General features: G+C 38.9%; 2 protein-coding genes across 2 annotated transcripts; one reads left to right on the top strand and one right to left on the bottom strand.

Annotated features, from left to right (window-relative positions):
- The first annotated feature begins 15,675 nt into the window (after positions 1-15,675).
- On the top strand, positions 15,676-67,701 carry DENND4C (DENN domain containing 4C). Its single transcript, XM_015825266.1, has 32 exons — positions 15,676-15,989; positions 18,790-19,042; positions 20,056-20,125; positions 21,567-21,736; positions 23,089-23,330; positions 23,519-23,585; positions 24,978-25,036; positions 26,050-26,194; positions 28,532-28,707; positions 35,227-35,327; positions 36,685-36,903; positions 37,719-37,864; positions 38,143-38,178; positions 38,503-38,636; positions 39,183-39,315; positions 39,492-39,698; positions 42,784-42,912; positions 43,091-43,235; positions 43,678-43,824; positions 47,585-47,707; positions 48,328-48,474; positions 50,891-52,056; positions 53,289-53,469; positions 54,312-54,421; positions 55,683-55,858; positions 56,671-56,850; positions 57,458-57,647; positions 57,986-58,231; positions 59,751-59,868; positions 61,002-61,155; positions 62,155-62,219; positions 63,390-67,701. The coding sequence occupies exons 1-32, from the start codon at positions 15,685-15,687 to the stop codon at positions 63,524-63,526; spliced, it is 5,877 nt and encodes a 1,958-aa protein (XP_015680752.1). The 5' UTR covers positions 15,676-15,684; the 3' UTR covers positions 63,527-67,701.
- Positions 67,702-68,051: 350 nt separating this feature from the next.
- On the bottom strand, positions 68,052-72,086 carry LOC107295928 (40S ribosomal protein S6; the record flags this gene model as incomplete). The annotated part of the gene is made up of 4 exons (XM_015825262.1): positions 68,052-68,198; positions 69,490-69,647; positions 71,273-71,419; positions 71,906-72,086. Coding segments are annotated over 4 exons (582 nt in total), but the record flags the coding sequence as incomplete, so codon positions are not given.
- Positions 72,087-72,089: the final 3 nt, after the last annotated feature.

The following is a 72,089-nucleotide window of genomic DNA, read 5'->3' as shown; positions in this document are numbered from 1 at the left end:
CCCAAAACCCACTTATTTATCGCCGGGTGCCAGGTGGGTGTGGCCCACTGGGTGGGCGTGCCTGTGGTGGTCATGGCAGAATGGGTGGGTGTGGCCAAGGTGGGCATGGTCATGTTCCTCATGGGCAGGGACTCCTGTGGGGGCCGGACAGGGTTGGGGGAGATCCAGGGGGTCTCTGGTGGGTGGGACAGTGGGCAGGAGGCTCGTCCTACGGGGTGAGGGGAGGTGAGGCAGGGTGTGGGTACCATTGTCACAGGGCAAGGCGATGCAGGGGCCAGGGCAGCTGCTGCCTGACACCATCGGCCCCCGCACACAGAGGCCAGCGAGCGCATGGGGGCCGACGGTGTCGTCAGCAGCCACAGCCTGCCGGTCCCTCGACCAGCGCACTCTAGGGCTCCGCAGTCGGCTGCCAGCAGTTCAGAGAAGCCACCTCTGAGCTCGACGGCCAGCTGACAGCTGAGGAGGCGATGCAGTGGGTCGTGCCTGGGAAAAAGAGAGCATGTGAGGCCAGGCGGGACGGGGGGGAGGGAAACCAGCCGTGCTGGGATGCATCCGGCCATGTGAGACTTCGGCAAGGTAGCGGGCAGCTGCTTGAAGAGGGATGGTTGTCATCTCCAGGGCATGGCGCGCGTGCCCACAGAGAGGGCTCTGAGTGCCGCCTCTGGCACACATGCCATAGGTTCGCCACCACTGTGCTATACATTTGAGCATATCTTTTTTAGTCAGGTAGAATGGTAAAATTGTGACCACATAGAAAATATAGGGGAAGAGTGTGTGTTTGAGTATTGGATAGAACCGAGTAACTTATTTTAGGGCACATTTAAGTAAAATTTTAATGTAATTCCTTTCCACGAAAAATAAGTGCTTTAGATTTTACTAATGGCAGTTGATAATTTTTTTTTAATGTGAAAAGCTTTCTGTTCCTAGGAAGCTGGGAAATGAATAGGAAAACAGGCGGGTGAATTGACGAAACAGGTTATTTCACAGCAATCATGAAGAAATGGGACTACTTCGGTTGAAGGAAATGGGAGCAGCTTGAAGCCAAACAAAACAAGTACCAAGTCAGGTGATAGTGTAGGAATCAGCCTCTCTCTCTCTTTACTTTTGTTTTGCAAAGAAGACTTTTCAGGTTACCAGGTTATTCCATAGTGACTTGTTCTGCAACTTTTAAGAATTGTATGGACCAATTTAGAGTATAATGTCAACATCTCAAAATAATCTAGCTCAAATGTCAAGTATTATGACCCATGTGACTGCTAAGAGTCAACAGTGTTTTGATATAATCAAAAATTGGCAGTCATGTAAATAAGGGTTGTAAGTATATAGCATGTAATATGAGTTTTAGAACAATAATTTATTAAAGCCGTTATTGATTTAGGGAGGTCTCAGAGTTAAAAGTATAACGGGTTGTTTTAAAAACGGGTTCTTTAAAAAAAAAATCAAGATAATTTTTTGAATGAATTATATGGCAAGTTATAATTTAATAAAGAAACTCGGTGGCTTATTTTTGATTCAGCATCTTAAAATGGATTCTTTGGTAATTTATACCTATTTGCTATAGTTATTCTAGATAACTAATTTTGATCAAACATATTCAAAAGCAAATAATTGAGCAAGTATAATCTCTTTCATTACATAGCTCTGCAAATTTTTAAAACTAGTTAAATGAGGCAGTATGGTTTCTCTGCTTTTAGAATATTGGGTATAATTCAGAGTGCTTCACTTTAGAAAGTATACACAGCAGGAAAATTCACAGAATAGGGCATTTTTTTTTCATTTCATACATGAGTAGCAGAAGGAAAGATATAGTACAATAAAAAGGCCAACATATATAGCAATCACAAATGTAAATAAAATATAACATAACATCAGATTATTAACTTTAAGTCTGTAAAACTAAGTCTGTTACTTAAATTCATAAAAATATAAAAATATAAAATGTAATTATTGTTTCACAGTAATGCAATAAAATAGCAGACTAAATGTGGCCTATGTGGGCTGGTCATTCTAAAATCCTGGGAATTGCTTTTACAAGCAATTAAATGGGTTTTTGGATTCTGCAGGCCATATCACGTGACGTGTCGCAACTTTTTTGCCATTGACGGCAATAGGGTGGACACGGTTTCACTATGATGCATCCGGCCCATGGGCCGGCAGTTTGACACCCCTGATTTAGAGACATTAAATGAGATCAATTTTATCAGAGAACACATATTGAAGATAAAGTGAGTTTGGTTGCCCTGTGCTATTTATTAGTGGGGTTGTTTACACTCATAAATATCCTTATAGAAGGGGCAATGTTAAAAAAATATTGATGGTGGTGTCAATATTACCTATTCTACCCAGACATAAATATCCTTATAGAAAGGGCAATGTTAAACAAATATTAGTGATGGTGTCAATATTACCTATTCTACCCAGACTTTCCTGATTTTTATAAGGAATTATATTTCCCTTAGAGAATGACGGTTGGTAAAACATCATATTGTGCTAGCATCATAACTTATCTATATTTGCATATTTCAATTTGACTAAGATCTAGTTAAAACTAATGGTTGAGCATTCTGGGAATTGAAGCCCACAAGTCTTAAAGTTGCACAAGGTTGGAACCTCTGACTTAAATAAATCACTACTGGGAGAATAGATGGAGTTTCCTGGTTTTTTATATCTGTTGTTCTCAGTCTTAGATCTACTTACCCCAGGCAAAGCTTAAAGCTAACAAAGCCTTATTTGAGTAGACATAGTTGCTCAACTTTTACATGATAAACCCTTTTCATTTATCAAAAATGTTGTTATTAAGAGAAACCAATATGATAGTAAAAATTGATTTTAACCAATAATTTAGTAGATTTAAGTCATAGCAAAGTTTTGATTTTAATTACTTTAGCTTCTTGTGGGAGATAGCATTGGGACATATTGCAGTACCTGAAAAATATTTATTAGGAGCTTTTAGATTGTAAGGGCTCCACCATCAGTGAGATATTTTGTATGATTCCATTTATATTGCAATGTAAGAATTGTACTTAGGTCTCAGTGTTAAATACTTTAATCTGTGCCAGAATAGATCATGCTCCCTGGAATCTATAAAAATACTTTTAACCAAAATTGATATTTGACTAACTGTACAGTATAATCTAAGTGTGTATTCTGGCTTCCTGCAGCATGAAAAACCATGCCTAAATTTTAAATAATTGGAGTTGATGTAAGTCATGTTCATTCAGTATTCATCTGTGAACTGTAGGACATTTTGCAAAAACCATTATCTTGATCTTAGTATAATCAATTTCAAGGGCTTCCACTTTGCAGAACTCTGTGAGAGAACAAAGGAGCATCTCAGCCCAAGCAAAATCAATGCTGATAAATCTACTTCTTGCATAGAGAAGTATGGATGCATGATTGTGGGGCTAGTTTTGGGAGATTATGTGCCAGGGGCCAGGGTTTTATGGAAAGATTAAACAATAAAGGGCTAAACAATACTTGCCAGACTCCTTTTTCCACTGAAATTTCTAATAGCTCTGCATAGTGAATATGACTTTTACTCTAAAGTTATTGTGACATTTTTACAATAATAGGTCTCTATCAATGGAAGATATTCAATGTTGGCTATATTTGATTCCAGTAGACTGAATCAAAGGTAGATTTAAAAATCTATACAGGCAGCGTATAACACTAATCCATGTTTATATTTTTCAGCCAAAAATTGTAATCTCAAGGCTTGGTTTGTATGTGAATCACTTATCCTAAAACAAGCCTGCTGGTTTGCAAATATATATCCAATATAGTATTTTGTTCATCTTAAAAGAACGGCAAACATTTTGCAAATAACATTCAGTAGATAGATTGATAATTTAAAGGGCATATTCTTTTGATCTGTTTTTATATTATTGCCAAGCCCCAATCCATCAGTCTGAATTCATAAAGATAATGTCTATACTGTGGTAATAAAAGAATTGTCTGTGTTCTTAATACGTGTCAGTGTTCTTAATTTTTAAATCTATTAACTAAAGGATAGAAGTTCTTCACATAGTAGCAAAGTCTATTTAGGGATGAAACTTGCATCACTCCTTAACTACATTGAAGGCAACTCATCTGTAGGTATAGAGTGCATGAAAGTGATCCTTCCACTCTCCCATAGGGATATGGTAAACTGCCCCAAAAGATTTATCAGAAGATGTGTGCTAATTTGCCGTAAAACAATTGAGTATTAAGATACTAAGTTGTCAGCCTTTCTTTCTTTTGTACTGCTTTTTGTACTGTAGTAAGTATTTAGTAGTGATTAGATTTGGACTAATCACATAGTTAGATCTTATCAAGGCCCTTTTTGCCAATGAGTAATCTGAGCTGAACAAGGTTTGGAGTTGCCTATCCTATTCCTGAATTTATGGGATATTACATTGCTTAACATTGTCTGTAACAGCAACAATCGTTTAATGTAGTTTCACTAGAACAAATCTATCTGAACCTCATCCTAGGATGACAAGCAATTGAAATGATTTCAAGTTGGGAACAATTGTTTTAAGCGGAAAGGATACAACATTGGATATGCTTCATAGGAAAGAAAATGTAAATGATGGGCTGAGATATGATAGAGATTTATATAGTTATACGTAATGCAGAGAAAAGGGAAAGGGTAAAATGTCCTTCTTCATTCAGCATTAGATTCCAAGTCACCCAATGAAGCTGAATTGGGACATATTCAGGACAGCAAGAATGGTTTCATCTAGTATACATTCAAATTGTGAAAATATTGATTTAATACATACTAATGGCAAGGAATTTAGAATTAGGTGAAATAAATTCACGGAGGGTGTAGTAGATTATCAGAACAGAGCAGAATAACAGAATTGGAAGGGACCTTGGAGGTCTTCTAGTCCAACATCAATGGTTGCTAATGGGAATATAACACTGTATGATCAGAGGAAGCATGCCTCTGAATGCTCCATTGCTGGAGAAATTATGCTCATATTTTTCTGTTTCAAATTTCCCATTGGCATCTGGTTGTTCTGTGGGAAGAGAATGTTGGATTAGACCAGGGGTAGGCAACCTTGGCTCTTTTATGAGTCGTGGACTTCAACTCCCAGAATTCCTGAGCCAGCTGGCTCAGGAATTCTGGGAGTTGAAGTCCACGACTCATAAAAGAGCCAAGGTTGCCTACCCGTGGATTAGACAGCTTGAGCCAACACGACTCTTCTTATGATAATATTGTGGACTCTAATGGAGAACAAGGATTCCCCCCCCCCTCAAATTAAACTGAGAATATCAAGTTTACAGTCTTATTTTTATTATATTATGTTAAAGAGAAATTTTAAGCTTAGCTTTGGAAAGATTCAAAGTGAATGATGTCTGTACAGCTATCCTATCTCACATCTTATACTCTCTTATTTCCTTTTAAATTATTGCTATTTTAGCTTGAATTCTTCACTGTAGTTTAATATGGTTTGTTCAGTGTAGCTTTGCTGTTAAAAATCATTCTCATCATATGCTTTTGACTGTTTATCATATAACAGTAAAAAAATATGTTGAGAATGATTCCTTTAAACTATCTGGTGCTTGATAAGGGTCTTTTTAGGTACAAGAGGAAACGGTTTTAAAATGATTTGCCGTTAAGTCTTACTGCTTTGGTAGTAGGTTGTCTCTTTTTTTTTTAAATGGAAAATTTTGGTGACAGTTTTATACCAAAGGACTGTATGGTGCTTTGGATCTGATTTTTTTAAAACTGCTGGAGCACACAAGAGCATAATATAGCAAATTTATATTAGGTCTTTAAAGCAGTTGCATGATAATAGAAAATTCATGGTTGCCTTAAGAACAGTTCTTAACTTTTTATGTTCATGTACTCTGAGTCAAATCATATCTTTATTATGGTCGTATGGAATGTGGGTATACAGTCAATTAAAAAGGATAAAAGGCACATCAAAGCCTAATGTATTTTTTTAAAAAACCAAAAGATATAAAACAGAAAATAAATATTGAAAACAAAAGGCTAGAAAGACTTCTAAAAGGTAATGTATGGATGTAGAGAAGTATAAAGATTACAGTGTGGCAGACTATATCAAATTACTGAGCACCCTAGTATGACAAACTAGATGCTAATTAATGGCACAGGTCATCATTTGATGGATTTTAAGTGCTACTCCGCAGAACCTGGCGACATATTATATATTGTAGCATGGTTGATATCTGAAAGCAGTAGGGAGATGTGGAATTTCCCTTTGTATTCTTGGTATTTATGCAGTAATGATGACATGAGGCTAGTACTCGGGTTTCTGTAATACAGGCATTGGAGAAGCATGTGCTGTGTTGTTTCTATGTGTCCAGAGGCACAGCAGCATTGCCTCTCCAGGTAAGAAATCTTCTTGTATTGGTCTTCAAGGGTAGATGAGGTGAGGGCATGTGTCAGAGTAAAGGCTGTCCAGTGGTTAGATACTTGAACACTAATTCAGTATGCCATAGAAGAGGAGAATACTTGTTGGATTCATGGGCAATAAAAGATAGGGTAGATCCAATTGGTGCTTTGTGTCTATAACATGTTGTTTAATGAGTATTTTGGCTAGATCAGTGATGGCGAACCTTTTAGAGACCGAGTGCCCAAAAACTGGCCCTGTCCCCGCTCCACAACCCTGCCCCGCCCCCGCTCTTCCCCCCCATCCTCCGCCCCGCCTGCTCACAGGACCATTCACTGCCTCCAGGGCCTGCTGCAGATCGCCCAAGCAGCCCAGCAGCGCTATGGCGGCCACACCTTCTGCCCGTGCCCTGCAGCATCAACTGCATGAAGGGGTGTGAGGGCAGAGTCTTGTCTACGCTGCCTGGCTGCCATGTCCTTGGCTGCGCTTCTCCGTGTGGGCCACGTTCGGGGGCGACTCTCCTCCAGGGGAGCTGCTGGAGAGGAGGGGGTGGCGGGGGGAGGCAAGGCTGAGGTACCTTTTTGGAATCAAATCCAATGATCATTTATTCATTCTGTTGTTTTGTTTTGTTTGTTCTTTGGCAGTGTGTGATATGATGGCTTTTTTGCACTTGAAAATCAAGTGCCCTTCACACTTCATAGATATGACAAGTTTGAGGAGTGAAATGAGAATAGTGTTAGTTTACCATTTATTCAGAAAACTTTAAACTATTTAGTTTCTTTTCATAGTCCTAATTTTAGAGGCATGTTTGATGTTTATGATGTTTATAACAAAGTGATAAAGCTCATATTTTTTGATTTTAAGAAATTGGTTGCAAACCTTTAGGTAGGCATAAGAAAAAGATCTGGGAAAGATTGAGGGCAATAGAAGAAGGGGACGACAGAATGAGGTGGCTGGATGGAATCACTGAAGCAGTAGGCATGAACTTAAATCATGGTTCTCAACCTGTGGGTCGGGACCCCATTTGGGGTCGATTGACCATTTCATGGGGGTCGCCAAGCAAGGCTGTCCGCCATTTTTTTGTCCGCCATTTTTTCCCCTTTTCCGGCGGGTGCCTTACCTCCCTTGGGCTGGGCCAGCTGGTGGTCGGCCTGCTCCGTCTCTGCCACTTGCCAGCTACGCCTCGGCCGGCGCAGGGGGCGGAACCACGCATGCGTGGCGCTCCCGGGCAGGGAAAGTCCTCGACTTACGACTGGTTGGGTAGTCCTCGACTTACGACCGATTTAGTCCTCGACTTACAACTGGTTTAGTCCTTGACTTACGACCAGTTGGGGTCACGGCATTAAAAAGGTTGAGAACCACTGACTTAAATGGACTCCAGAAGATGGTAGAGGACAGGAAGATTGGAGGAACGTTGTCCATGGGGTCGCGACGGGTCGGACACGACTTCACAACTAACAACAATTAACAAGAAAAGGATATGTACATTTTGCACAACATTGATATACAGTATACAAATGAAAAATGATGCAGAAGACTTTTTTTTAAAACTCATGAACTTTCCAAACTTCCTGTTCCTTTTTCTTATTTAGCAGTGAGTCATTCTCTCTGAAGTTATTGTACTCATGCTGTGACTTGCTGAGGCAACTTTTTCAGCCTTTCATATTTTGATTCCCTTAAGTGGAGTCCAAGAGCAAATTTCATTCTGTTATATTGCAGGAACTGCATGTAAACTGTCAAGTAGTTTAGGCTGGTTTGGAATATTGAAAAGAAAAACTTGTTCTTAATTATGTAGATCTTCAGGTGCAAGAAATCCATTGTGTTACTTCAGACTTCACATAGAATGCAAAAAAAGTACAGAAACTAGAGGCAACATTCTTGTGCCATGATGGGTTTGGGATGGAAAGATGCACATTTGCAGTTACATTTGTGCACTATATAACTCTACTGAGACATCTTAAAGATGTTAATGTGATGATTCATTGAAAACCAATCCAATTCAGATGGTAAGCTTTTATTAAAGAAGAAAATATACTAAATAAAATTAGGACTGCTCTACAGCTGCAATTTGTGGGTTGCAAAAATGAGATTTGGAAGAGGCAGATGTAGAATTTGTTTTGAATTAATGTTGACAAATATACATGTTAACCATTCATAAAATTCAAGGTAGATGCAGATAGAGTCTAAATGCATTTTTCCATCTGTTTGGCTTCCTCTGGCCTCCTGAATTCCAGATATTTAACTTTTCACACTAAAAATGTTTATGTATAGATGTACTGTAGATCTGTCTGTCTCCCGTTTTTTTTCTTTCAGACTGTGAATACTAGTCTTCAGATTATGACCACAGCTGAGCCCCAAATTTCTGTTACTAAGCACAACAGTTGTTAAGTGAGTTGCACCCATTTTATGAGTTGTTAAGCGAATCACCGCAATTGTTAAGTGAATCATTGGGTTGTTGAGTAAATCTGGCTTCCTGCCTTGACTTGCTTGTTGGAAGCCAGCTGGAAAGGTTATAAATCGTGATTACATCATTCTGGGACACTGCAACGATCATAAAAACATGCTGGTTGTCAAGTATCCAAATTTTGAGCACGTGACCAGGGGATGCTTCAACAGTCATAAGTATGAAAGCTGGTCATAAATCACTTTTTTCAGTGACAGAATTTCAAACTTTCACTAAACGAATGGTGGTAAGTCAAGGACTACCTGTAAAGTACCTTGGTAAACCAGGGCATTTTTATATCTATTTTCCTAAATGAGAAGGTATGTCTGTCTGTCTGTCTGTCTGTGTGTGTGTGTGTGTGTGTGTGTGTATCAACTTAAGAGAAAATCATGGTAACTGATAGTGTATACTATTTACTGAATTTTCTGAATTTTCTATTTACTGAATGAGACTATTGACTTGCACAGAATGGGACAATTGGCCACGGCCACATGGCCGCTTTCACTGCACCCCGGGGGCCCCGGTCGCAGCCAACCCACCACAGGCATTCATTCTCGGTTGGCTCTCTGCTGGTGCTCTTCTAGCACTGGTCCCCTATCACTCCTCCCCCACCCCTTCATCCCAGGTGATTTGCCAAGGGATACTTGTTCCTTGCCAATTTGCAACATGGGACAATTAGCCACACATTAGCGGCAGCCAATCTGTGCACCGAGAGGAGGGGGGAGGGATTCCTTTGCCTTGCTGGAAAACCTCTCAGTCAGCCAGCCATTGGAACTTAGTTTTTTCAGATAGTATGCATATATTCCCAAGGGAAAAAAAAGAATAAAGCTGAGCTTCCTATGCCTCAGATTTAGAGAGCCAGCCAAGAATGAATGCCTGTGGGGGGCCGGCTACGACACGGGGCTCGGGGTGAAATGGCCGTGGCCATGTGACTATGGCCAATTGTCCTAGACTCTGACTTGCATCATAATGTTTACATGAAGCTTTATCTTGTGATTTTAGCTTGGATTTAATTAAAAATTTAAGACAAAGGGAATTTGTTGACTTAATATCCCTTGGTGGATTTGCTGAAATGAAAATGATACAATTAAAGTTGTAATGTGATATCGTTATCTGATACTACTGTTGTCCTGTGCTGTAACTCTTACTCAACTGCTAATTTTAATGTGTTTAACTTTTATACATAAAAAGGGAAAATTCAGTTCCTTCTTCCCAGCAAAATCCCTAATATGGTAGGGATTAAATCCAAAGTTGTCATTCTATCAAGAGATTCCTTCCACTTGCTAAGACAAATGGATCTAATGGGACCTGTTCATTATAAGAAGTGGGCAGAACAATTTTGGGGGGCATTTCTTCCTTTCCTTATATTCTCTACTACTATTTCCTGTCCTAGCTAAGATATTCTAAAGCAAGTATTAGTTAGCATAGCTAGCTGAAGGAGAGGGAAAATTGATTAAATCAAACCCCCTTTGATTTGTTAAGGCTTCCAGCCTTGATATTAATTTTATATAGTAATGAATATTAATCTTTTTTGTAGAATGGGTCAGGTGGATGAAATTGAGTATTGATTATTTCTTCTGAGGCTGCATCATTGAATACCATAACAGGTGTTGACCCTGTTAGTGTTTATGAAATTATGTTAATTAGGGATAATAAGCTTGTTGGTAGTTATAATGAACATAGGGGATGCCCTATGAACAAATTCATTTTGAGGGGCAGCTTGGGGAGTGCTAACGTTTCTGATACATTGCAGTGAGAAGTTCAGTAAGCTAAAATTAATAGAAATTGTATTTTTTGTGTAACAGTTAATAGATAATCTTGTGGGGAAATTATTTTGGTATTGGGGTAAAATTCTGCAATTTGAGAAACTCAAATTAAGTATAGTATCTTGAAGAAGGATCATATCGATTCTTTTCATTATTTTCCACAAGCACCAGGTGTTTTCATTAGAGTAGCGACTAGATCAGTGGTGGCGAACCTATGGCACGGGTGCCAGAGACGGCACTCAGAGCTTTCTCTGTGGGCACGCGCGCCGTCACCCCAGTCCTAGGCCTTCAGCTGGGTTTTATAAAACCTTTTCACTTTAGACCGCCGCCGCCATGTGCAAAAAAAAAAAAAAAGGTTCAATCAGTCAATTTCAACTTCTCGTGGGGAAAAAAAGATCTTGCAAAGTTGGAATTGATTGATTGAAATTTTTAGTCCCACCCAGTCTGCCATTACCACCGTAGCCATGCCCACCCAACGGGCCACGCCCACCCAGTGAGCCACACCCATCCGGCACTCGACAATGCATAAGTGGGTTTTGGGTTGCAGTTTGGGCACTCAGTCTCTAAAAGGTTCGCCATCACTGGACTAGATCATTTAATGAAAAATTTAATTCCCATATCCTGCTAATAAAATTAGTTGCCAACATTTTCAGTCATGGCAGTGGTATTTCCCTAAAGGTAGCGTACTGAAAGAAGAAGATAATCTCACATGAAATGTTTAAAACTTGATTGAGAGGAAGTATCACTTCTTTACAATTATAAAGAGTCTGGTGTGCCAACCAGCAACATCATAAAATATTGGCAGTCACTTTATTTAGGGAATAAAAGAGCAAAATCTATGATACCTTGCTCTTTCTTTTAATGTTTATTAGTGGGCTTGATAATGTGGAACCAGATACATGCTGATGTAATTGCATTACGATTTAGCATGCAGAGGAAAAAGTGCAATTTTAAATGCACTTGGGAATTACTTTTTAAAATAAATTGTATATATGCTATTATAACTTTTTTCATTCACATTTACATATTGTAGCACTATTATAGGAATTACTCTGATGATAAATCATTCTGGTATCTGGTATTTCAAGAGTGAAATAATAATGGCAGCAATATCCAATTATATATTGTTTCTGAATTTTTGCACTGTTTAGGAGTACATAGGCCAGTGATGGCGAACTTTTTAGAGACCGAGTGCCCAAACTGCAACCCAAAACCCACTTATTTATCATCGGGTGCCAGGTGGGCATGGCTGTGGTCATGGTAGACTGGGTGGGTGTGGCCAAGGTGAGCGTGATCACCTTGATGTTGCTTGTGGGGAGGAATGCCTGTGGGGGCCGGGCAGGGTTGGGGGAGATCCAGGGGGTCTCTGGAAGATGGGGCGGTGGGCAGGAGGCTCATCCTGCAAGGTGAGGTGAGACAAGATGAGGCAGGGCGGGGGTGCCATTGTTGCAGGGCAAAGCAAGGCAGGGGCCGGGGCGGCTGCTGCCTGACACCATTGGCCTCCGCACACAGAGGCCAGCGAGTGCATGGGGGCCGACAGTGTCCATCAGCAGCCACAGCCTGCTGGCCCCTCGACCGGCACACTCTGGCGCTCTGCAGCCCGCCGCCAACAGTTTAGAGAAGCTGCCTCTGAGCTGGCTGGCCGGCCGACAGCTAAGAAGGTGATGCAGTGGGTCGTGCCTGGGAAAAGGAGAGCATGCGAGGCCAGGAGAGATGGGATGGGGGGGGAGGGAAACCAGTCATGCTGGGATGCATCCGGCCATGTAGGACTTTGGCGAGTTAGCGGGCGGCTGGTTGAAGAGGGACGGTTGCCATCTCCGGGGCATGGTGCGCATGCCCACAGAGAGGGCTCTGAGTGCCGTCTCTGGCACGCGTGCCATAGGTTCGCCACCACTGACATAGGCTGTGTTATAATTAATTGCTCAAGCACCTTCTCCCCTGTGCAATTCTTTGGGCACCCATAGTCTATTTGGGATGTTCCCCTAGCCATCCATAGGACATTCATGGACTGTGAGAGATTGTAAAAAAGATTTCTATATGATGAAGTGTCAGTGGAGATTGGAAACTCTTTTACAATATATTCCTACAAGTCATTTCTTTAAAGAATATAGAAGTCATTTGCACCATTAGCAGATGTGTGACTGGACCCAACTTTTCCCTAGATTACAATATTACTACTTTCAGCAATAGAAGCAAATTGCCACCACTACCCACTTTCAGTATTACAGTTCTTCTTTACAGTATTTTCCCCGATAATATTGAAAGTGGGTGGTGTTTGATTTTGTCACTTAAACTACTTGAAAGTGCTTAAGATATTTGCTGTCTTATGCAATGGTTCTAACTAACTACAATACACTCCCCTTGCTCTCATCTTTCACATGGTGTTTTCTCTGCAATGTTTTCCTGACTACCACTTTTTTTTTTTAACTTTTTTATTAAATGAGGCAAAAGTGAGATTGCAAAATAGGGGGAAGGAAATTCTTTCCCAATGCCTGAAAAAAACAGAAATCTGACTTTGAGGATTTTTCCACCTGCAGATTTTTCTTCCTTTGCTCTGTACAGAAGCACTCCCCCCCCCATTTTTAAAAATGGAATAAAAGAAGGAGAGGTAACTTTAGGAATTCTCTATACTGTACATCCTAGCCCAGGGGTAGGCAACCTTGGCTCTTTTATGACTTGTGGACTTCAACTCCCAGAATTCCTGAGCCAGCCAAGCTGGCTCAGGAATTCTGGGAGTTGAAGTCTACAAGTCGTAAAAGAGCCAAGGTTGCCTACCCCTGGGCTAGCCTCTGTCATCCCAATATTTTGTAGAAATACTGTATCTACTTTTGGTAGTTTTTCAGTAAGACTGAAAGCTATCCTCAAATCATCACCCTTGTGTTAGACCTGCTGATATTACAGATTTGAGTTCTTGCATACTGGATTTTGGAAAACGATAAAAATTTGAGCCATAGATGTATGACACACATGAAGAATGTAAACCATTTTACAAAAAGAATATTTCCAGAATTCTTGAGTGAGATTGTAGACAATGTACTACCCAGCTGACCAGAAAAGAGCAATTTGTTTTTAGCCTCAGCCAAGTGAAAGTAAGAGCAAACAGAGGAAGGAAAAAGAGTGTTACCCAGAGGGAAGGGGAAAACATAAGAATGAGATTCAGAGTATCTCCGTTTGACAGGTAATCCTTGACTTACAATTAATGGCAGTTCTAATTAATAATGGCCTTTGAAAAGGTTCTTTACTGCCTCTACAACACTTCCAATTGTTGCAAAATGTCACAATCACAAAATATGATCATGAGGTGGGTGCTTTGCAACCTCTTCACAATTATGACCAGCTGCCGAGTGCCCCACAATCATGTGATTGCCATTTGCCATCTTCTTTGCTGGCTTCCCCATAAAGTCAGTGGGGAAGCCAGCAGGGAATATTACAAGCTGCTACTGTTGCCTGCAAAAGGACTCCATTTTGTCTCGGGGCTTTCATCCTTGTGCCTGCCAGGATTGCCACAATCTAAGCAGACACTGAGATGAATTCCTTCAGCATGCAGCTGTTTCAAAAAGGGACAAGAGGAAGCCAAAATCTAAGCAGGGTGTTCAGCCCTTGAGCAGACAGGTAATGTGATAATGCAGAGGTCCCCAACCTATGGGCCACGGCCCACTACCGGGCCTTGGACACCAGGCCGTGTGAGTAGTTGGGCAATGCACACATGTGCCACCTTTGCTGCGAGTGTTGTGCGGATAGCGGCACCACCACTAATATGTGGGTGGTGGCGTTGCCACAAACCTTGTGTGGGCGGCAGTAGCACCACAAGCGGCAGGCAGGCCACAGCGTAAGCCTCACACTGGTGGTGGCATCGCTGTGGGCCATGGTGCAAGCCTTACACGGGCGGCGGTGCGATTCTCACACCTGTGGTAGCATCGCTGCGAGCCCGGAGGCAGTACCACAAACCTCACACAGGCACCGGCTTTGCTGAGAGCCTCGGGCACATGCTTGCAGCTCCGGTTGCGTGGTGTGCCTGCTTGTGGTCTATTTGTGCATGCACACGCACATGTGACCACATTCATGTTTGCGTATGCACACGTAAGGAGCCTGCCCCTCCCTCTCCCACTGGGCCGCCAACTCAGAAAGGTTGGAGATCCCTGTGGTAAGGAAGGAGGGTGGGAGTGCTCCATTCTTACTCTGTTAAAGCAGAAAATGGTTCTACACTCGTAACAGAAGAAAATACGAGATATTTGTTGTGCATGGATGTTGCCTTCATTGATTTGTAAGAAGAGGAAGCTTAGAAGTCCCTGGAATGTACACTTGAAATTTCAGATAGTTATCCCTACTTGTCACGCTATGGGCAGAATTAGCAATGCTTAATAACACTTTGATAGTACAATCATATTGTATGTTTTAAATAAAGATAGGGCAAAGAAATACCACTGGTCTTGTGAACAGTAGATCTTGTATTTTAAGTAATTTAATATTTATCAAGGCTTTTCTTCTAATTAGAAGGATTTATTCTAGATTGACAGATATTTGCTCCTTTTACATAAAACGTTTTCATGTTGTGATGTTCCTGTGTGGCTATATGTGTGTATAAATAATCATCATCACAATTTGTAGGACTTAATTTGCTTTTCTTATTCAGTGCTATGTGTTTTGACTCTGCTATACACAAAGGCGGTTTTTAACTTGCCCAAGAATTGCATTAGTAAAGGAGAGCGCATTGACTTACACAGTACGATAAACTTTCCCCTGAAGAAACTGAGACATTTTAATATTTTTAATAATTACTGGAAATGTATATTCATTCTTTTAGCTAGGTGCATTGTTGTATTTTAATCTTACTTCAAGTTGAAAAGGGTTACATGACTGGTTCTTGATTAGATGTTGGATGTGTGCATGATGTTTCCTCCATTACTTTAACTAGTGCTTGAAACCTATTGAGCTTTTTATAGCCATGAATTTTTGTATGCGTTTTTAATAATCGTGACTTTTATTAAAGCTTTTGAAGGCAAAGGACACCTAAGTCAATTTGCATGTTTGAGTAGTGATGGATAACTTAGGTTTTACTTCATTATGCATTACCAACTTGATAAGATAATTGAAATTAACTTTTTTTTTGGCAGGAATCCTAAACATAACAATGAGAGAAGATAAAGGGCCAAGAGTGGTTGATTACTTTGTAGTGGCAGGTCTCACGGATACGTCAGCACTTCTAGATCAAGAGGGAAATCGCTCTGAAACCAAGTCTTTTGGTCCAAAGGCGCCAATCACTGAACTTGCTGTGATCATCAAGTCAGCAGGTGAAACTGTTCCTGAGGGATATACTTGTGTAGAAGCAACTCCCACAGGACTTCAGGCCAATTTGAACTATGGAAGTCTTAAAAGTCCAGAGCTTTTTCTTTGCTACAAGAGAAGCAGGGAAAAACCACCTCTTACTGATATTGGGTGAGTTGACGTTTAAATATTTGTGGGCATCAATATTGTCATGAAGGGAGAAAGGATCTGTTAAAGTTGTTAGAAGCAGTTGGTAAGAAACTAAGTTAATTAGTTATTTAGCTTGTATTGTGTATATATTTATGAATGATGTGCTGTATAGTTTATTCTGAGTCCTTATTTTGAAGCCAATTGGATGGCTGATCTTATAAATGACTTTTGATATGTCTAGTATTCATTTGGTCATTCATCTCTCTATAATACACAAAGTTCATAAAAATATTCTGATGTGAGCATACCAGTGGCTTTAGTTTTGAATTTTAGGTAGCCTACAATCTATAATAATTGGGCAAAAAGAAAGCAATTAGTAAGAGATGATAGCTGATTTCCGACCCCTCCACCCCCAAACTTTAATATGCTGTGAACAGTAATTGCTATATACCGTGTTTCCCCAAAAGTAAGACCTGTCCGGAAAATAAGCCCTAGCTTGCTTTTTGGGGGTGGGCCTAATATAAACCCTTCCCCCAAAATAAGCCCTAGTTTTGGGGTGAGGCAAAAGCCTAAAAATCAAGCTAGGGTGGAGGTGGGGGATGGAGCTTACCGTTGCAGCCAGGCCTCCCATGGATCGACGCTTGCCTCACCTCGCCGGTCCACTTCTTCTGCGGCCACAGGAGCAACTTCATTCTGCAGCTGAGAATGGAGCTCCAGTCTGCGTTTCGCAGTCAGAGGCCTTTCCAGAGGCCTCTGCAGCCGAAAACCGAGCTATGGATTCAATCTGTAGCTCAGTTCTCAGCTTCAGAGGCCTTTCCGGAAAGGCTTCTGACTGCGAAATGCAGGCCGGAGCTCCATTCTCAGCTGCAGAATGAAGCTGCTCCTTCGGCCGCAGAAGAAGTGGGCTGGCTGAGCGGGGCTGTTGGTACCACCACTGCGAGGTGAGTGGAAAAGAACCCACCCCCCCCCCCAAATAAGAACTGGTGCCTCTTTTGGAGGCAAAAAATAATAATTTTTCGGGGGAACACAATATCAACCTGTATAAAGTATTTTAATTGGGGGGAAAATACATACACAGAACATATGGACAAGGATATGCCCTATATACACATGATAATAAATATGTCATAACATAACAGTAATATATTAGGCTTAGTATAGGTGGACTATGGTGACATAGTGATTTATTTATAGTTGTGGATGGTTTCTACCATCAGTATAGAATTATTTAGGATTTTGAGCCACGGTGTTTTTGAACTTAAATGGTAAAACAATACAATTGCAACACCGTAACAAAAAGTTGTTGTGAAACCTCTGGTTCTAGTCTAGCTAATAATATCAGATATGATTTTGTATTAATTAATAGCTTTATCTATGCTTGTCATTGCAAATCAATTTTTAAAAATGTGAAATTACAGGTACTTGTTTAACTGAATCGTATACAGGCATAATAGCATTCATGGACATTAGTATATGTACAACAATGGCCATGTTATGTGCCCAATTTTTGTCAGTGCCACCACATGATAAATAGAACAATACTATTGCTAAACATGTGCTATTTTGTGATAAATATTACTTAAAACATTTTGAGACTTTTTTTGTAGTATTAACTATAATGTTTGGGATCATGATCTATTCTGCATTTTAATTGTTCACTTTAAAAGAAATAATTTAGAAGTCCTTTAACAGACCTCATGTTGTATTAATTGGTTTATACCTAATGGGCTACTAGTCTTTTATGTTGATAAGTATAGTATTGCAAAGTAGATAAAGAAGATGTTGCACATATTAAAGCATTAAAAGAGAGCAAAGAGATGGGAAAATTGATAAAACTTTGGACTAGCCTTCCCCAGCTTTGTAGCCTCTAGATGATTTGAGATTACCACTCCCAGATTCTAAACCAACATGGTCTGAGAATTTGGGAATTGCAGTCCCAAACCTTGTATCTAATTATTATTAGATTTATAATCTGCCTTCCCTTTAGGAACTCTCTTTTTCTCATAATAACAGCTGTTTGAAATAAGTTGGGCTATGAAGGACGGGTATTTCTCGACTTAGAACCACAATTAGAACTGGAATCTTGGTTGTTGAGCAAAGCTGTCTTTAAGAGAGATGTGATTGTTTCACTCAACAACCGCAATTTTAACATTTGGTACCTCACACAGAGTTGAATTCCTTTGGCACAGAGTTCTTTCAGCCAATCCCCAGAGATGAGAAAGAATTAGCTCAGCCTGCAGCAGCAACAGCAGATGTTTGCAACCTTCCCTGCTAGCTTCCCCAGTGACTTTCTGGGGAAGCTGGCAGAGAAGATTGCAAATAGTGATCACATGATCATGGAGAGCTTGGCAACTGGTCATAAGTGTGAACAGGTTGCCAAGCACCTAGATTGCAATCATGTGACCGTGGGGGGAGGGTCTGAGACATTTTGTGATGGTCATTGGATGGTCATCGTTAATTGAAGCCATGATTACGGTAAGTGAATTGTGGTAAGTCAAACATTACCTATTATGACTTTCCTAAAGTCTCACAGTAAGCTTTCCTAACTGGAGGAAGTTTTGAACCTGGCTCACTTCTGGTTTAATCCAACTCCCTTGCTTTACGTAAAAGGATCATATGCCTTTTTTCTTCAATTTAAAAATCTTTTAACCAGAAAGTTTTATCTGCTGGTCTAATACGCACTTGGGGTTTTTCCAGTGTACCTCGTCTTGGGGCCGGCTGCTTTGTATGAGAGAAGAATAACCGAACAGTTTATTGAATAACAGTTTTGATATTATGTCTGTGAAATGATCCTATGTGTGTTATTTCCTCTTACCTGCAGCGTTTTATACGATGGGAAGGAGGTTTTAAAGCAAGATTGTGAGGTGATCCAGGCTACTCCCTATGGCCGCTGTGCAAATGTCAATAACAGCTCAGCCACTTCCCAGCGAATCTTTATCACCTTTCGGAGGGCTCTTCCAGTGCGACCTCAAAACTCCTTGGCTGTTACCGACATATGTGTTATCGTAACTAGTAAAGGAGAAACCCCTCCTCATACTTTCTGCAAAGTTGATAAGAATTTAAATTGCGGCATGGTGAGAATAATGTGTTATTCGAAAAGTTGCTATTCAGAAAGCAAAGGGTGTGGGGTGAAAAATTTGGAACAGATTAAAAAAACATGTAAAAACTGTATTTAAGTCTGAATTCAGTTTGTATCACTTTAGTTTCCATAGCTTTGCATGTTTTTTTTTTTTGTTGCTAAACTATTGTTACCAAAATCTGTGAGATAGACAACTATTACTTTTTTGGTGGGAGAAAAAGTATGTATTGAAGACTGCTGGTTTATGAAAGAAAAAAGATTGGCCTTTATATTTGTAACATATACGAATTGGGTTACTGAGTGAAAATTAATATCTCTATATATTTATGGGACATGTGCCTACCTACATTCTTACTGCATATTTATATTCTCCTTTTGAGCTCTTTATGCACACAACAGTTTTGTTAGGTTTGTAAGGCTGAAAGACAATTACTGACCCAATTGCATGTTTGACCGGAGACTTGAACCTGTGTGTTTCTCCATTCTTAACCTTAACCCTCATGCATACTACTTATCTGCTTACATTTATTCATTGTGGGCCATAATTTATTCAAGATTTTCCAAATCCACATTAGAGCATTACATGAATCAAGCCAACTGAAGATTGCAGTTTGGTCTGCAAGCTTGCATTAAAGCTTGCCTTAATACCAAGCAATGCATTTTTAAAATGGGAAGGTGGAAAATTAGAGCTAAATTGTTTAGGAATGAAACAAGAGAAAACACTGCCTTTCATATATTAACATATATGTCTCTGTAGTATTCCATGAAAAACATTTACTACCTTATAGGAGGGAAATATTAGCAAATATCAAGTTTATTTGCTTAACCTCTAATAATAGCAGAATCAAAAATCTGTGTTTTATTTAGGTTGTAATTAATGTTGCAAATATTATGTGATTCTGTATTGTGAGCAAGATCTTTAAAAGATTATTGCCTTTAGCATTAGAAGGATTAAAAATAAAATAATTCCTGTGTTAATGGAAAATGTTTCTAATTTGTTCATTACAGTGGGGTTCCAGTGTATACCTCTGTTATAAGAAGTCAGTTCCAGCTTCCAACTCAATTGCATATAAAGCTGGTAAAGTATTTATTTTTATAAATTGCAATATATTAGGAGATATTAATATTAAGAGGGTATTTTATAGTACATTAAACTTGCCTGTTAAATAGTGAACTGAAATTGCTTGATCAAAGAACATTCATCAATCTATTTGACTCATCTAAGGTGATCCTTAGATGAGGATCCTTAAAAATAGTTTTTTAATACATTATCATTATGAAAAAGTTCAGAACAGTTTATGTTCTCCTTCCATTATATATATTTATCAGTCGTGAATTGCATGATGATGAGCCTTATCATTCTAACACTGTTTTGTATATAGTATTTGAAGCAAAACAAAATGTACAAAAGAAACTAGTTGGAAATTAAATCTCCTTATGTTGAACATCTCTTGCTGTGTAGAAAGTCACTGCAGTGAAATGAGGGAGAATAGTCAAGATTTCAAGAAATAAGAGGAAAAGTGGGTTTTGGTTAAACATGGCACTTTCATCCCAACCGTAGGTCAGAATTCTGCCCCAAATCTGAAGTGAATAGATTGATAGGTTTGTATATATTTAAGGATAATGACATATATTGAAGAATTGCTGTCTTACTCATCATGTTGATAGGATTATACCAACTATGCACTACAACATGGTAGTCCTTTCTTACTTGATAACAATGGAACAAGAATCACTAGGTTGGAACCCTTTTAATAGAAAGCTTAAACAATTTGATAGGGATATATACTCACATTGTTTTAAACTTTAAATCTGGCAGTAGTCATAGCTTTGCACATAGAGGATGTGTTCTTTGAGGAGATGCCTCACTGTGCTTCAGTTCCTTGCACCATAGTCCAGACCAGTGATGGCGAACCTTTTAGAGACCGAGTGCCCAAAAACCGCCTCGCCCCTGCCCCGTCCCCACGTCTCCTGCCCACAGGGCCACTCACCAGCTCCACAGCCCACCACAGCAGATCGCCCAGGTGGCCCAGCAGCATCATGGTGGCCACGCCCTCTGTCCGCGCCCCGCAGCATCCGTATGCGACGGGGCGTGAGGGCAGAGTCTTGTCTCCACTGCCCAGCTGCCATGTCCTTGGCTGCGCTGCTCTGCGCAGGCTGCACCCGGAGCGACTTTCCTCTGGGGGGGCTGCTGGTGAGAAGGGGGCCAGGGGGGTAGCGGGGCTGGGGCAATGGCGTGCATGCCCACAGAGTGGGCTCTGAGTGCCGCCTCTGGCATCCGTGCCATAGGTTCGCCACCACTGGTCCAGACCATTCAGCAAATCACTTGATACTCAGAGGAGTCTTTGGGGTGAATTGCTGAAAGATGAGGGGAGTGTTCTTAAATTTAATTTTATACCATATAGTATTTAGCTTCTGTATTCTTTAGCATTTTTATTAAGTCAGCATTGAGAACAGAAGGAACAACATTCAGTTGTGTGTGGACAATGTACTTATTTGTTTATTTTCATGCCTTAAAGGTTTAATATTCCGATATCCAGAAGATGACTATGAGTCATTCCCCTTGTCTGAATCTGTACCTCTCTTCTGTCTTCCAATGGGAGCTACCATTGAATGCTGGGATCCTCAAACAAAATATCCACTACCTGTATTCTCAACATTTGTTTTGACTGGCTCCACTGCAGAAAAAGTATGTTTTGAGAAGAGTAATATTTTGCCTTTACGTATTATTATAAATAAAAATATTATTTTATCCCATAATATTTATTTTTAAACTGGAAACAAATACACACACACGCCATGCCTTCTGTCTTGTTACACCTTAGAGCATTTAGGAATACAAATCTAAAAATGCAACAAATGAACTTCTGGGTTAGCTCCTTTGTGTTTGCAGCTACCGGTAGTCCTCATTTAGCAACTACAATTGGAACTGTTGTAAGTGAAGACATGCTGAGTGGGAAATCATATGGCCACAGTTGTGTTTTCCTTTTCCCTACTTAGCCGCACCTTGGAATGCTCACCTAAGCACTGGGATAATTGGCAAGAAGGGAATTAATTTTTGTATTTACACTCATTGGAGAGGAAGGGGTTAAAAGAGAGTAAGCAGGCACACAATGGGGAATACACATTAAAAGTAATGCAGTGATGCGGGCAGCCCTGAGCACACCACTCAAACAGCCCAGTGTATTCTCCTGCTTAGATTCTTGTAATCCCTCCCTCTCCAATCTCTCCATCCTGCAAGGGGGGGGAAAGATCAGTCACAGGACAAAACACAAGTGTAATGGAGATCATGGGCCTGAGGACTACTGTGAAAGTTATAAAGCGGACATTGTTCCTAAAGTCAGTTTTTCAGCACTGTTGTAACTTCAAACAGTTGCTGAACAAAACATTTGGTAAGCAAGAACTACTTGTTTGTTGCTTATACTTTTCTTTTACTGATAACATTTTGGATAGAAAAATCTTTAATTTATATAGTGGTTAAATAATTCTCAGTGGATGTTTGTAACATTGTCACTTTTAAACATTTGAAAGCCTTCACTAAAACCTTGAAATCTGTCTAAAACTCATGGTGCAGGAGTTAGAGGAGATAATCAGAACATTTCATCTCTTTGTGTATCTTACCATAACTGATAAAGCACAGCTGCCTCTAAATATGGTAACAAATATTCTAACAAAAAGATTAAAATATGTGAATCAAGGTTTAATATTTTACTTAACTAGGCCATTAAATTATAGCCCAAATAAAAATGAGTTACAGTCTACTAGATGCTTGGATGCTAATGAACTTTCCATCTCTGAGGAAGCTAGGTATTATCACAAACCATAAGTCATTAATGATATAAAATGCCACAATTATATTTATATTGTTAGTGTGTTAGGTTTTTGATAATATCTAGTTGGTTGTGTGGAAGACTCAAGAGTAGGGAAATATTCTTTTTCTTTCATTTTTAGTTGATCAAATTCATTATGTGTTGTTAGTTTTGCCCAATTTCTGTAGCTGTAATGCCATTCCTACTCCCCCTTCCCCTTTTTTTACTCTAGGTATATGGTGCAGCTATCCAGTTTTATGAGCCTTATTCACAAGAGTTATTAAATGAAAAACAACACATGCAGCTTGGCCTTCTGACAGCTGTAGGGAGAAAAAAAGTTACCTCCAAATCTATAAATTCCAACAAATGCATCTGCCTTCTGTCACACTGGCCTTTCTTTGAAGCCTTCCGAAAATTTCTAATGTTTATCTATAAGCTGTCTGTGTCTGGTCCTCATCCTCTTCCAATTGAAAAGTAAGTGACAGATACCTCAAAATATCTTCCCATTTCCATGGTTATTTTATGTAAATCTCACTGGATGCTGTTCTTGATGACTGTACTTTAAAACTTAAATGTTTGAGGTACTGTACAAAATTGAGGTACTGTACAAAAATGAGGTACTGTACAAAATGTTTGAGGTACTGTACAAAATTTCTTTACAGGCACATATCTCACTTTATGCACAACATACCTTTCCCTTCACCACAAAGACCAAGAATCCTTGTGCAGGTAAGTTAGAAATTTGATACAGTTTAATAATACTATCAATAGCACTTAGACTTATATATTGCTTCACTGTGCTTTACGGCCCTCTCTAAGCGGTTTACAGAGTCAGCATATTGCCCCCAACCATCTGGGTCCTCATTTTACCAATCTTGGAAGGATGAAAGGCTGAGTCAATCTTGAGCCGGTGAGAATTGAACTGCTGGCAGTCGGCAGAATTATCCTGCAATACTGCATTCTCACCACTGTGCCACCATGGCTGTTAGGACCATCTTATTTCCTGAGTATTGTTCCTATAAATTTTCAAGCTGTTCACTAGGTGTATAGACACCATGTTCTTTTTACTTGCTCCACTTTGCCATACACTTGAGGGATCATGAAGAATGTTATACTAGTTTCCTTACATAGTGAGCAACAAATGTACAGATCCAGCCTTCTTTGTTTTCCATGTACCAGATCAAACTATTCCTAAAAATACCTCACTATTTAGTTCTCTGTGGAACATCCATATTGTAATGAACAGCACTGGAATTAGAAATAGGAACTGACAGGTTGCATTGTTTCAATTTCTCAGAGAACTATCCATGTTTGAAATAGTGCAACTCAAAAGTGGTGCATAAACTGAGAATTCTGTGATTTATAAAATGCTAGTGGCTTATTTAATTATTAAATTTATATGTTGCCCATCTCACTGTCGAATGACTCTGGACAGCTTACAAAATCCTAAAACAACATCATATAACAAATTAGAATATTAGAAACATTAAAAAATTAAAGCATTGAAAATTAACCCAAAAAAACCCTCTAGGTAAGAAAGGTACCAATATATAAACCAGGTGGAGGCGGGATCTTCTTCGTCTATAACCATTTTCAGAATGGGACGGCCTCATTGGATCCCCAAGCCAATCAATCAACAGAACCAGATTTTCAGGCCCTTTTGGAAAGTCCAGAGGATGGGGCCTTGGCAGAAAAGGCTCTTCTCCTAGCCCCCCCCCCTTGACCGATATGGTCCGTAGCATGCCCCTTCTGGAGCAAGTGGAGCAGGCCAATCCTATTGGAGTGAGGCAGTTGATCTAATGTTTCCTATTCTTATTCTTCCCAATCCCTTGCTGCCACTTCATGGTACTGTAGGAAAGCAGTTGTGTCAAACCACCTTACAGAAATACTGTGAAAGTTTTTACAATTATGTATGTGAAGTGCCAGAGGACTGGAAATGCAAATTTCACAGCTGGTGAGCCCGGCCTATCTAGTAATGTCTGTTCCCCGTGCAAATAGTTGTAGATAATGCACATTTCATGGGCTAATGTGATTAATTATTTAATTTAATGCCTGATTAGTTAGTTTGCTTGATGTGAGTTTTCTCAAACTGCCAAATAACTGATAATTTGCTTTTTACAGCTGTCAGCCCATGATGCATTAATATTGTCTCAACCAGTCTGTACACCTTTACCACTCAGGTAATAATGGTCAGTGGAGTATTTTAAAGATGCAGCTGAATTAAAACATTAAGAGCCAATTTACACAAAGTAAACCATAATTTGTTTAGCAGCAAATGAGCAATGTGCTAATGCATGCTATTCAGATTTTACCTGCATATGTTTCCAAGTTCTTTTTTGTAATGTACCTATGCCTCCCTCCCCCCCACTTCCCCGGGTCACTGAACATAGTGGAATTTCACATTGATTTCTAACAGGAAATAAAATAAAACCCATAAAGTTCTTAGATTATCAAAGTGGATCTAAAACAGCAGTCTTCTTTTTCCAAACATGAAATGTACATATCAAATACAACAGGTTTGCTTGAATGCTTTTAAAAAGTGGGAAGAGGACTTAGAGCAGGAATCTTCAAACTTGGCCCTTTTTTGACTTGTGGACTTCAACTCCCAGAATTCCTCAGCCAGGCACGCTGGCTGAGGAATTCTGGGAGTTGAAGTCCACAAGTCATAAAAGGGCCAAGTTTGAAGACCCCTGCCTTAGAGTTTAATCCTGATAAAATAGGAGGAGGGAGGAATGCAGGTAGCCCTCAACTTATGACTACAGTTGAGCCCAACATTTCTGTTGCTGAGTGAGACATTTGTTACAAATGTTGCTCCTTTCTTGCCCTAGTTCAGGGGCAGGCAATCTTGGCTCTTTTATGACTCGTGGACTTCAACTCCCAGAATTCCTGAGCCAGCCATGTTGAGGGAAAAGGGAGAGGTTTCCAAGCTGAGCCATGCTGGCTCAGGAATTCTGGGAGTTGAAGTCCACGAGTCATAAAAGAGCCAAGGTTGCCTACCCCTGCCCTAGTTGATAAATGAATCACTGCAGTTGTTAAGTTAGTAACATGGTTGTTAAGTGAATCTAGCTTCCCCTTTGACTTTGCTTGGCAAAGGTCACAAAAGATCATCACATATACATTTAATCAGTTATTATTGTTATTGTCATAATGAGCAATGAATGATACAGTCCTCAGTGTCCTGATCTCATTGTAGTGGGGCAAACTACAGCAATCTGCTTATGAACCTTGGACCAGAAAACTGTGCTACTTTACTCCTCTTTGTATTGTTGGAAGGCAAGATTCTACTACATTCTCTCTGCCCAGCTGTGCTGACTGGAGTTGCCGAAGCTGTGGCTGCTGTAAGTGCTAATACGTTTGAATTTTTTGATTACCAACTTTTATCTGATTGATTCTTTCTTATTTGTTGTCTTGCTTCACAAACATTGAACACTTAATTTTTTTCTTTTCTTTTGTTTAACGTGACCTTCTGGGAAAAAAAAGTTGCTTGTACTTCTGAATGAAATATTTAAATTACAGAATAAATATATTTTGTTTATGTGAATAAGATGAGGCACACTTGGTCATTTAAATTGTTTATTTCCCTAAGCAGGAAATGAACTTGCAAGGATTTTCTATTGGGATAGTATAAGTGAATTCACAGCTTTTGGCTGCAAAATAATTAATTAATGCCCAAAGGAACTATTGCATCAGAACAATAGGTGGTCTATTTTTCTTTTTCTTTTTCCACATCTGTAAGTTTTCAGAATGAGACCTTTTGATGATTAAAGTCATTAAAAAAAAAATAAAAAACCCAAATCCTTCCACGATACACAGTATTTTGGTACTCTTCAAATTCTCTGGATCAAATCCATATCCACAGTGTAACTTTTCCCCTTTATTCATTCCCTGTGTTTCTCAGCAGATAACAGCCCCATCAGGTAGACTAGACCAGGAAATCAACTTCACAGGAATGCTAAAAGCTCTTTTATTGTTATTGGCCATAATAACAAAATCTTGCAAGTCTGATTATACTGTATTCCTTTCTCCTTTATACTCCTGCTTCCAAATGTTATTTCGTTCTCATCTTAAAAACGCTTCAGCTCCCTTTGCTTAGGCAACATATCTCCATCAAGATTTTCTTCCTGATTCTCTACAGCAGTGGTTCTCAACCTGTGGGTCGGGACCCCATTTGGGGTCGATCGACCATTTCATGGGGGTCGCCAAGCAAGGCTGTCCACCATTTTTTTTGTCCGCCATTTTTTCCCCTTTTCTGGCGGGTGCCTTACCTCCTTTGGGGTGGGCCAGCTGGTGGTCGGCCTGCTCCGTCTCTGCCGCTTGCCAGCTACGCCTCGGCCGGCACGGGGCGGAACCACGCATGCGCGGTGCTCCCGGGCAGGGAAAGTCCTCGACTTACGACCGGTTGGGTAGTCCTCGACTTACAACCAGTTTAGTCCTCGACTTACGACCGGTTTAGTCCTCGACTTATGACCGGTTGGGGTCACGGCATTAAAAAGGTTGAGAACCACTGCTCTACAGAAATCCTACAATTCTCAGAAGCTTATGGTCAAGCCTTTAGGGAAGAGAAACTTGCTTGCTTTTACAATTCTGTTATTATTTTATCATTGGAAAGATTGATAGGATACAGTGATCACAAACAGGACATCTTTTTGTGCTGAACTAATATAAGTAACAGTTTGGGCTTCCATTTTATTTAGTTTGAAATGCAATTAGGAAGTAAATATATATGCTTTTTCAATACATACACAAGCTGCATTTTCAAGAAGATAGATTCAGAAATAACCTGTTTTGCTATTATACCTTTTAATCTGATTAATTATCTTTGCCCTCCTAATTTTTTTCAAGAATGATATTTCATTGTTTTCTTAAATTGCATGTTACAGAGAAAGATGTTAGCAATTCCTTGAGGTTCATCTCCTTTATCTTACGTACAATATAGTTTTCCTTGGTGGCCATATATATTTATTTTTATTTTTTACATTTTATGATATACGCCATCCAGAGATACTTGTTGACATGGGCAGCTATAGAGATAAAAATAAATAAAAAATACTGTTCCATAATCCAAATGAGATTATATATAAATTCAGATTGAATGTATTAGTAGCGTTAGAATAAAATGAATACATCAAAACAGTTTGCGGTCAGGAAGCATGCTGTGCATCACAATAGAATTAAAAATACACTTAGTCTTTTGGTAGAACTTTAACTTTTAAAGTTATTGTTGTCCAGCACGTGATAAATTTAAGTGCTCCTAGAATAAAATACTTACAAAATAATTAGAAAGACTTTTTTTGCTAGCATTATGAATTATGTACCTTAGTATCTTATATTTGTTTCATTTGCACAAGTGACTTTTGACTGGAATGGCTTACAAAATAGCATTTAGATATATGAAAATAGTCATTCTTATTCAAACCTATTACTTGAGCTTACAATGATGTCTTTGTACAATAGGCTTGATAGTCACGGCCAAGCTAAATAATTTGTGTATATGGTTCACTCTAAACAAGGATTAAATAATAATTTCAGATTTTATTTATGCCGTGATCAATTGATTTATTGTGTAATGTTGGAGCTGCTGTGAAATTGAAATTCACATTAACTAACATGGTTTGGTGTTACCTAGATTCCATTGTCTTTTTAATTGATGGGTTTCATTTCATTTTTTTCTTCAGATGATCTTTCCGTTTCAGTGGCAGTGTCCCTACATCCCCCTCTGCCCTTTATCTCTGGCAACAGTGCTCAGTGCTCCCGTCCCATTTATAGTTGGAGTTGATTCACGGTATTTTGATCTGTATGAGCCACCACAAGATGTGGTTTGCATTGATTTAGACACAAACATGGTGTACATGTAAGTGTTGTTTGTTTTTTTTTAGTTTTTTGTTCATATCCTTTGTCTTCATATATATATGTCTTTTGAAGTAACTGGTGCAAAATTTGAATGTGTTTCTTTTGCTCATTTTATCCCATCTGTGAAATTTAAAACAGCGCAAAGGCCCATTCCGGTTTACACGAGTACAGGTAATCCTCGGTTAATGACGGTGATTGGGAGTGAAATTTTCATTGCTAAACTATGTTGTAAGGGTGTGGCATTGTGTGACCACATGGCTTAGCAACCAGAGTACTGGCTATCGTTGCTATCGTTAAAAGTGAGGATCACAGGTCATTGAGTCCCAGGTAGCTTGCAAGCAGGCTGTCCGATGGGGAAGATTGAGTGGGTAAGTGGTGTGGCATGAGCACAGCTGGGCTAGGCAGGGCTGATGCTGGGTAGAGGAGTACCCGTGAAGCATGGTATAAGTATGACTTGGGGGGGGCTGCTGCCAGACAGGGAAGGATGCATGGGTAGCTCATGAGGCATGACGGAGCTGAGGGGGGCAACTGCCAGGTGGGAGAAAATGGAAGCAACTTATTGGAATCCAAGAAGACTCCACACCTCTGATTCAGGTGACCCTGAGGTCACAGATAAAACCCCAAGTAACCACAATGGCTCTCAGAGAGTGTTAAGAGCAGTTGACTGCAGGGGAAACCCGATCTTTCTATTCCTCACCCCCACCACCATCCTGTCAGAACCAATCATTTCCCCCCCCTCCCACCAACTAATCTCAACTGCCAATAACTGTCCTTCAATCTGCCACAGCATTCAATACAACTGACGAAGCTTCCAGGATAGGAAGCGAAGCGTCTTCTTTTTCCTCAAAAAACCAGTCCAGTTGCCTTTTCAAAAATAAAAACCACTTTTGATGCAACTATGAACTGGGTGACTGAGAATCTTCGTAGGCGACTTATTGGAGTGATTTCCAATCTTCCCTGCTAGCTTCCTCATTGATTTCTTTGTGGGAAGCTGGCAGGAACAGTCACAAATGGTTTTCACGTGACGGCAGGACACTGCAACAGTCGTATGTGTGAGCTCGTTGCCAAGCACCCAGACTGTGATCATGGGGATGCTGGGATGACTGGCAGGAACTTTGAGAACCAGTCATCATAAGTATCATTCGTTTAGTGCCGTTGTAATGGGTGGTCGTTGAATGAGTGGTCATTAAATGAGGACTACCTGTGTTCTCTCTGCTCTGAGTTGCCTAGCTCTTTGTGGGGTTTTTTGTGTGCTTCTCTTCACTTCCCCACCAATTGTAACTTTTTGTTTCATTTCTAGTTCAGTGAGCTGTTTCTCAGATAGCTTGGGTGAATTTTCTCCTCACTGACATTGTAGAGGCGAGAGAGTGTGTGTGCGTCTCTGTGCGTGCTTGTGTCTGTGTCTGTTCTTTTTCTATGTGTGCTTATGGGTCCTGTATTTTTCAGTAGAAAAACTGATAGAAATCAGAAAATGCTGAAAATTGATAGGCATAGAAAAGATGAATCTTGGCCACTACGAGTGACATCCCATGAGAAGCACTATGCTGCCTTTCGAAAGAAGAAAAGCTAAATAAAAATATATTGCTTAAGAAGGAAGGATTTTTAGTGGCTTTTTTGATGTTCTCATAATTCTAACCGATTCAGTAAATGTGAAGTCATTCTTTGTTGCTCGGCTAAGATGTAAATCAGAGATGGAGAATTTATCAAGTGATGATGGACTATCCTCCCATCTTATCTAACGCCTGGGTAGGGCCCAGGGGTAGGCAACCTTGGCTCTTTTATGACTCGTGGACTTCAACTCCCAGAATTCCTGAGCCAGCCATGCTGAGGGGAAAGGGAGAGGTTTCCATGCTTAGCCATGCTGGCTCAGGAATTCTGGGAGTTGAAGTCCACGAGTCATAAAAGAGCCGAGGTTGCCTACCACGGGGCTAGGCTAACTAAGCTAATGAGATCTAAGAAAAAAACACTTTCTGGAAAGTCATAACTTCCTAACTTTGATAGAAAAATTCAAACGGACTTAGGGAATTAGTTTTGAGAGAAAAGTGGTAAAATGTGTTCTGAGAAAGAATGTCTCAAAGAAATTTTTTTTTTCTTCAAAAGGCAACTGGACTGTTTTTTTCCTTGAGGAAGAAGAAGAAAACATTTCACTTCTCCTCCAAGAAGCTTCATCAGTGCTGAGGGCGGTTGCCATCAGAACTGATGCAAGTCCTGTAGCCTTTTGAAGGAAAAAAGCCCCTTTGAGACAACTATGACCTGGATGTGAGAAAGGATGTGTGGATGAAAGTCAACTCACACAAATGAAAATTTTCAACTGTTTTCTGCCTCTTTGCAATCCACCGCATCCTAAATGTAAGTAGGGACCTTCAAAATAAGGTGGAGATGACGTTGCAATGAAGGGAGAGGAAGAAAGCCTTTGGAAACAGTGGGAAGCATGCCACATCTTTAAGTCACCTTTTAATGTTCCTGGAGAAGACTCCTGCGAGTCCCCTGGACTGCAAGGCGATCAAACCAGTCAGTCCCAGAGGAGATCAACCCTGACTGCTCTTTAGAAGGCCAGATCCTGAAGTTGAAACTCAAGTACTTTGGCCACCTAACAAGAAGGAAGGATTCACTGGAGACGAGCCTGATGCTGGGAAAGATTGAGGGCAATAGAAGAAGGGGACGACAGAGAATGAGGTGGCTGGATGGAGTCACTGAGGCAGTAGGAGTGAGCTTAAACGGACTCCAGAAGATGGTAGAGGACAGGAAGGCCTGGAGGAACGTTCTCCATGGGGTCGCGATGGGTCGGACACGACTTCGCAACTAACAACAACAAAGAATGGTGTGGTGGCCTAGTGCTGAAGGCGCTCGCCTCCCACTCAGAAGGTTGAGAGTTCAATCCTAGGTAGCGGCAGATGTTTCTCTCCTAGGGTACAAAGAAAAAAATATCTGCTGAGAACTCCGAGTAGTGTCAGGAAGAGCATCAAGCCAGTAAATGCTCAGCTCCATCCAGTCACCCCTACTCTCCCCCGAATTAAGGATTACGGGGTCATAAAAAGGGAGGGTTTTTATTGAGCTTTTATCCCTGGAAACATGCTAGTATTACACAAATGTTTATTTAATAGCACGAAGTTTAGTTTTTTATTTTAGAGGAATTGTTATCTTAAAAAAAAAAACACATCTGAATTTCTATGGATTGGAAGAGGTTTTTGTTTGTGGTATACTTTTCCTCCACATTAGGGATAGCAGGGAAGGAATGTTTGTGTCCAAAACATTTTGCATTTGAGTGAATCTGCACAAAGAGGTAGTTGTGCAAAGATTGGAAGTTTTTAAATACGGAAACAATTGCATCTGGTAATATCATCTGTCTGCATCGGGGCAGTGTGTATGGGCCTGAAATTGCTCCTTCTTATTGTAGGAATACTTCCTGTAAAATGTGAACAACCCTAGGATTATAGCTAATCTCTTTTGAAAAGGGGAATATTCTTTCCCTACGTGCTTGTTTCCTTCTGTAGTTTCACATTTCAGTAATCAAATGACATCAGTATCATGTGACATACTTGGTGATATTTTTGGCAACTCTGCCAGAAGGAAATCAAAAGTCCCATCTTATGTTAGAATTTGATTAGAGCAGGTTTATAAAAATCAATAGAGATTGCACATTAGGAAAACAATAAGGCTTTGCTAGAGAAAAACAGCAAGGATTTGCCAGATTTAGCCTCTGAGCTTAGTTCATATTGTTTATATACTACTACAGAATCAATGTGAGCCTTGGCCCTATTTTTTGTGGCTGATTTCCTTTCTTTGTGCTGAGTTTTCATACAATAACAAGGAGAAAGGGTGGAGGAAAAATCAGGAAAATATCACTGTGAATCTGGAGCAGGAAATTTTGAATTCTTGCAGTCCTTTGGCAAATCTATTACTTGTACATGCTGAAAAGTTAAATAGTAATCAAATCAGTAATATTTTTACTTGCAAATCTTCAAATATTAAGGTTTAATAACAGGATTGGAAAAAATTACACTATGATCGTTCAGATCTCACTACATGTCATACTGGATGAGACTGGTAAGAATGTAGTTATATCTGAGGCTTGCAAATTTTAGACAAAAAACTATAATTAGTTTGTCTTGTGCTATGTCCTTATGGTGGCTCCAAATCAGCTCCAGAATATGGATTTGTAGTAAAGCAATCTTCCAGTTTGTACCCAGTTGGATTTTAAAAAGGGACTATGGATTTGTTTACATTTCAGATATGCACAAATGGAAAACATGTTTCATTTTGAACTTGGAACAACTAGACTGTGGCTTAGAAACTCAGTGAAACATTGTGGTTTAGAAACTCAGTTAAACACTGTGGCTTAGTTAAATTTTTTAACTTTAATATGGGTCATAGTTCAGCTGAACCAAAGCATTTTCTTGTTGGAACATCTCAGTTGTTTTGTGTTTTGGCTGAAAGAAAACATATTGTGGATTAAACTGATTTACAGGGTTAACAGATTTCATAAAATGACACTAAAAGTTCATGAAATGTTGTTGTTCGTAGTTGAAATTGTGTTTGATATTGGTTTTTGGTTTTTTTTGCTATTTAGCAGCAAGACAATTTACCAGCTCTTACAATAAACTACAATTAGCATTGCTTACAAATGCAGTCATTTTTTTTAACAAAATCCTCTGAATAAAATATACTTTACACAATAATACATTGCAAGAGGGAATCAGCAAATTGTAAAGTGGAATTAAAAGATAATAGGCTATTTAAAGAAGCTAAAATTACAGAGTTGATGGTAATTGCTGTCTTGAGCCTTATTCTTCCATGTGAAACATGCTGATTTTTTCCATCTCAGACAATTGTGAGAAGGAGAAGTAAAGTTCTGTCCATTCAGAAACACGGTTTTATATTGCAGAACTGACTGTGTGAATTGATTCCTATGTTCTGGTTTCATAAAAAGGGGCATGTAAAACATACAATTTGTCCATTTACTTTGTCTGACGTTTGATAAGGAAAATTAAAATTACAAGATTGTATGAAATAATATATTTTTCAAAGTATATTTATACAAGAGGTACTCTGTGGATAATTACCCAAATCCAGCACAAAAGTCTGCATTGATATAGTGAGATTTGAGTTACATAACTATGTTTTTAGGAGGAGAAAGTTTGTTTCAACTCATTTCAACTCTAATCAATTAGTAAAGCAGTATTGGTTTATTCCAAAATTCTTTTTATCATCTCTGTAGTAGAGTGACTGATACTGACTTGCCTAAGCAGCTTAATTCATTGGTAAGGATGAATTTTGAACTGGAAATGTTCTGCTTATGGTGTGTTTTAAGCTTCTGTGCTGTTAGACTTTAATGCACTGAAAAAAAAGAAATTTAAGAACGAAACACATTTGGATAATACTATACTACTTCAACTTTATGTACAAGCCTAAACCTGTATGTTTGAAGTCTTGAAGTCTTGTGGTTTTAATCCTAGTAGCATGGTTTTTGTACAAAATCTTGATAGCTCAGGTTTAAACTGATGATGCTATCGTCTTGAGCAAGGCCATTTCTCATATTTAGATCTGTTTGATCTAATGACCAAGTGAGCTGTAAGCCGGCTTACAATGAGTGTTGAATTTTTAACTCTCCCACTCTCAACTCACATAATTGTGAAAATTATGCTGAGCTACTTAAATCTCAACAGGAGCCATAAAAATTGCAGGTTGGCTGTTGCTGATTTATGTAAGAAATTATGTAGAACGATTTCAATATGACTTTTTTTCCCTTTGTTTGGTTTTCTTTCCTATGTGCTGAAGAACTGAAGCAAAGCTGAAAGAGACTTCTAGATCTGAATAAAATGTTATACTTTACTGATCTAAGCAATTACAATACAGGATCATAAATAAAAGTCCTGATGTAAACATTATTTTTCACATTTTGTGTCATTCTCTGCATTTTTTTTCAGCATACAACTTTTTTTTTGCATACAGTGCAAAATTAACTTGCATGATGTACTGATTCGTCTTTGCTCAACCTGAACAGTTTTAAAACATTTTGTTGAGACTTCATTGCATAACAATGTCTGTACATGAAAAATTAATTATTTGAGCCACTTTTTCTATACAGGCAGCACTTACATTCAACATTGACTATAACTCTAAACACTCAATAAAAATATTGCATGTTACCAGATATAATTTCAAGTTTGGACATACGAGGCCCAAAATTCATTGTCACAATAATGCTGCAATGATATCTCAAGATAAACTCACTGATTGAAATAACCTATCTAAATAAAAATACTCAAAGAAAAGTTGGTATAGTTTTGGAATGAAATCTAAATTCAGCTGAGAGGGTTCTTAATGCTTATCAGTGAAACCCCAAAGTTGATTCAAATCACTTGGCATTAAAACGATGAAAGGAGTTTTGGAATTTTAGTGGGAGAAGGTAAATGCCTATTCCTGTTCTTGTTTCAATATCAGGAAGCAATAAAAGCTGAGTGTTACATTGTTATGCATTACTCATTTTGACATATGTACCTTTGTTTCTGTTGTATAGATCAGATGATAAGAAGAGTATGAACTGGAAGCTGCTTCCTAAGAAGCCGTGTAAAAGCCTTCTTGGCACGTTAAGGAAATTGCACCCACAACTTGCATTAGGTAAAATAAGAGGTTAAAAGGAACTAATCTTTGGAAAAGAAGAAAATTCAGTGAATTGTTTTGTTTTCCCACAAACTGTTTTGAGATAGAGACAGAGATAGAGATATGCAGTTTAAAATATTTACATCCATAAACTCTTTTTTTGGGGGGGGGGGAATTATTCCAAGATGTTTAAAACAATTCAAACACCAGAAAAACCCCATTTTTATAAATTTCCAGAGAAACCATAGGAAGTATATGAATTTTATTCCGGTTAACTAAGTAACCTGCCAGTTTAATAAACTGCCAATTTAATAATGCAACTGATGGTTGCAGCAATCATGTAATCACCATTTGCGATTTTCCCTGCAACCTTCCCACAAGCCAAGCCTCACCCCGTTTTATATCTTTGTAAAGTCATTTTTTATACATCTGATAAAGATTTCAATTTTTCTTTTTTTCCTCTCATGTTTTTTTCTATTTTTTCTGTGTTAATGCAAATACAAATTTAATTAAATATAAAAGCTTAATTTTTGAAGCATAGTGATGAGATTTAATATTAATAACCATGTTGTTTTACTAAACGCCATTATTTCTACGGATCACAGGTAGAATATAGTAATTTATATACCACAGTCTTTATGAAGTTGAAATACCTAGTACAGTAGTAGAAATCATCAGATTTCAAAGCATGCTTTTGAGAGTACAGAAATAGCAATAGCACTTAGACTTATGTACCGCCCCTTAGTGCTTTAGAGCAGGGATCCCCAACCTGTGGGCCACGGCCCAGTACCGGGCTGCGGCCTATTGGCCACCGGGCCACATGAGTGGCTGGCTGGTGTGCATGCATGTGCACACACATACAGCCACACTCGCGTGAGTGTCGTGGGCATTTGCGGCCCCACTCATGCGAGCGTCACTGCAAGCATCATGGGCATTCGTGGCCCCACTCATATGAGCAATGGGTGTTCGTACATGTGCATGCTCATGCGTTCACCTCCTGACAAGACCATCCTTCTTTCTCATCTCCCCCTGCTCCTGGCCGCCAACCCCGAAAGGTTGGGGAACTCTGCTTTATAGCATTCTCTGGACAGTTTACAATGTCAGCCTATCGCTCCCAGCAATCTGGGTCCTCAGTTGACTGACCTCAGAAGGATGGAAGGCTGAGTCAACCTTGAGCCTGTAAGGATCAAACTCTAGGCTGTGTGCAGAGTTAACCAGGAATACTGCATTCTAAGCATTGTGCCTTCTAGGATCCTGCAAGTTCATTCTTTTTCAAACATTTCTTCTGTAATGTCTCTTTGGTGGTGGGTGTTTGTTTGACTATGCTCATTTAATTAAGTATGTACGTCTCCTTAATTCTGTATGCCTAATCCAGTTCACAGAAAGACCCAAGAAGGCTCTGCCGTTGAGATGAAGCCAATAGAGGCAGATTTCTCCTGGCAGAAAAAGATGACGCAATTCGAAATGGAGATTCAGGAAGCCTTCCTGCGTTTTATGGCCTATATTTTAAAAGGGTATAGAATTTTTCTTAAGCCAATCACGCAAGCACCTTCAAATAAAACTACTGCTGTGGATTCCCTGTTTGACCTTCAAGGTGAGATTGGGAGATAAATGGAAATATATGGCAGTGTTCAAATAAAATACGGGTCGCATTTCAAATTTAACAAATACTAGTCTTCTCAGTTTCTTCTTTGTATGCAATAGAATAAAGACTAGAATAGAATAGAGTACGAGCTTTGCTGGCATTCAGGGCAGGCAGTGCAACAGAGAAGGCGCACCTCCTCAGTGCCATTGGATGATTTTGTTTGGTAGAGTGAATCCAAAGTACATCCACAGTCCAATTTTGTTGTGATGGGCAGACACAACTGGAGAATGGGGGAACCTGTGAACACTGGCAGATGACTCCCTCTCTGTCATCTGTTCTTATCTTGTAAATTGAGCACAAAACGTTAAGAGCTATAGGATTGTCTTTGCTTGTTTAAAATGCTAAATTACATATTATAGAAGGTGGGATTAGATTTGCTCTTTAAAGAGTCATGTGAAGTGATCCCGTCAGCTGGAGTTCAGAAGAAGGACGCATAATCTCCCAATTCTGTAGAGCTTTTAGAGCTCCAGATTTTCCAAGTGGATCACGTTCCAAAGCTATCAATAACAGGACACACAGACACTAAAGATACATTGTGTTTGAAAACTCTGGAGCTGAACTTTTTAAAAACTATTATGTCAAAATGTTTATGTTATTTAAGATAGTGACTCTGGTTGTTGTATCATAAGAGCAGGATACATGCTGAAAGCAATTTGTGTAGGGTCTTGTTTACAGGAGGTGAACAAACAGAAAAAATGAGATAATTGTAAGGCACTGTAACAAAAATGTCTAGCTATTTTCTTTTCTTCCTTTATATATACTAGGATTTTTAAAAAGTAGAGACCGTGCCTACACAAAATTCTACACAGCTTTAACAAAGACACAGATTTTTAGCCGCTTCATTGAAGAATGCAGTTTTGTGAGTGACAAAGATACAGGATTAGCATTTTTTGATGACTGTGTAGAAAAGGTAAAGATATTTATTGGGTAAATATATCATTTCACTTTAAATTTAGTGCATGACTATTTTGGGGAAGCAACATTTTAACTCTTTTAAGTGCCATGCAATTGAGTTTTTATGTTAACTGCCTATTGTGTTTTATCCTGGAAATGTTCTCATGTTATCCACATTAGATTTGTTCAGGGCTTCTATTAGGCAAGAGAATTTAAAAGTTTACACTATACATAATAGCAAAACATTGTGCTTATTCACAAAAATTAAGCATTTATTTCTAATATTTATTTTAGCTTTTTCCTGAGAAAGGATCAGAAAAAGGAGATAAGGTATTTATTTACTTCTCATGGGACAAGACTTTGCTGATAATTAAGCATGTGTGGTCATAAAATGGAAATGGAAGATGTGATTGATCAAGTAGTTGTCTGGGAATTTTAAGATATGTTTTTTCTAGATGTGCTAATTGAAAATTGAATAGCTGCTATATTAGTGTTTTGTGGATCTTCTCGCCGTGCTAGTGGCAGACAGCTGCAAGATGTGTACATAGTCATAGCTTCTTCTACCTTTTCTTCTACATCACACTCTGTGCTTAACAGTTGCATCCTTGAGGCTTTGAAATAGCATTGTAATACTAAAGTGTGACGTATTTGCAGGTTGATGTAGACTCTGCAGAGGATATTCGGTTAATTGAATTTGATGAGTCTCAGAAGAGTGAACATACAGTATTTATAATGCCACCGGAGCCACCACCCCCAGACGATGGACAGGAAAGACTACCAATGTATAGGTATTCCCTTAATGGCATTTGGATAGACTTCTCTTTATTTCCATCCAGCCTTTCCTAATTTAGTGTTCTTTCAGATGGGTTCAGGAGGTGGCCATGGTAGGTAGGAATCTTGGAAAATGTGGTTCCTCTCATATCTGGCGATCAAAAGATCAGACAGGGATCTTTATCAAGAATGTCCAGTATACTGAATGTTCATCTTACTAAAATTACTGTTACTTTGAATTTTAGTTTCTTCTAAATATTGAAATTTAGAGAATAATTTTTTTTAGCCATCGTGTTCAGCAGGGGTGTGCCAAATATGTGGAATTTGAATTATTTAAAATTTGAAATGCTCTGTTTCCATTGAGAATCTGCTTTTGGTTATTTTAGAAGTCTTTCGGTTTGAAATACCTCTGTTTTTGAGTTGAAAACTCTTTTAACTCCAAACACTGAAAAAAGATTTTCCTCTTGAATTGGGGTGGTTCAAATTTTATTTTATTTTATTCATTTTATTGTCTTATTATGGATGGAAGACAGTGTTAATACCATTTTGATTTTCTTTTCCAGTTACGAGACCTTCCCTAAGTTAGAGCTTAAGCTCTTTGACAGACCACAAGATCTCAAACTTTCATTTAAGAGGCACCCAGCTAAAAGCAACATTTCAAACAGTCCAGCGCTCATGGCAAAGAGAACTAAGCAGGTTATTTTTATTTTTAAGATACATTCAGAATTGAAATAACTTTGGAAAAAAAATGATATAACCAGCAGAAGTGCACATTCTTCTTTTCCACATTTCATGCTGTTAAAAGAGCACGTTATCCGGCACTCCTTAGATTCCTTTTAATATGTGTCTATTTTTACTCTTTTGTTTTGCAGGAGATAAAAGCAGCCCATAAACTCGCCAAGAGATGCTACACAAACTCCCCACAGTGGGCCAAATTCCTTTTCAGTCATTGTTACAGCTTATGGTTTATTTGTCTCCCAGCCTACGTTAGAGTTTCTCATCCCAAAGTCAGAGCCCTGCAGCAAGCATATGATGTTCTCATTAAAATGAAAAAAACAGACGTGGAACCACTAGATGAAGTAAGTTAAGAAGATTGCCGTGCTATAAAAAGATAAAGATGTATCTTTTGTCTTGGAATAATGTTTATGATATTTGCCGTCTTCTGGTTGAGTGCCGATTGTATGATAAGGTGCTTTGCAACACCCTTTGATCTGAGGGTGCAAAGCCATGAAACATCTTTTTGGAAACTCTATTTATTTATTTATTTATTTATTTAATCCCATTTATACCCCGCCCTTCTCCCGAGGGACTCAGGGCGGCTTACAGGTAAATAAAAACAGTACAATACAATAGATATCTCTAAAAGCCAAATTAAAATATATATTAAATAACCTGTATTAAGTTTAATATTATAAAATCCCTTTAAAATCCCTATAAAATCCCCCCCTANCCACAGGGTGGGAGCTCCCACAGAGAAGGCCCTCCCCCTGGGGGTCGCCAGCCGACACTGTTTGGCCGACGGCACCCTGAGGAGGCCCGCTCTGTGGGAGCGTACCGGTCGATGGGAGGCAATCTGCGGCAGAAGACGGTCTCGAAGATACCCAGGTCCGATGCCATGGAGCGCTTTAAACGTGGTAACCAACACCTTGTCTCTCAAGATTGGTCTGTGTGTACATGCACATACGTGTATGTGTGTACATGCACATACGTGTATGTGTAGAAGACACTTCTGCAAGAATAGTGGATAAAATGGAGACACTTGTTCATGCTAAGCCTTTGTCTGGTTGGTTGCACATTCACACCGGGATCAAGAGAGGTTCTTGAACAAAAAAAAGTCTATACCGGCCTACTGTTTTTCCAAAGAAACCGCAATGTTCTGCAACTTTGGATTTCCAGTAATATACTTTTAATTCCAATCAATTCTAAATAAGATAGCTTGATATAGTTTGTAAAACAGGCAAGCTACAGCTCATTTTAATGCAGTAAGAAAACATTTTGTTAACAACCTGCAATTGATGCCAGATGACCCCATCGTGGTTTCTGTGCATTCCTGGAATTACCAACAGAATTAAGTCTTTTTACTTGTAACATAAATACCTATTATTTTCTTCTAGACTATATCTAAAATTAGAGAACAATTTTCTGATGCCTCTCCATTCTTTTTCTTCCTTTCATTTGGAGATATTCTTAGCATGCTGTAGATATTCTCACTAATAAAATCAGTTTCATTATACTGTTAATTATCCAGAAATCGAACTCTCCTGTAATTTCTGGTTGTGATTATTAGGAAGTAAGAAATTTAATAATTACTTGAGATTACGCCATCTTACATTCAAATGCTCGTTGTGTCTGAAATTTTACCATGCATTTCTTCTATTAAAAATGCAGACTAGTAGGTAAGAACCTGACATTTTGGAAAATAAATGATTAAAACATGGCACCATTATTATATATGATGAAGAAAAAGGAAATTGCTTGAATCTTCCGTAAATTTTAAAAAGTTAGTCAGAAACTGGTCTCTGCTTCCACTTGTACTATAATGGAGAATCAATTTCTTAGCTCAAATACATCTTCAGAGTTTGGACACCTTCACTTTTGTGCCAAGAACTTTTCCTTTAAATTTGGCCTTAGCCTAGACCACGAGTCATAAAAGAGCCAAGGTTGCCTACCCCTGGCCTAGAAGGAAGTTACAAGCAAATTAGAGGAGAGCTGCAAAGGCAAAGAGCTAGTCTATGAGGGGGGTTAAGGAATCACACAGAGTGACAGATTGAGAGGAGAGAAATAGACAGCTGTGCTAAAGAATTAGATTCAAGGAATTGTGAGCAGAGCCAGGGAATCTGTAGGCAAAGAGAATGATAGGGCAGGAACCTTTTAGGGGTATGTCTGTCACATGGCTTCTGGGTTCATGAAGAGCTGGGCAGATGTGCTGAAGACCTAGCTCGGTCCAGCTGCAACAGGGTCAGGAATGGAGTGTGTGATGGAATGGGAGTCTTGAGCAAAACAGAGTGGAAATGTGGGAAAACCCTGGATATTGATCCTGCAGAAGAGAGATCTTGCCTGGATATTGATCCTGCAGGAGATCTTAGAGAGACAGACTGGCTAGGTCGGGTAGGCAACCTTTGGGTCTTTTATGACTTGTGGACTTCAACTCCCAGAATTCCTGAGCCAGCTATGCTGGCTCAGGAATTCTGGGAGTTGAAGTCCATGAATCATAAAAGACCCAAGGTTGCCTACCCCTGGGCTAGGTTGTTCTTTTCCAGCTGAACACTCAGATAAATTCTCAGAGGGAGACGAAGCCCAGTGTGCAGTTGCCAGTTTGTCCAAGCACCTAGGTCCTAGGACATTCCTCAGATTTGCACCCCTGCCCCCCCCCCCCGGCGTGCAGTAAAACAGCTAAGTCACAATTCAGTCCCATCTGGCCTGGACATGCTGGCTTTCTTCCTAACCCTAACCTGGAAGAGGATCTTAAAATATTTATGAAAATGCCTTTCTCCATAGCCAATGTAGCATAGGCACACCAGTTAGATTATTGAACTAAAATCCAGGAGGGTGCTAATCCACTCCCAGTCATGGGAAGGCACATGGATGGGCAAGTTACTCTTTCTCTCAGCCCAACCTATCTATTGTGGAAATAAAATTAAAAGAATATCTCTTCCCCCCTTCCCCCAGCCCTCTTGAACCCTGGAGAAAAAGAGATGGTAAATTAAATGTGATTAAGCAAGTTTCTTGTCGTATCGGAATTATCTGCATTAAAATGACACAAAAATGTAACACCTGCAATACAGTACCCTTTAAGTACTTAATCTAAGAAAAGATTGCAAGGATTTTTTATTTTTTTTTGTAATGCTAGACAATTTGGTGTGGTTGGCTTTCTATGGATTGGCTTGTGGTAAAAATGGGTAGTTTTGCCTTCCTGCTGTATCAGTGGTTTATTGAGTTTGGTAGCAGCTGAGAGAATTGGACCAGAAGTTATATATGGTATGTGTTTGGGATATTATTTTAATAGGTTGGCAGCTTTCTAATTCAGTAGTAAATATCTCTTGCTTTAAACTAGTATTCCTCTGCTGACTGATGATACGTGCCAAGGGAGACTTATATTGTAAGGATAGTCACACTTGATGCTTTACTGTTGATAAAATCTATACTCTTTTCAATATTTATCAGGTGTGTTATAGAGTTTTAATGTTGCTCTGTGGACTTTGGGGCCATCCCGTCCTGGCTGTGCGGATTCTCTTTGAGATGAAAAATTCTGGCATAGAACCAAATGCAATTACTTATGGTTATTACAATAAGGTAAGCAGAAAATTAGTAAATAATATATAACGAAGATCTTATAACTTCCTTCCTTATCATTGTTGGATAACAGTGATATAATTCTATCTGACTAAGATTGCAGGGAATGGATTATAAGGGTGTCATCATGTATGTTGACTATTTTGGAAATATTTTTCTTAGTAATTTTACTCTCTAGGCAGTTTTGGAGAATCCCTGGCCTAGCAGTAATCGCAGCGGTATATTTCTTTGGACAAAATTGCGGAATGTGGTACACAGTATGACACAATTAAGGCAATGTCTCAAAAAGACTACACATACTTCAGAGGTTGTTGCAATACCAGGTAATGTCACAATCCTTAACTGCCATAAATAAAATATAAATCCTGCTGCTTCAGATTAGTGATAAACTCTTATTATGGGGTGATGTGCTTGCATGTGAGGAAACGGGCACAATTAAAATGCAAGCGCAGAGTATCGAATGGTGCACTGCAATGTGTGTGTGGGGGGGTTATGTGCTGTTTTTATAAGGGTTTATGTCTTAAATAGCTGTACTGTGAAGCAGGAGTTTTAAGATATCGTTAAAAGGAAGGTGTGTGTGTGAGAATTTGTGCTTTGCATTCCCCAAAACAGCCTGAGATACACACATTGATTTGGGTGGGTTGGTCTTCATTTGCCGAAAAAGGTCTTGGGTCAATCCTTCAGTAATGCTGTGTAGATTACCATACTGCTGCTCCTCGTTTTTTTGTTTTTTTTTAACTAATATATTATTGTTGCTGTCCTCAGCTTCACGGAAGATCCCAGGTGGAAGTGATGGGGACACGGTGAGCCATGGTAGTGTGGATAGTTCTAATGATGCTAACAGTGGGGAGCACACACTCTTCGTCAGAGACTTAGTCAGGCTTGATTCCATTGATAATCACTCTAGCACAGGTATTAGATCTGTTGGGGTTCACTAACTTTGCAATGTCTTTCTAATACACTGCCTACCTTAATATTGTTTCTGTTACAAAGATTGTGTGTTATAGAGAGAGGAAAAGATTTTTTTTCCCCTGTTCCATGCCAATCCCATGAATAGCAGAATCTAAAACGGGGTCCAAATTGCTTCATCGAGAAGCAAATCACATGGGGGACATGATAGCAATGTTCCAATATCTCAGGGGCTGCCACAAAGAAGAGGGAGTCAAGCTATCCTCCAAAGCGCCTGAAGGCAGGATAAGAAGCAACGGATGGAAACTAATCAAGGAGAGAAACAACCTAGAACTAAGGAGAAACTTCCTGACAGTTAGAACAATTAATCAGTGGAACAACCTGCCTCCAGAAGCGGTGAATGCTCCAACACTGGAGGTTTTTAAGAAGAGACTGGACAGCTATTTGTCCGAAATGGTGTAGGGTTTCCTGTCTGAGCAGGGGGTTGGACTAGATGACCTCCAAGGTCCCTTCCAACTTTATTATTATTATTATTATTATTATTATTATTATTATTATTATTATTATTATTATTATTATTATTATTTAGATCACAAGTTGGGTGTGTATATGCTTAGTTTATGCAGCTGTTGTAGGTAGCTTTTTTCCTGTCTCTATCTTTTAAAGAGAGAAATAGCTAATCAGCGGGAAGAGGAAGAGGCAAGGTGGAAAAGGATAATATTAGTTCAGTGTAAAGAATTGTGGTATTATATACCAACTTGAACTTTTATGTTTATTCTGCCTACAACGTCTTTGGCCTTTCAGCACAAGTGAATATATGGGAGGACATATTGTGTACTGAATCCTGATATAATTATGTGATTCCAGGAAATATATGTTTGAGTGAAGGAGGCACCGATAGTTTGCTGCGACTGGTGCTCTTTGTTTCTAATATATATATTCCTGGGGATTGTTCTATATCCCAACTACATGCGTTTGAACTTGGGTAAAATTTTAGTGAGGGCAAAGGAATATGTTCATACTAAACATGGAATGCTACGTTTCAGAAAATTTCACAGTAACTTGCATTAGGTAGGGAGCATTCCCTATTTAGCCCAAATTTGGTCATTAAAGATAAATGTGGAAATGATTTTTAAGTGCAGATAGCTGAATCTTTCTGAAAAGAGTTTCCCGACTCTCGCTTAGCTGCAAGTTACATATTTTAAATGAAACAAAGATAATCTTATTTTAAAACTCCTGCTCTTAGATATAAGTCTAAAAGTTGTCCCGTTCCTCAATTTTCTCTACTAAACTTTCTGACTTCCTTCTTTTTAAAACAATTTTAGTCTTTCTCTGTTTTGTGTAGATGGCTTCTTGTATTTGTCTAGTAGTAGATAACTAAATATTCCTTCTCTCTGATCCTTGTTGCTCTGCTTCTTGCTCTGTGCTGTCTCTTGGTGCTGCATTTGTCCTTGGCTGTCATGGTGTGGGGTGCAGACTTGTGTGGTGCGAATCCTTGGAGGCAGATGTGCATTAATTCTGCTGTTGAATGTTAAACCTTGCAGGTAATTTTCCCATGAATTAACGTAAATCAATATAAAAACAGTGGCTGACTTTTTGACATGCTATTTTAAGTAATAGCAAGTTACTTTGGAAACACATACCTAGCATACACTTCAGATTTCATTAATTGATGGAATTTTGCTCCTTCCATTTATTATTAAATAATAAGATGTTGTGTTTCTTCAGTCTAGGATTTGACTGTTGTTCAAGTTGCAAGCCTTTTTTTTACTTCTGACCACATTCATATAATCAAATGGATATAACTAGAAGAGTCTCGACAGAGACAACCTGTCACCATTTAGGACAGTGTTTTTTTAAACTTTGCATGCTGGCTGAGGAATTCTGGGAATTAAAATTCCACCCTGTAAAGTTGCCAAACTTGGAAAACACTGGGTTTTTTTTCAAACTGATTATGTAAGAATTTCAGCCTGTAAGTCCCAGCATTTGTTTTTTTAACCTCTGAATATGTTGGAATTCTCAGTGACTTACGGGAGTTATAGTCACAGTTAATCTAGGAGCCACTTGGTTGGGAAAGGCTATACCAGGGGTAGGCAACCTTGGCTCTTTTATGACTCGAGGACTTCAACTCCCAGAATTCCTGAGCCAGCTATGCTGGCTCAGGAATTCTGGGAGTTGAAGTCCACGAGTCATAAAAGAGCCAAGGTTGCCTACCCCTGGGCTATACTGTATTAGATAAGAAAAGCACCACTCTTGAGGTTATAGAAGGTAGCACAAACAGAGCTAAATTCTGTAGCCAAGGAGAGCAGGGCTTATACCAGATTAGTAGAGTTTAGACAAGATTAATACAGGGGAGATATGAACTTAGATACGCATATAAAGAAATAAACCCTAGCAACGAAATCATTTTACCTCAGAAGAAAGAGGGGCAAAGGGAATTATAGGGTCCTTGATATGTGCCATTTGAAGAGCTGATTTTGACTTATAAAGCTCTTTATGTTTTAGCGTCTGGACACCTATAGCACAGGGGTAGGCAACCTTGGCTCTTTTATGACTTGTGGACTTCAACTCCCAGAATTCCTGAGCCAGCATGGCTCAGCTTGGAAACCTCTCCCTTTCCCCTCAGCATGGCTGGCTCAGGAATTCTGGGAGTTGAAGTCCACGAGTCATAAAAGAGCCAAGGTTGCCTAGCCCTGCTATAGCACCACATACTCCAACCAGAGTGGGCCTGGCTTCCTCGGTCATAGAGGGAGAAACCGCTGTAAGTGGCACTTAGAGCAGTGGTTCTCAACCTGTGGGTCGGGACCCCATTTGGGGTCGCTCGACCATTTCACGGGGGTCGCCAAGCAAGGCTGTCCGCCATTTTTTTGGTCCGCCATTTATTTGGTCCGCCATTTTTTCCCCCTTTTCCGGCGGGTGCCTTACCTCCCTTGGGCTGGGCCAGCTGGTGGTCGGCCTGCTCCATCTCTGCCGCTTGCCAGCTAGCCTCAGCCGGCGCAGGGGGCGGAACCACGCATGCGTGGCGCTCCCGGGCAGGGAAAGTCCTCGACTTACGACCAGTTTAGTCCACGACTTACGACTGGTTTAGTCCTCGACGTACGACCGGTTTAGTCCTCGACTTACGACCGGTTGGGGTCGCGGCATTAAAAAGGTTGAGAACCACTGACTTAGAGGAAATAAAAGGGTTCTGAGGCTTCTTCGCCGTAGTGGTGCTGGTTCTGTAGAACAGCCTCCCTGTGGAAACCAGGCTGGTGTCCTCCTTGGACTGTTCTGGAACACCCTAATTATATTGGGCCATTTCTGTTTTATTTTTTGAGTTGTTGTATTCTCGAGTTACTGTTAACTATTGCACTGTTTTGATTTTATGCTGAGTTTATTCCTACCGTGGACATTTTTAAGCCTTTAAAAAAAAAAAAAAAAAATCTGGTCAACCCTGAGAGTCATTTGATTGTAAGTGATGAAACAAACTGAAACGAACGTGATTCTTATTTCTTCTGTTGTGGGTTACCTGCATTATCTTCTGTTAATGTTCAACCAGCAATAATACGCTCTGCAAAAGTTACATCTCAAACATACCTCTCTCACCGCGTCTCCGCTGCTGTTCTTTCTTCACTGAATTTCAAAATGCGCTTCATCAATTATTTTCTGTTTTAAAATAAAAATTTTGCAATACGCATTTCTCACAATTTAAATATTGATGTTCTGAGAGGCAGAGAGAGAAAAGCAAATGGACAAGTCTTGTCTCCTCTCCCCCCCCCCACAGGAGGCCAGTCAGATCAAGGCTATGGGTCTAAAGATGAACTTATAAAGGACGACGGGGACCACCTTCGTTCAACAGACGTGCTTATGGAGAAAGATCTTGCTGCAAAAGAAGACTTAACTGGAGGTGCGTTAGAGGGACGGTAGAATTTTTCTTTTAAAATATGCTTTGTAAGTTGGAAACATAAACTACAGCAAACTTTCAAGTCCTAAAATAACCACGTGTTTCTTAAATTGCTTGGAAAATAAAAATAATCATCAAAGTGATACTAAGCAGAACAGAAGGTGAGGTGAACATTCTTTAGAAAATATTCCATAGATGAAGACTACAACTGAAAATAACTTTTAAAAGGTTCCAAAAAGACAGATAAAATTTGTTTCTTTTTAAAGTACTTTTGGGGATAATCTACCAAGCCTACCATTTAAGAAATTCTCTCTCTGCTACAATTTTTTTCCCCTACTCAAGATTTTGTTCTCCATTTTAAATACATTGTTATAATACGGATGGCCTTGTTATTGATTGGAGGGATAAAGCTGCATATACAAATAAATGTGCTGAAAAAGGATTGTCTTGGCTGCACTTTTTGGAACACGACTTAGACCCTCTCCAGATTTATTGGAAAATACATGCTGACTGGAAGTTTTGGGAAATGTTAGGTGCTTGCTATTAGACATGGCATTCATTTTTCTCTACTTTCACTAGTAAGGAAGTCAACTCTCTCTGTGTTTTCCTCCTGTCTTCTGAAGATTTTTCTGGCACCAATGAATCTGCAGAAAAACAGCACTCTAATACAGAATCTCAAAGCCTCGTGGAAATCCCTGTGCATTCTACAAGCAGTATTGTGAAGGTTCCCTCTGGTATGTTTGTTTGTCCTGGCAGGAAAAGCAGCAGTGGTAAGCTAATTCATATATTTGGTTTATCTCTATAAATAAAAATGTAAATGTTTGTTTGTTCAAAATCTTAAATCTCCGAAAGTTCTTCACCAATTGCTTTGAAATTTTGACACAACATTGCATTCGAATACGCACGTGTTTTTATATACCTACTATTATATAGATGTCACATCTGTGACAGGTAAAAACATGCTTTTTTTGAAAAACAGCGCCATCTGCATTGTGAAATTAAACATATTACAAACATGCGCTTTCTCTTTTCTTTCTTTTCCATTTAACCAGACTGAGCCACAGCAATGCGTGGCCAGGTACAGCTAGTTAGAAATAAAATTGGAAATCATTTATGCTGTGCTTGACTTGCCCAAGAGAAATGAATTTGTTATGTGAAAAACATTCAAGAATAATTAACACCCAACCTTGCTTGGAACTTCCTACATCAGTGGTTCTCAGTCTGTGGTCCAAGGACACCTGGGGGGGGCATGATATTGTCACGGGTTTGAAATAATGTTATGATTTAAATCTTGAGTTACGTCTTGGTAGTCCATGGCCATGGTCTATGGCCACAAAAGGTATTTAAAGGGGGTATGTGGCAAAGAAAAGGTTGAGAACCACTGTCCTATATAGCACAGCGATACGTCTGTGATTTTTAGGCTCTTGATTAGAAGCCATATAATGGAAAATACCCAATCTAAGGACTGTGGTACTCATTTAACAGATGATGATGACGATGATGACTCTTTTCTTACTGTAATCTCACTCCTTATATATATATTTACCCTGTTTAAATTGCAGGAATATATGATTCCCAGTAGTTTTGTAAACATTATAAAAATTAAATGAGGCTCATTTGATAAATGTGTTAAAACCTCTAATTTTTTTTAAAAAATTATTTGTCTTCTCTTACTGCAGTACAGATCAATATTAAATTAAACTTGATTTAGCTTCTTCAAATGTTCCTTGCTAATTCTTAATATTAATCAAAAAAAGGTCCTGATTAAGAAAACCAGCAGTCTGTATGCCATTTCCCCAATGGAGGTTAGCAACAGCAGCAGCTGGTTAATCATGTTTAAGCTGTGAAGCTAATAAGAATCAGCTTGGTCTGGGAGATTACAAATTACAGATTAGTTTGTAAGGTTGAAAAATGTCTTGGAAGAAGGAAATGGCAAACCATATCCATACTGTTTCCAAGGAGGGGGCACACAATTACCAGGATAGGAGATGATCTTAATAATTAATGTTTGGAAATAATCCTTGTGTCTTCTCCTTGCTGGTTGACTTCATGACCACCTTTTTGGTTGACTTCATGACCAAGATTTATAAAAATAACACTTTTTAAAGAAAATCAAGAATGATCATTTTCAGTTTCATAACGACAGGGCATGTTCAGTGTTTGCTTGTAGTCATGAATTGTTGCGTTATAGGAGGCATTTCTGTTTTCTTTTGTGTAATGAAGTTATGTGTAGCATCTATGTGCATATGCACTTTCTCCCCAGGGACTAAGCGTGGTGTGTGATTAAGTATTGGTTGTGTAGCTGTAAGGGTCTAATCAGAGAAGACGCATGTTTTGTTTCTCCATATGATCACATCCTCCACCGTGTGTTCACATACTGTATATACACAGAGAAACAAAACATGCCTCTTCCCTGATTAGATCACATGTATAGGCTCTGTATGTATTTGTGCACAGATGAAATAGTCTAATTAGAGTAGTCCCTTTTGCTATGTCTGTGATTCTGGTTTTGTTCTGCTTATGACATATCTGTGTACATTTCTGAGTATTTATGCCCTGGAAAGCACAGAGCAGGCTGCATAACTTTCATTTTGGGTCATATAACAAAGAGGACTTGGTAGTATTCCAAACCATTACTCAGTTGCCTCTCCCTGGATAATAAATTGCCGGGGGTTTTTCCTGGAATTTTTTTTTCTCTACAAGCTCTAGCCAGATTCTGTTGTCTGTTTTTTTTATTTTTTGTTTTGGTCAGATTACCAAATTTCCTTTCATTCTGTTCGGTTTTCAGAGAGTTATCCTGCCAGTGGGTAGACAGGCAGAATCTTGTCCTTTTTTCCACATATTTTGCTACCATTCTCTTACAGAGTGTAACTAAGAAAAGCATGACCGATTGATTGAAATGATCTATTACCTTGGAAATTTCTAAAAGAAGAAGCAAATTTTCAATAGTCACTTAAAATGAGTTAGTCTCAGATATCAGAATTCTTTCAGGGTGGACGACTCTAAATTTTTAAATTTTAAAGCCTATATTGAATACAACTAAGGATGTAGCACAACATTTCTGTATGCTGATTTTTGTTGCCGAGGCATCCCTTTTCCATGTTTTCTCTAATAGATTTTTTTTTTTTAAATGTGCTTCATGTGAGCTATTATTTTAACACTGACCTGTATGTTTTTTTGTTTAAGGAACTGCATCCTCTCCACTGTTCATCGTTCAGGACTCTATTGAAGATTCTGTGTTTAATTGTAATAGTTCTCCCAAAAGAGCAAGTGAAAAAGGGAAGAAGAGGCAAAAACATTTTTCTGAAAGGAGTTGCAGTTTCAGTACTGAAAGCAGAGCAGACATGTTGCTGAAGAAGAACAGCTTAGATTCCAACTCCAGTGATCTTGCAATAATGATGGGAGCAGATGCAAAGATCCTCACCGCCGCTCTAGCTGTGGTCAAAACCTCTCCACCCCACATGAGTAAATCCCATACTTCTGATGATGCCAGTGGCATACAGTTCTTCTGTGGGTCAGAAAGTGACAGAAGTCATGCAGAAGAAAATACATGGGAAATAGGGGCTAGGTCTTCACCTGTTGTGGAAGAACCTGAAGATCAGATGAAAAATGGACTTAGTGACAGCATGGTCAAATCAGAGTATACTAGCCCCAGGTCCCCTGATGCAGTTCAGTCTAAAACTGAGCAAGTAGAACCCAAAGAGACGGCAAACAAAAGGAGTAGTTTTTATGGTGTAGCCAAACCCATTGAAAGGGAAGACGTTCAAATGGGTTTGGATCCTTTATCTTTGCTGGCCACGGAAACAAAAGCCACCAAACCTGCTGAGCCAGAAGAAAAGGTCGTGTCGCCGGTTGTAGCACGCAATCTGGCTGAGGAGATTGAAAGCTACATGAATCTAAAAAGTCCCTTGGGCAGCAAATCTTCCAGCATGGAATTACACCGGAAAGAGAGCAGTCGGGATGTGGATTCCCCTACTTCATCAGAGCCCAGTTTAGAGAGAAGATCAAGCTTGGATTCCATTCCACCACCACTACCACCACCACCACAGATTCAAAATATTAATCATAAAAGTCCATCTGTTTCCAGGTCCAAAACCTTTACTGGAAGACCAAAGCAACTGGCTCTTTCACGCGCTCAAAAAGAACGGTCAATATCTTTAACAGGGTTGGGTCGTTCTTCTCCTCAGGCTTCACTGGGCGCAGTTGTCACCTCTCTGTCGGGGCTGAAGCTAGACCACATATTATCTGGACCTAAAATAGAGGTCTTGAAATCTGGCATGAAACAAGCAGCTAATGTAGCAAGCAAGATGTGGGGAGCAGTGTCATCAGCGTATAGTTATTCAGATGATGAGGTAAATGTTGCGTGTTTTTTCCTCTTTCTTTTTAATCCACCGATGTAAATGGTTAGATAGCTCAGCTGTCTCAAGTAATCTTCACTCAGTAGACTTTATCTTAATAATGGCAGAGATAACTGAGGTCTTACTTATATAAATTATTTCCCTTTACTCTGACAATGTTTTTGAAGGTGCCACAAATGTTTGGGTACAAACTTTTGAATCACATTTATTTGGATTGCAAAAAGGAGGGGCAATTCATTCCAGCAAAACAGTGTTAATCAAATTGATATAGTTGAATTTCACCCACATCGTCCATAACACTGTAACACAGAACACAATTTGGTTATACTCTTCTTATCTGAAGCATGCATTTTGATTTCCAGTTGTAATCTGTGTTTTCTTAAGGCAGATAATAGGCAGTTTGCAGGCTGCATCAGCCCTGTTGAAGCTTTCATGTTGCCTTGGAATTTTCTCTTCATTTGCCTGAAACTTCCTAGGTTAATTTTATTTTGAAACTCTGAGGAATTTGAAAAGCAGGGTTGCCCTTCAAACCCGTGAAGTTTTTCTATGAGTCCTGGCTATAACTTCCATTCCAGGGGTAAATGATAGCAGTATTTGCAACATAACTAGGTAGCGTCTACTAATCTTTACTTTTGAACAATAAAATGACTAAAATTCATATAATCTTTGTTTTCTCATGTGAGGTCCCATGCCATTTTTTTATTATCAGGATTATATAAAAAGGAAAACCACTTTGAATTTAAGATGGTATTCTCTGCAAAAAAGGAAGACTAGTTAGAAATACTTATCTATGTGAAGTACTTAACTGTCTCTTTCATCATATTTGTAGCACTAGTTTTTCTACAAAATATTTACATCATCATTGTTACTTGGGGAAGATTTTTTTTTACCTCCAATACACTGTGAAATCATCCAATAATCCCAGTGGCCTGAAAAGCATTAAATATTATTCTGTTCCTTTTCTACCAAAGATATGTTTTATTAGTTTCTTCCCTCAGGCTTTTTAATTTCCCCTCTTAATCTATTTCAGAAGTTTCTTCAACCAGTTATTCTTTGTCTCTTGATAGGTTCATTGCAAACACATTAAACAAGAAGGCAAACCGCACCCATTTTTGAAATGTCAGGGCTGGTGCACTTGCATTTTCAATAATAATAATAATAACTAAATAGTGAACATTTTACATGAGTGTAAGATTCTGAATTTGTCTTTTACCTTTTAAACGAAGGAGGAAACCCCCCATCCTGATTTTACCTTTCCTGCTGGCTTTGAAGATCATATATTAGGCGTCTGTCAGTCGCCAAAAATAGGAATCCCAGGACTGGCTACCAGTGAACTTGCACAGAGCACAACAAGTCTTGGAAGCAGCAACAGCAGTGGAGACGTAGGGAAGCCACATTGTCCTACAGGTACCATAAACTTTGAATTGCTCATCAAGTCTATCCTTCTCCATGCAGAAATTAGTATATCCCCAGCAGATGGCTGGCTGTGTTTTTCTCCTTCTGAGTAGAATGGTTTGTCCAACATTTTAAAAACTGTTGCCTGGAAATACCCAGGATTTCTTATATTAACTGGGACATTCTGCCTTTGGGAAACATGGTCTGGGAGAAAAACATATTGAAAGAAGCTTATTTGCTACTTAGTAAATAGAACTTTTCCTTTTCCTTTCTCCCCAAACAACTAATTGCATAATTGTTCTTTCATCCTGTCCATTTTGAAAATTCAAGTTCTACTAAAGGGGGCTAATCACTATAGATTGCCAATGGATATGTTACATCAAGGTTGCTTTTTTATTCAGTGGATTCTCAACTTGAAAAAGCAGCATGTGTTACTTGGTAGTCGTTCATATAGGAGTGTTCACAATTTCTAAAACTCTCCAAAATATGCCTTACAGCCATTTTCCATATGAATTCTGGCTTGTTGATTAGTGAAAAGTACAGCACAGGGACATGGAGTGAAATGGGCAAAAATATGTCCAATTTGAAGTGGCATCGGTATTTAAAAAAAATTCAGTTTCGTGTGATGGAAAATAATTATGAATCCATATCACTGGGAGAGTATAGAATTCCCCCCCCCCAGTAATTCTTTAGGTTTGATTTTTAAAAAGCAACTTCTCAGAATCGAATGGGAATTGATTGCTTAATGGAGTAATAAGAGTTGTGGTTAAATGTAGCAATTATGTCTCCCCCCCCCCCTATCTTTTTATAAGTAATTTAATAATTTTTAAATTGTTCCACATTACTTTACACAGGGGAAAATCAATTTTCACGAGGCGTGAAAACTTTGGATTCTGATAAATCTGAACATGGCTCTTCGTACAATACTAGTCTATCCAGTATCTTCCAAAATTGTGCAATGGAGGTAAAATTTATAATCTTGAGTAAAAATTTTGCTTTATCCTATGCAAAATTAATTTTCTTTCAGAACATTTTAAAAATAATACATCTTAAAACATTTCTGTTTCCTTTGGAGAGTAGTGTTTTTGAAATGAATTATTACTTAAATAATTTTTAAAAGTACCTGTGCCTTTACATATATTATTTGCATTCAATCCACTGCTCCACATACACTGTCTGTATTTGCTATTTATACATACATCGCTTTAACATGTCATGATTAGGTTTTGATAGGGAGTTGCAGTCTTACACATCTCTGGTGCCCAAAGGTGAGAAAGATTGAGTCAAATATGTACAGTAGTGGTCAAAATTGTGGAAACCTTTTGGGAAAAGTGTATTTTTGAGGTTTGATGGCTAATAACACCACTTTTTGGGGGGGAGTAGTAACATAAAATTATATATCAATGGAAAGATAATTTAATCAAGAATGTAATACAACAAAGTTTGTTCAATTATCTTGTACTGTGTTCTATGAAAAGTTATAGCCAAATAACCAGAAAAAGGAAGCACAACTTGCCTAGGTTGATATCAGGTAGCTTTCCTTCATCTGATTGTAGCCAATGAACATGAGTGTTTAGAGAGCCAATCAGGTGTCATCTTGTTTTGGCAATGAGCCAATCAGATCACAGTAGGATTCAGTTATTGATGTCATGTATTGAAGCTGAGAGGAGGACATTTGTCAGTGTGTTATGTGATCGCTATCAAGTTGGTTGGGTTTTTTTTTTCTTTCATTTAGTGAGCTTGTAAAATGTAATAAAATTAAAGTAATGGTGCAAAGAGTTGACTGGTCGCCCAGAAAGCGATGTAAAATAGTATTATTACGTGAACAAGGCTACAGTTATAAAGAAATTAGAAGAAAAATCGGTGGAAACTTAACCAAAGGTGGCATTTCTACTGTACACTTTTCCCAAAAGTCTTCCACAATTTTGGCCACTACTGTATAGTATGCAAATGGTAAAACATTAATTGCCTGTTGAAGTATGTGAAGTAGAAAAAGATTTAAAAGACCCACTCCTCCAGGAAGGTGCTATAGTATCCATAAGACATGTGAGATCTTTCCAGAAGAAACTGGCTAGCCATGGTGGAAATAGTGTGCTAAACTAGACAGGCCGGTTAAATATGAATCTTTTTGCAGGTTTTTGATGAACAAAACAACTTGGAGTTTTGAATACCTGTTTATTTTCATGTCTTTATAAAGAAAATATTGTGTTGTTTTTTTTAAATAGGTCTTAATGTCGAGCTGCTCTCAGTGTCGAGCCTGTGATGCCTTGGTTTATGATGAAGAAATTATGGCAGGATGGACTGCAGATGATTCTAATTTGAATTCTACATGTCCATTTTGCAAAAGTGCCTTTTTACCTCTCCTTAATGTGGAATTTAAAGACTTACGTGGTCTTGCAAGGTTGGTAGACTTTGCCGCTAAATGGTCATACCTTCGTAATTCATCCTTTACAAATGATAGCGAACTTGGTAGTATCTGAACAAACAGTTGATATGCCGGTTAAATTGTCCTGAATCACATGTTGGATATGGATAAGTTTCTGTTTGCAGGATGAAGCCGTTTTAGTTTTCTCTTCCGTTTAACGTGTTCATGTGTTATGATGTCCATTGGCAAATTGGTCTATAAATCTCATTTTTAACCAGAGTGGAATGCAGATTGAGTCCTTTAGTCTTAAAACTTAACAGTAGGAATTAAAAACAATCGATATTCATGATAAATTTGGAATAGCTGGAAGTACAGGTAGTCCTCAACTTACAAAGTTCATTTAGTGACTGTTCAAAGTTAAAATGGCACTAAAAAGTGACTTATGACCATTTTTTACACTTACGCCCCTTCTAGCATCCCCGTGGTAGTGTGATCAAAATTCAGATCCTTGGCAACTGCCTATTTATGACCGTTGCAGTCTCCTGTGGTCCTGTGATCCCCTTTTGCAACCTTCTGACAAGCAAAGTCAATGGGGAAGCCAGATTCACTTAACAATTTGGTTACTAATTTAACAACTCCAGTGATTCACTTCATAACTGTGACAAGAAAGGTCGTAGAATGTGGGGCAAAACTCATTTAACAAATGTCGTGCTTGACAACATAAATGTTGGGCTGAATTGTGGGCCATAAGTCAAGAACTCCCTGTGTTACAAAGGACAAAATTATGTTGATGACATTCCTTTCTTGTTTGTGATTGTGTATTTCCTGCCTGCTTCTTTCCTTACCAGTTTGCTTTTGAAACCAAGTACCTCTGGTGATAGTTTACACAGCACTAACATTCCACTAACCACGGATTCTCTGGAACCGAAGTCTGCCTCCGTCCCTACTACAGATCTGATCAGTTTTTCAGAACCTTCAAGTGCCAACCAGACCATCAGTGAGGAAAATAGCAGCCCGGCAACACAAAGGTACAGACCGGAAGAAAATGAGATTTTCTTGCAGGATTATGCTTGGGAGGAATTTATTGCTTCACTTGAAAATCAGATTTCTTTTAAAAATAGACTCTGGACTGGCATCACGTTCCCCATTTTGTAGAAAAGGCCTTATTTGGGAATGAAATGCCAAGACCCAGTAAAGTGTTGGTCTGGGGAAGGATGAAGCGTTCATCTGATTCACTCATCACATAATATAAAATATGTAATAATGCTCTTAGTTACCGTAGCCACAATTTTTTTAAAGCACTTTGTGCATTAAATACAGTAGGCATTCTTGTGAATAGTGGATGCTGCTAGTGAGTGCTGCTAGTATTGCAGTCAAAATAGTACTAAGAAACCTACAAGGAATTAGTACAATTAGATTTGTAAAAATATAAAGTTTTTGGAAGGGGAAGAAAGCCCTTGCAGAATGCTGCAGCACATACCTCTCGCCTCCCTGCGCATATTTCAGAGTAAGAAATGCTTGGAAGAAGGCACGGTTGATCGGCCGGACTGCTGAACCAGGAGCCCATTGAAATATTTTGTGGTAATTCTGCTAGCTTTAATACTCATGAGTGTTTGCATTGTGTTTCGGCCTCAGCACAGCAGAGGAAGAAGACAAAAATCTCAAACGCATAAAGCCTCCTGTTACAAATAACTCATCAAAACGCGGGACTTCTCTAACTCGGAGTCACAGTGTTGGTGGCCCGTTGCAAAATATTGATCTTCTGCAAAGACCATCTCATGGCATTTCAACCGTTAGCCTCCCTAATAGCTTACAAGAGACAGTGGTAAGTAACCAAGGTTTTCCTGGTAATATGTTCAGGAACTAGATATTCAGACACCTTTCTATTTTTTCCTATTGTTTATTCTGCCTGAGTTATAGTGCAGCTTCCATAGATTTTGTATATGATTCATTTTGGAAAGCAGAGCTCTCTCGTCTCTCAAATTGTTTCTGTATTATAACTCACTGGGTAAGATAGTGACATGTATATGTTTACAATAGTGTACGTATGCCATCCCTGTTAATGCAGCTCAGAGGTTTATTGAGATTCTTTGTTAGGGAGAAAAGCTGGGAGAATTGATGAAGCATTGTTTGCTCACTAATGGTCATTGATGCTTTTTTTAGGATCCCTTAGCAAAAAGGACAAATCCTTTGCCTGTATCTGTTCCCTATTTGAGCCCATTGGTTCTCCGGAAAGAGCTTGAATCTTTGTTGGAGAACGAAGGAGAACAAGTAATTCACACGTCAACATTCATCAATCAGCATCCCATTATTTTCTGGAATTTGGTTTGGTATTTCCGACGCCTGGATCTCCCAAGTAACTTGCCCGGTCTCATTCTAACGTCTGAACACTGCAATGATGGAATGCAGGTAAGGTGATGCTTTGGCACCACAAGCAAACACAGACTGTTAACATTTGGAGGAAAGCCATGTTCTTTGTAAGAGAAACAACTAAAATGATTACTTTCCTCTTTGTTCATTCTGGAAATAACCCCCTATACCAATGTTTCTCAACCTTGACAATTTTAAGGCATGTGGACTTCAACTCCCAGAATTCCACAGCCAGCATTGCCGGCTGTGGAATTCTGGGAGTTGAAGTCCACATGCCTTAAAATTGTCAAGGTTGAGAAACACTGCCCTATACTGACAGTATTGAATGAATATATCAGGAGAAGCGTTTGCACTTCAGAGTCAAATATGTTGATGGGATGAATTTTAAGAGATGCCACTGACTGAAATGAAATGACCTTGAGAAAAGAATGACTCTACTCAATAACCCTAGAGCAGTGTTTCTCAACTTCAGCAAATTTAAGATGTGCAGACAACTCCCAGAATTCCCCAGCCAGCATGCCATACATTTTTAACTTGCTGAAATTGTGAAATGCTGCATGAGGGCAATCCAGTCCAAGGGTTGCGGGAGAGGCTTATATGTTTACAGAAGTGGACTGTCCAGAACAAATGATTCATTATGTTCTTTTTCCATTCAAAATATTGATGGAAAGGTCAAAATTAAGGTTTTTCCCCATTGGTTTCAATGGGGGGGGGGGGGAAATAAAGTGAAAGGAACCTTTATATTTTCTTCTTGTGCACTGAAAATTAGTTAACTCTGGACTGGGATTCTTAAACTTAAATCAAAGTGAGAGAGAACAGTAATATTGAGAGAACACCTTAGTCCTTTTAAGATTTGCTTAAGGGTAAGTTTAGAAGATATGGATTAACCATGCTCTCACTGGAGTGCCAATTCGTTTTAGTGATTGAGGCAATCAGGAGACTGTGAGTTCTTTCACTTCAGACATGAAAGCTAGCTGTATAACTTTGGGCCAGTCACTGTCTCTCAGCTTAACTTGCTTCACAGGACTGTTGTGGGAAAAATAGAAATAAGAAGGAGCATTAGATATGTTTGCTTATAAAGTTGCTTATAAAGTAATAAAACCGACATAAAAACCTAATAAATAAATTTTTGCCACCTCAGTTACTTATAAAACTAAGTAAGATAAAATAAGAACAAAGCAAAAGCAAAATGCATTAAAGCAGCTTTAACTAATTATTTAACCTTTAAGGTTAATAGTACAGTTATATAGGGTGTGGCTTCTTACTCTATGACATTGTTCTCTATGAAAGTATGTCTAAGGAAATGCTCTTTCCCCACCTGCTTTATAAAGAGTCCTTCATTTGCAGTAGATTGATACAAATCTTTTCCTGTTCCTTAATTTGGCTTGATTTAAATTGGACGATACAAGCTGTTTGAGGAATCTGTTCCCTTTTTGTAGAAGAATAATGAAATTAGCATTGTGTTTTTGGCGCTGCAGAATTTTGGCGCTGTTTTTGACGCTGGCAGGATTCTCAATCTGTAGTAAAGTGATAAGAAAGTATGTTTCCTCCATTCTAGCTTCCTCTGACCAACTTGTCTCAAGACAGCAAGCTAGTGTACATACAGCTACTATGGGACAACATCAATCTTCACCAAGAACGTGGGGACCCACTATATGTATCTTGGAGAAATCTCAGTGAGTAAAATGTTTGTGAGAATTTTATCCAAACAAAAATCTTTGCTGTTGTTAAAAATTCTGAAATAATCATTTACTTATGCATATCTGAGGCCAATTTTTCCAAATGACCAAATCTATCTATCTATCTATCTATCTGTCTGTCTGTCTGTCTGTCTGTCTGTCTGTCTGTCTGTCTGTCTGTCTGTCTGTCTGTCTATCTATCTATCTATCATCTATCTATCTATTTTCTTAGTTGTCCATCTCCCTCAGAGATATTTTATTCAAAATGTCTAGGTTTAATTTTATGTCCTAAAAAAACACTCATAAATTAGTAGATGGACAAAGCTTTTTTTATGAGCAGAGAACATTTTCAGTTCTCCAGTGTTAGACTTTTCCAAATATGATGTCGACACTGTATAGCTCAACATTTAACTTTTCAAAAAAAAAAGTACATTTTTTTCAGAATTGAGATGAAATCTCAGGGAAAGAATCATAAATATCCTGATCAAAATTTGGCCAGTACAGTCATAACAGCTCCCACTTCAATAAATGCAACAGGATTTGATGCCATACGAACTTAGTTCTCCACAGAAAGTTTTTCCGTATAAATAAGATTTTCTTACTGTTACCATTATTTTGTAAAACTTAAGACTAAACTATAGGCATCTTTGATTTTATTGTATAGTTCTTTGAATTGAATTTTTTTTACTATGTGCATGTTTTGATAAAAATCTGTACTGCTGTTGCTGCTGCAGCACCTAGAAAGCAAATCCTTATTTTGCTCTGCGGTAAAAATGCAATGGACATCACCCTCATGGATTTGACTTCTAGCAGAATGCAACATTCATCAAGTATTGTGCAAAGCTTTAAAATGCTGCATAGGCCATAGGCCTTTGACTATTATCATACATAATCTATCTAGTTCTGGGAATTGAGTACTACATGTCAAATCATCTTTACTCGTCCAGTTGCCAAAGCTGCTTCTAGTTTTTCCTCTTTTTCTCCTTGCCCATTTTTTCTTCTGTCCTTCATCTCAGATCTCTCATTTCTGCCGCTTCTGTCTTTATCTTTTTTTCCATGTCTTTGTTGTGTAACGTTTTCTTAGGTTGCACGACTTTTTTTAAAAATGCTTTATTTTCCCCTTCTTCTAGATTCTGCAGAAAAGAAGCCCTCAGTCAATTCCGAAGAGCAACAAGCAACAAGCACTTTAGTCGAAAGTATCAAACTGAGCATTCAGCACAACGATGTCGTTAAACCTATTAATTTCCTTGTGCAGAGAGTTAAGCGGGATGAGAAACGGCAAAGGTAAAGGGGATCACAACTTGGAAATGAATGCTAACTCTTTGAAAGGTTCCATGCATCCCTAGGAGTAGGTTTAGCATTCAGGTGTCCATTGGGGTCCTTATTCCCTCCCCCCCCCCACATTAGGTGGTATGCGATATGCTTTCCTTGGTATGGGGTAAAGATGACCAGAGACAGCAAATTAGCCTGTGCAAATAGCATTTATTTGAAGTAGGTCTTTCCCCCAAATAATCTATAATAGGTGAAGGTGGTGTATAACACCTGAAAAGGCAAGAACAGCTTTTTGAAAAGCTGTTGCAAAGAAGTACAATTAGTGGACATGCATATAACTGTAGCATCCATAATCAAGATGCCTTGAACAGTTACTTATGCTGGGAATGGCCTGTTGGCCTCTTGTTTTAACCCTTTTTGGAACACTCGTACAGTACCTTTTCTCTTGCGTCATCTGTACATCTGGTTTTGCTCCCTGTTCTCTATATATTCCATTTCAGTCCTGTTTTTTTCCCCTCATTTGTATCCATTGGAAGGACAGAGAAAAATAATATATGTGTTTTGTGCATGAAGCAGTCATGAGAAAGGTCAATTTTATTACTTGAAAATCTTATTTTGTGGGGGATTAATTTTAAATTCTTTTTTTCCTTGGTCCTATCCTCTTGGAATATGTAAGTATTAGTGTGTAGGGACTGTAAAGTTTATGCTCTAAATCTACAACTGGAAACAAAGGAATCAATTATAGACATTAAAGAATTCTGCCAGTAAATAAGGAAGAACAGTTCAAACTGATACTTAACACTAATATTTGGATACTTTCACAGAGCTCAGAGGATTTTTGCATGCTAACTCTAAAATTAGGTTCACATTGATGTGAATATTCTTACTGAAAAAAAGCTAGAGACTATTTGATTAATGAAATTCACATGAAAGTTAACTTAAATTCCTTCCTATAGGTTAGCCTTGTAAGAAGGGGTTGAACTTGTCTACATGTCTATGCATCTTTTATAGGAGTTTTTACAGAGAAATCCTTTTCCTGTCCCTGGTGTCCCTTGGAAGAGAGAATATTGATATTGGTAAGAAAGTTCATCTATTATACCATGACTCATCCATTTGATAGGAAATCTTTAGAAATCTTCAGTTTTCCAAAAAATTTACTCATTCTCTTAGAAAATAGGGGAATACTAGCTGTCAGTTTATACTCTTCCTTTAAAAAAAAAAATCAAACCAATACTAAAAATGTAGTGTTACAAACAAAACTGGCTGGGGTTGGGTGGTTGGGTTTTTTTGGGGGGGAGGGGAAACATTGTAACTCATTTTATTTGATTTATAGCCATGTTCCCCAAAGCAGAGGTCCCCAATCTATGGGCCCTGGCCTCTTGGCTGCCGGGCCGCGTGAATAGCTGGGCAGTGCACGCGGGTGTGCGCGTGCTCACCCTCCCTCATTCCACCATTGATGCGAGTGTTGTGCAGGCGGTGGCAGTGCCGCTAGTATGCAGGCGGCGGTGTTGCCCCTAACCTTGTGTGGGGTGGCAGCACTGCAAGCGGCAGGTGGGCGGCAGCGAGCCACACGCAGGTGGCATTGCCATAAAATCTGTGTGGGAGCGGCAGGTGGGCTGCAGCGTGATCCTCGTGCGGGGGGGACAGCACAATCCTTGCATCGGGGTGGCATCGCTTGCAGACCGCGGCACAATCCTCACATGGGGCAGTGGTGCAAACCTCACGACGGGGCGGCATTGCTGCAGACAACACAATCCTCCCCGCTGGTGGTAGCATTGCCACGAGCCTGGTGGTGCAGGTACAAGCCTCACACAGGCGCTGCCGTTGCTGAGAGCCTCGCACACTTTCTTGCAGCCCCGTTTGCATGGTGCACATGCTGGCAACCTCTTTGTATGCACGTGCGAACATGTGGCCACATTGAAGTTTGCGCATGTGTGCGTAAGGTGCCTGCCCCTCCCTCTCCCACCAATCCAAAAAGGTTGGAGACCCCTGCTCCGAAGAGTTCAAAGTTGTTCATTTTTCCCAACAAAGTAGGTTGGTCTGTGTGTTTGCCTGCCCTGAAATCACTCAGTGAGTTTCCGAAGAGAATAGACTTAACCACCAAGCAAACCAAGAGTGAAGAGATGTATCTTATCTCATAAAATATGTTTGGATTTTGAATTGTGGGGGAATAAAAGGATGACAAACCAATTAATACAGTATAATTTCTGTGCTTCCTGACTCTTAAATTGTCTTCCTGTTTGCAGAGGCCTTTGACAACGAATACAGAGCTGCATATAAAAGCCTTCCAGTAGAAGTACTGAAAAAAATGCAAAAGATTGATTCTCCACCCAGTGACAATGTAGAGTGGTGCAGAAAATGCTTTGGGGCACCTCTCATATAGATTCCACCGTGGAAGATTTACCGAGAAAAAGGAGAGATGACTGGGAATGTATAAATTTGGCTTTGAGCTCCCAAATTCTAGTTAAAACAATCGCTGTGTGCAATCCACTTAAGTCAGTAACATGGTTTTGTGACACTTGATATTTATACCAGCTCATGAATTAAATACGCTAATACAAAATAATCAAATTGGCAGTTAACTTTCAACCATGTTCTATGTAATTCTTCCCTTCTTCTTCTTCTATCTAGAAGTGAAAAATGTCAACAAAGGGACATTAATTTGCTTTCTTTCTTATGAAGAGTTGCAGTGTTCCTTCTAACTCAAGTTAGCCTTCTAGCTCAAAAGCAGATTTATGTATGGAGAAAATTCTACTATATTTGTATGTACATATTTTGTGTACATTTTCATTATGAAATACAGTTATTTTCCTTGGTTCAAAAGAATAGGCTGTAGCTTTAGCAAGTGGGCCTGTTAAAAGCCATCACTGTCCCAATTCACAGAAAAATTATAACCCAGATCCTGGCTGTGTAAAGCAAAGTTTATTGTTTCTTCTTTTCATAGTAACTTTTTAAAACTGTACATATGTTTTTCTGAAGCAATGATGGGTATCTACCCAGAGTGGCTCAAAGACTTTTTATAAAGGAAAACTGAGAATACATGAACAAGGTACATAAAGGAGCATGAAATATTCATATTTTTAGCATTCATAGAAAATTGCATGTGTGGGTGTCTTGTGTACATCTATATACACAGACCCACAAACATATGTACATATATATGGGACAGAGCTTAAAATTTCAGCGCACTAATGTTCCATCCCTGCTTATTTTTTTCTAACCTGTGGGATATGTATCTTTTTTGCACTGGCTGAGTTAAATACTTCTATGTTAAATTTATTTATACTCATACACTTGAAGATGAATTTACTGAAAATGAAAATACTAATTTTTAAAATGTTTTATTTCCCTGCTTATTATATTCACACCTCACTTTTCTTGGCAATCCTCGGGTTTATCTCCCACCATCACATATTCATTTAAAGCAGTGTTGCAATAAAGATTTGGGCAATGTTCAATAATTTTTTTAAAGAAACAATTATGAATTTTAAAAATTGATTAAGATACAAAATGCATTCTTGATCATGACTTTTCAAGGCTGTCTTTTGCCTATATAACTATTCATTCTTTAGTAATACTGCTGGAGATGAGCTATTGCAAATCTTAGTCAAAGTGAAATGATCACATTACGCAGAACACAAGATTTTGCACTTGTTTGAGCAATCTGGTGCGATAGCATTTTTTAAAAAATTATTCACTCTAAGCCACATTTCAAAATTCTTGGAAATTTGTTTTTAAAGGAATTTCCATGTTTTTAAAAGCTACTGTCTAAAACAGTTTCCATTGTATTGCTTTCTGGTCTCACCCTTTCAAGGAAGTATTGGGGGATTAGGGCGTTAACACTTTCTGTACAATTTAGCAGTTTTAATTTTTGAATCACTTATGTCCATCTGCAAGTACAATGGGTTTTTGTCATCTACGCGTGATTTTATATTAATAAACCTCTTATGAAACACAATTCTATCTAGTCATATTTACATTATAGCAATTATATCTTAACATAAGGACAAAAATCTCGATTATTTTTTTAAAAAAATGAAAGCTATTTCTCCGCAACCGTTTTCTTGTTTCATTTATAAACTATTATAGTTTACTTGTCATCAGGAGCCATGTGGGCTACCCTGAAACATTGCATGTTTAACTAATGATCCCTCTTTTGATCCCTCTGTAATAGTAACAAGTCAAAATTCAAAATTGGTCTTATGCTCTGCTATTAGTTTTGTACACAGTAAGACATTTTGACAGTTGATCCGGTATAAATGTTGCTTTGGCATTTGGGGGCCCACCTGTACCCACAAATCCGTTATTTTTAATTTTTTAAAAATAAATGTGATACCAGCATAAAGGAATATGCCACCTCTAAGCAAAATAAAATGCCGTCTTATTAGCAAAAAAATGCTCTCAATCCTGCAAAAATTCCAGAATATCTTTAGAAAGCAAATATAGGCAGCCTAGATTTTTTTTTTAAAGTATTTTCCCCACCCACACACACAAACATACAGAAAAAAAGTAAAGATAAGGCAGGGGAGAAGCAGGGCTGTCCTTTTGCCGTGTGGCGTTTAACTGTAGATCTTCCCCAAGTCATTTCATGACAGTTCTCATGCTCCCAAATGTCCAGCATGCTGACCACCCCAACAGGTTAGGGGGGGGGGTGTCTCCCCTCTCAGGATAGTGAACATGTAATTTCATGAGGGGGGTCCCATTCTTGAATGAAATTTTCCATCATCCCTAAAGAATGGGCTTGCTGACCAAGAATCTTGTTCAATTTCTGTCAAGCGTTCAACGATCCATGCACTGCCCAATAAACTAGTTAGCAAACTATAACTTAGAATGATTGTTAATTAGATCCACGACAGTGGATTTAATACTACATAGATTTCATACCAAAGCTCTTGTGTGCCTTTTGAATATATCACCTTTGATCTTATTTTAATACAAATATGTATAGGTCAAAATATTCAGTGTTTCAATGTTTTTCAACAGGTAGATTCAAGTCACAAGCTATTTCCAAATTTGCTCTTGAAATCAAGTACAGACACCCCCCCCCTCTTACTATCTATAGAGGAATAGCCCGCTTTGCTTTTAATGCATGTAATATTAGAAGCCATAGGAAGAGTTAGTGGTTATGCAAATTCTGGGATCTCATAATATGCTTTGATGTAGGTAATATTTTAGTGAAATCCATGAGACTTATTTGTTTGTCATTTACTGATTCAAAGATGAACATTTCAATGGCTGGTGAATACTTTTGAAAACCTTAATAAAACAATAAAAAGTGAGTATTCAAAGTTATAAAATAATGCCAATTATATTTGTACAGCCAATTTTTATACATATTTGGAAATAAATCGATGTTTTTGGGGAGGGGTAGAAAAATATCCCTCAGGGCAACCTTATGTATTTATGCTCTAAAACAAGTCTTGAGTTAAATGAGATTATGTGGAGGGTGGTATCTGTTGTCAAATGCCATGTAAAAATTCATGTAATTCAGAGCTATTTAATTGTAAGAGGGAAAAAGTACGGAAATATAAACTTGCATGCATCTTACTTCTATTGATGTCATTACCGAATATCAGACTGAAAAATCCATTGTGTTAGATAAATCAAAACCTCTATCGAGTAGTTTTGTAAAAAAAAAAAAAATAGAGCAATTAGCAATGAAGCTATTTCCCATTTTCAATTGTATTTTATAAAGTAGGTTTGCTGTAAAAACATTTAGGACAGGTTTATGCTCATAACTAATCTACTTAATCTAAAACACTTGTACTATATCTGGCTTCAAATTAAGTTTATAATTTAAAAAGAGCTATTTTTAAAATATGCATTAGATAACCATAGCCTTAGAAAAGACACATATTAAGATAAATGTGCATTTGTTATTCTTGACCATTGATCATTTTTACGTAAAAGCAATGTTAGAAAACATTTTTTACAGCTTCTAGTAATTTAGAAATGAAACTGTGAACATCCCAAGCTTTTAATATTTTAAGGAAAATTTGTAAAAGTCACCTTTAAACTCAACATTAACTGATACATTTGTTTTTATTCTTCCATGCACTGTTAGAGAAACTGGAAATTATCCTGCATTGTAGATAATTGAAGTATGAAAAGGAGATAATTTAAAAACAAAGAAATGCACGGTTTGCAGTTTCTTTAGGGTCATTTAATTATGCATTTGCAATATGGAAGGACAAGACTGACATGGGAGAGTTTTCTATTACCAATGCAATAATTATAATTCTGTTGTACAAAAACAATGTCAGCTGTATGCTTGCTTTGATCTAACAAATACCTAATTTCCTGTAGATAAAAGGGTGGTAATTTTTTTAAAATTACTTTTGTATAGATACCCTGAGTGATTTAGAAACCACTTGTTAATATTATTGTTAAAAAAATAAAAGTATACAGATACCATACCTTCTCACGTCTGCTTTTTGTGTGTGGAGGAGGAACTGTTTAGCAGAGGTTTAAAGCTAAAATTAAATGTATAAAATTAACTATATGTTTCGTACATACGCCATGGTGGCACAGTGGTTAGAATGCAGTATTGTAAGTTGACTCTGCCCACAGCCAGGAGTTCGATTTTAACCAGCTCAAGGTTGACTCAGCCTTCCGAGATCAGTAAAATGAGGACCCAGATTGTTGGAGGCAATATGCTGACACTGTAAACTGCTCAAGAGAGCACTGCGAAGCACTTATGACGTGGTATATAAATCTACGTTCTATTGCTATAAGAACGACATAAATAAGAGGCCATTTGCTGAGCAAGGAAAAGCCAAAACCATCACAGTCCTGAATGATACAAAAAATGAAACCTCTGCATCAAGCAGAAATCCACTGTAGACATTCATTCAAGTGGCAATTTCAACTGACAGGAAATTAGCAAAAAGGATAACAGAATCAGTTTGTTCAGATCATAAAAATTTTATTTTAACCTTTTTAGGAGCACAGTTCATGGCTTACTTCTGGCTTGATTCAGATTTAGATGTAGAGGCTCTCAGAGAAGAAAGTCTACGCCTCTTCGCTATTTGTTCTTGCCGCTTCTCTTTTGCCTCCTGGAAAAGAGACCAAGGATATTACCTACTAGCCTAAAACTGCATCTCAGTTTTTTAAATGCTGTAAATTCATTGTGTGAAGTCATAAGTACTTTCTTCTCTATTACCATAGCAGAAACACCTATCTGTAGTCTATCTGTAGCTGTCAATTTCCAAATATGTAAGCATATTGTAATAACATTTAAGGCCGTGGCCAGGATGTCAGCTACGTTCAGCCTGTGAACTCACCAACAGCCTTAAGAAACCACATATCCCCAGGCTCATCTTCCTGTCCATAAATTCTACTAGTATACATTGAATACTTTGAACAATCCCCTTGTTCTCCAATATCCAAGGTCAAATATTTTCCTAAAGCAACGTAAGCCATTTTTAGGTGAAAGCAACAGACTTGATTCTGTCTAGTAAAACTGTACTGTTTATATTCCTAGCATCATATATTGTTCACCCTCATGCACAGTCTTCATATCACACAACGTTGTAAATAGGGTTAAGAAACTGATCTTTTCCCTAATGCGCCAATCGCATGGCTTAAAACCTCAATTACCTGGGGAATTAAAATAGCTAGGGATGGGTTAGAACAAAGACCTAACTCAGTAGTGGCGAACCTATGGCACGCGTGCCAGAGGCGGCACTCAGAGCCCTTTCTGTGGGCACATGTGCTGTCGCCCCAGCCCAGCCCCCCCAAGAGGAGAGTCACCCCTGGGCACGGCCACACGGAGCAGCACAGCCAAGGACATGGCAGCTGGGCAGCAGAGACAAGACTCCGCCCTCGTGCCCCGTCGTGCCCCGATGATGTTGCAGGGTGTGGGTGGTGGGCATGGCTGTCATGGCACTGCAGGGCCGCCTGGCCGATCTGCAGTGGGCCATGGAAGCACTAGGTGGTCCTGCGTGCGGGTGGGGCAGGGGGCGGAGCAGGCAGGGCGGGAGGCGGAACGGGGGGCAGGTTTTGGGCACTCGGTCTCTAAAAGGTTCGCCATCACTGACCTAACTTATTTGCTCCATGTGTTGGGACATATTTCTATATGCCAGTACTTCACTAAAGCCCCCCCCCATGGTGATCACTTCATGTAATAATCAATATTCATATACATGCTATTACGCCTATTAAACGTGTGTGGGTGTTTGGCCCTGTGAGCCAACAATTTCCTCCAGTTTCACCTTCAAGCTCATCAATGTTTTGCAATGAGGTGTATCCGATACATGGCTTCATGTTCAAGAATCACATGAAGAGGGACATGACCCCCCCACACACCCCTAATAATTCCCCTCCCCAAGCATATAGGAAACAGACCTTCATTCTCTTAGCCAGAAGCTTGGCATACTCGGCAGCTTCTTCCTTATTCTTCTGAGTTCGCTGTTTCTTTAGAGCAATACGTCTGCGCTTATGCTGCAGGACTCGGGGGGTCACCAAACGTTGGATCTTGGGTGCCTTGGTCCTTGGCCTCTTACCTAAGATTGGCAAGACAGGCATGTCAACAACTGAAGAGCTATTTGAAATCGGAGGCTGATGGTCTATACTTAAAACAATAATACCCAAGTAAAATAATTACACAGGATAAGCCGGGTGAACGTTAAGGGTATGTCTTCCCATCTACAAGGAGATATAAAGGCGTAATTTCACATAATCCACAGAATATGTAAAATAGGTGAAAGGGATATTCAAGGTGTACAAGGCAGCGCATGGCCTGTCCTCGCAAACTCTGGTGGGCACAAAATTCAATCCGATTCCTCTTCAAAAAAATATAGATGGTGAAAGTTTAAATCCTCTAAATCAGGGGTAGGCAACCTTGGCTCTTTTATGACTCGTGGACTTCAACTCCCAGAATTCCTGAGCCAGGAATTCTGGGAGTTGAAGTCCACTGATCATAAAAGAGCCAAGGTTGCCTTCCCTTGCTCTAAATCATGCTTTAATTACATGTTCTTGGGCAGGACCTTTGAGCACTGGCTCCTCATGTGTACAGCAATTGAAAACTATTATGGAGGATCACCTTATATAGGTAGTCAACTTACAACAGGTCCTTTGTGACCATTCAAAGTTACGGCACCGAACAAAGTGACTTATGACCATTTTTCACACTTATGACCGTTGCAGCATCCCATGGTCACATGATCAAAATTCAGCCGCTTAGCAACTGACCCATATTTATGACGGTTGCAGTGTCTCGGGGTCATGTGATCTCCTTTTGCGGCCTTCTGACTAGCAAAATCAATGGGGAAGCCAGTTTCACTTAGCAACAACTATGTTTCTAACTTAACTGCTGTGACTCACTTAACAAGTGTGGCAACAAAGGTCATAAAATGGGGCAAAATTCACTTAACAAATGTCTCACTTAGCAGCAGAATTTTTGTGCTCAATTGTGGTCATGAGCTGAGGACTATCTCTACTAAATCTAGTTTGAAAGATAAGCGGGAACAATCACATTTATAATCAAAATTGATCTCAAGCATTCGTGTGCAGATAAAGACCACGGGATCAAATGCAGAAATCACTAACCTATAATGCTGTTTGTTCATGGATTTAATGTACCATGCTAAACCATGCAGAATGATTTGTCAGTCATAAAAGAATAATCCACTGAATGTTAAGCTTTATTCAAACATATTAGTTTTAGTATTAGTATAGTCCTTATCCAGGAAAAAAATCTCTTAAGTTACTGTCCTGATTTAATCAGACGATGTTACGACTTTCTCCTGTTACAACTTTCTGCAGTACAGTAGGTAAGAAATCTTGTATATCTATAGTAACTTCTACATATTAGATGTTTTGCCTCTTTAAAAAGCTACCACATGCCACCTTTGAAAAATGCATTGCAACAGACTATAAATTTAGATATATACCTAAACATACCTACACATGCACATCAGCTAGGATATTTGACACCAAGCTATATCAAAGTTTAAGTAGTTTAAGGTAAAAGAAAACTAAGTAATTGACACTTTCATTTAGCTATCATATTTTTCCCTCAAACCCGTCGATTTCTGTAGAAATTTGAACGGACCAACAGAAAAGCACTACTTGAAGTATATAATTCCCTCTGGACAACACAGCTAAAGTATTATTTCCACTTTCTTACCTTCTTTGTTCAATGGTCTCCTCACAACATATTGACGGACGTCATCTTCTTTGGAGAGATTAAACAGCTTTCGGATTCTGCTAGCTCTCTTGGGACCAAGGCGACGGGGCACAGTATGATCAGTCAATCCAGGAATATCTTTCTCACCTTGAAAAGTTGTCAAACAAGAGGTACATTATATTATTTAGCAAACTTATGCTAAAAATCATCCCTCACTGTGACAAACTGTCTCTGGTTTCTGAATGCTATCCTTTACAAAACAAGCATTATTTTTAAAAAGATAAGAGGAAACCTAAGAATCTTTTATTATTATTAACTTGTCAAAAGTCATATTCCTTTAGGTCAGGGGTAGGCAACCTTGGCTTATGTCTCGTGGACTTCAACTCCCAGAATTCCTGAGCCAGCACGGCTGGCTCAGGAATTCTGGGAGTTGAAGTCCACGAGTCATAAAAGAGCCAAGGTTGCCTACCCCTGCTTTAGGTAATGCCCCACTATATGCCAAGGGGATGGCCTAGGAAAGCCCACTTCCACTTGTCCAAAGTGAAAGCTCAGGAATATTTTCTACTCTTCCAAGACAAATTCTTGCTAATATGTGTTGCCCCCCTTCAAATGAAAAACAGACAAACAAGTCACCTTTCTTTATAATGACCAAGTTCAAGACGCTTAAGTTGGCATCAACAATGCATCCTCGAACAGATTTGCGTTTTCGTTCTCCAGTTCTCCTAGGACGGTAACAGGAGTGGCCCTTGCTAAGTAGCAGACGGACACGGCCATGAGTGAGGACACCTTGCTTCATGGGGAAACCTTGTTTGTCATT

The sequence above is a fragment of the Protobothrops mucrosquamatus genome, unplaced genomic scaffold (assembly GCF_001527695.2).
Source record: "Protobothrops mucrosquamatus isolate PMUCROS unplaced genomic scaffold, P.Mucros_1.0 scaffold2579, whole genome shotgun sequence".
Lineage (NCBI taxonomy): Eukaryota > Metazoa > Chordata > Lepidosauria > Squamata > Viperidae > Protobothrops > Protobothrops mucrosquamatus.
This window is presented reverse-complemented; position numbering and strand designations above follow the sequence as displayed.

Bases quoted from the DNA above. Each gene is read 5' to 3' on its own strand.
- DENND4C (XM_015825266.1), top strand. From the start codon at position 15,685: ATGAGAGAAGATAAAGGGCCAAGAGTGGTTGATTACTTTGTAGTGGCA. The intron at 37,865-38,142 runs GTAAAGATATTT...TATTTATTTTAG, and splicing joins TTGATGACTGTGTAGAAAAG to CTTTTTCCTGAGAAAGGATC. The intron at 54,422-55,682 runs GTAAAATTTATA...TTTTTTAAATAG, and splicing joins TCCAAAATTGTGCAATGGAG to GTCTTAATGTCGAGCTGCTC.